Genomic DNA, 72,089 nt, shown 5'->3' on the forward strand with positions numbered 1-72,089 from the left:
TGCTGGATTATCTCAGGAAGTCGTTGCCACAATGAGACAAGCTAGAAAGTCGAATTCGGCTAAGATCTACCACAGAACGTGGAAGATTTTCTTGTCCTGGTGCTCTGCTCAGGGAGTGTCTCCCTGGCCATTTGCATTGCCCAAGTTTCTTTCCTTTCTGCAATCGGGGTTAGAAAAGGGCTTGTCGCTCAGCTCCCTTAAAGGGCAAGTTTCGGCACTATCCGTGTTTTTTCAGAAGCGTCTAGCACGTCTTCCTAAGGTGCGCACGTTCCTGCAGGGGGTCTGTCATATTGTGCCCCCGTACAAGCGACCGTTAGATCCATGGGATCTGAACAGGGTACTAGTTGCTCTCCAGAAGCCGCCCTTCGAGCCTCTGAAGGAAGTTTCCTTTTCTCGGCTGTCGCAGAAAGTGGCGTTTCTTGTTGCGATCACATCGCTTCGGCGAGTGTCTGAGCTGGCAGCTCTGTCATCTAAGGCTCCCTTCCTGGTGTTCCACCAGGACAAGGTTGTGCTGCGCCCCATTCAGGAGTTTCTTCCTAAGGTCGTATCCTCTTTTCATCTTAATCAGGATATTTCCTTGCCTTCTTTTTGCCCTCATCCGGTTCACCGGTATGAAAAGGCCTTACGTTTGCTAGATCTGGTGAGAGCACTCAGAATCTACATTTCCCGCACGGCGCCCATACGCCGTGCCGATGCACTTTTCGTCCTTGTCGCTGGTCCGCGCAAGGGGTTGCAGGCTTCTAAAGCCACCCTGGCTCGATGGATCAAAGAACCAATTCTAGAGGCCTACCGTTCTGCGGGGCTTCCGGTTCCTTCAGGGCTAAAAGCCCACTCCACCAGAGCCGTGGGTGCGTCCTGGGCATTACGCCACCAGGCTTCGGCTCAACAGGTGTGCCAGGCAGCTACCTGGTCCAGTCTGCACACTTTCACCAAGCATTATCAGGTGCATACCTATGCTTCGGCGGATGCCAGCTTAGGTAGAAGAGTCCTGCAGGCGGCAGTGACACCCCCGTAGGGGAGGGCTGTTTTGCAGCTCTAACATGAGGTATTTATTTACCCACCCAGGGACAGCTTTTGGACGTCCCAATCGTCTGGGTCTCCCAATAGAGCGCTGAAGAAGAAGGGAATTTTGTTACTTACCGTAAATTCCTTTTCTTCTAGCTCTTATTGGGAGACCCAGCACCCGCCCTGTTGTCCTTCGGGATGTTTTTTTGTTGTTTGCGGGTACACATGTTGTTCATGTTGAACGGTTTTTCAGTTCTCCGATGTTATTCGGAGTTAATTTGTTTAAACCAGTTATTGGCTTCCTCCTTCTTGCTTTGGCACTAAAACTGGAGAACCCGTGATACCACGGGGGGGGTATAGCCAGAGGGGGAGGGGCCTTGCACTTTTAGTGTAGTGCTTTGTGTGGCCTCCAGAGGGCAGTAGCTATACCCCAATCGTCTGGGTCTCCCAATAAGAGCTAGAAGAAAAGGAATTTACGGTAAGTAACAAAATTCCCTTCTTTGTTACTATTGCACCAACAGTTTTCTCCTTCTCACCCAGCGTCTTACTTAGGCCATGTGCGCACGTTGCGTTTTTTCATGGGTTTCCGCAGCGTTTTGAACTGCAGCGTTTTAATGCCAAAATGCATGCGTTTTGATTTCCATGTAAAGTCTATGGGAAATAGGCATATTTTGTGCGCACGATGCGTCCAAAAACGCTGCGTTTTTTGTGACAAAAATTTGTCAAAATCTCTGCGTTTGAAGAAGCAACATGTCAATTGTTTTGGCAGCGTTTTGCTAACATTGAAGTCAATGAGAATTAACAAAATGCATCCTAAAACAAAATCCTAGCGTTTACATGCATTTTTGATGAAAAACGCATGCTTTTCTGTCAAAATCAAAGCATGTGGTTTTAGCATTATAGTGAGGTCAAGAGGTTTCCTTTTGCCCTCACATCTAGCCCGACTTAAAAAAAGAGTCAAACAATACTTTAAATTTCGTTTTTAAATAAATATGAAATATCAATAATCTTTTCCTGAAAATTAACATTATAGTGTATGATTTAAAGCATGACATTTTTTTTCATTTTTTTTTCTATTGTTTGAATGTTCAAACTTTATTTAGTAGTGTCTTTATATTGAAAACACATCTCAATTTAAGCACTGGAAATGCATGTAAAACGTGGTCAAAACGCGGCAAAAACGCTAGGAAAATGCATGCGTATTTCCTGCGTTTGTGGTCAAAACCAAATTTGACAATGACAAATTCTGCCAGAGGATGCGTTCATTTCTGCAAGGCACAGAACGCAACGTGCGCACATAGCTTTATGATTTTGAAGCCCATTCCAGTCTTGTGCAGGTCTATGATCTTCTCCGTGACATCCTTAGAAAGCTCTTTGGTCTTGTTGTAGAGGTTGGAGTCTGACGGAGTCTGACTGAGTCTGTGGACTGGAGTCTTTTATACAGGTGACAATTTAAGACAGCTGGTAACGCAGGTAATTAGTTGATTAGGAACATCTAAGTGGTCTGCAGGAGCGAGAATTCTTAATGGTTGACAGGGGATCTAATACTTATTTCTCTCTGCAAAATGCAAATAAATTTATATAATTTATACAATGTGATTTTCTGGATTTTATTTTTGTGGTTCAGGTAGCTTGAATGTATTGACATGTTCCCTTAAGTGAATGGTCCTGACATTAATATAATAATAATAATAATAATAATAATAATAATAAGTAAGAGTTTACTATTTATTATCATTTTTTATTTATTCATGTACTTTGCTACACATCTGATATCCTTCCACGTCAGGTTTATTCCAAGTCATGAGTTGGTATTTCTAAAGTGTTTTACTTTTCCTTATGGTATAACTATAAACACTTCAATAAATACATGTGAAATGTGAATATTTTTCTTTAAGAACATTTACTTTATGGCTAAACATTGCAAACTTACATACTAGTAGTTTGTTCAACAATTTATTGGAAAACTGAGTCATTTTCATCTGAGTTGCAGCGTAAAAAAGAATTGGACTTTCACTAAGTGCTTTTACTGTGGTTGATTAGTTGCTATGATGATAAGTCAATGCCATTGATTCTGATCAAGTAAAATTGTGTACAGTCTCAAGATACAACAAAATAGCCTGTTCTCATGACCTGGTTGTTAACTATACCTGCATAAAAATAATATTTAAGGCCTCTTTCACACGTTCGTGAAAATCACGCACGTTTTTCACGGACGTGTCAAAGGTGCGTATTGCCTTGCGTGAGCCGTGTTTATGGCACACGTGTGTTCTCCATGTGTTATCTGTGATAACACACAGAGAACAGGAACTTTCTGCTCACCTGTCCCTGGCGTCGCTGTACGTGGTGCTGATCTTCGGTCTCCGGTCCTGCCGACTCCCCGCTGCTGCAGCTTCGGGCCGCAGTGAAGTGAATATGCAATGAGCGGCGGTCGGTGTGACAGCAGCGGCAGAGACAGAAGGGCTGGAGAAGGTGAGTAAAGTTTTTTTTTTCTCAGACACGTGTGTTTTTTCCGGCGCGTGTCACACGGAACACCTCCGTGTGGTCCGTTTGCGTTCCGTGTGACACCCGTGATGCCGAAGAAAACAGACATGTTGACGTGTGGAGTACGCGGACACACGTATGCTCCACACGTACACAAGGTTCATGGCAGAACACGCACGTGAGCGCAGACCTATTTATTTTAATGGGTCTATGTGTGCCCGTGTCTCCGGTACGTGAGGAAAAGGACCAAACACGTACCGGAGACAAGGACGTGTGAAAGAGGCCTAAAGGGGTATTCCCATCTCCCAGATAATATCCCAATATGTAGTAGGTGTAATACTGATAATATAAGCAAATCCCTCCAATTAGAAATGTTGTATATATAGATCTAGCCATGTCTCTTACTTCATGCGCAGGGCATTACACCATAGGTAGCCATGGTTAAGCCCACTAATATAGTAACAGTTAATTAGTTGCTCGTGGACTCATAACCATGCATACATAAGCTGCAATTCTCTGCATATGGGGTAAGCAACATAGCTTTTCAGAAGAACTATACTACATTTTTAATTGGAGGTATTTGCTAATATTATTATTACTACTGTGTTATTATGCCTACCACATATATAGATAGGATCTTGGAGGTGGGAGTACCTCTATGAGGCTTTTCTTAGCTATGCACTTTATAAATTCTTAAGATGCCCATACACACCCGATATAGTTCTCATCTTCAGCCATATTTTTAGTAATGGCTTACTCCTGGGAATATAAAAAGTTTGTGTGTGAATTCTGTCCAATCCTTTTCTCTCCTAATTGTACACATTACACATTACATTGTTGGCCAATGCTGCCAGAATCTGTGTTGGGGTGGGTGGGTTATGTTGCCTTTATTATATGTACCTCATGTATATTCAAGTTTCCAATCTATGTAAGTATATATGAGATATTTATTAGACTTGTATGAGGTTCTAAGAGCACATTTTGATCAAGTGTTTCAAGGGTCCTGCTAGCACGCAAGTTGACCTCAGTCAAAGTGACCCAATACTAATTTTTGCCAAATTTATATATCTGTCACTTATGTAGCCCTCCCAGTGGTAAAAAGACTTGTGAGGGTCATTGGGACTCTATGTCAGTAATTGTCAATTTCTTTCTTTGACACTAATAATTTAAAGAAATATTTGGATTTTAAAAACCATGCACTTTCTCAGCAGCCTATATTAGCAGTCATTCGGATTTTGTATGCAACATATAAAAAAACACAGAAGCTTATCAGGTTAATGTGCCTGAGAAATTCCTTGCCTGCCACTGACCAGGAGTGACCTATGATGCCTTGTTCTGAGAATATTCTCACGGCGAAGCTCCGTAGAAATTGATGGGCATCATGGGACATTACACTATTGGATTACATTGGAACCTCATGGATTTCTTTTTAATTAATAAATTGGTGAATGAGCGAGTGTAGTGGAGTCTTTATTCAAATAAACTATTTTTTTTCTGCTCTGTGTGTTTAACTGTACACTTCCAAGTCTAATAATAGGGATGTCAGATACATGCCGATTAATTACTAAACCCTGGGCTTGATGCCAGCTGTCAATTCACAGCTGACATCAACCCCAAAAGTATTACCTTAATTGCCACCATGCAGGGCAATCGGGAAGAGCCGGATAAAGCTCTGGAATTGGCGCATCTAATGCATGCACCACTTCTGGGGTGGTTGCAGGCTGCTATTTTTAGACTGGGAATGGCCAAATAACCATGGGTCTTCCCAGCCTTCAGCTGTCTACTTTACCTTGGCTCGTTATCAAAAATAAGGGGGACCCCATGTTGTTTTTGTTAAATTATTTAAATAGCTAATTTAAAAATGGTATGGGATCTCCTCTATTTTTGATAGCCTTCCAAGGTACAGCTGACAGCTGAGGGCTGTAGCCTGCAGTTGTCTGCTTTACTTGCACTGGTTATCAAAAATCTTCGCTATGCAATAAATCTCCTTGATTGGCTGTGCTGCAGCCTTTCAACAATTTCATTAGCATATGAACAGCATCCGAACTCCAAACACTTACACAGACTTTTTTTTAAAAGACCATAAAGAGTTTGAGCCCTGATGTCCTGTATAAACCCTAAACTTTACAGTTCTTGTTCGGTCATCCCTATTTAAGGGAACCTATCACCAGGATTTTGCTAAGCTTTTATATACAGCATTATACAATACCGTATATGTGTCCAGGCTGATCTGTAAAATGTAAAAAAGACCTTTATCATACTCACCTGTGGGGCTGTCGAGTCCAATGGACGTCACTGGTCTCAGGTCTGGCACCTTCTCTATCCTGTGCAGTTGCTATCCTTCTATCCAGCTCAATATGGATAACACGTCCTACATCAACCACACAGAGTTCCCCATTGCGCTCCTGTGCATTCACACTTTAATCTGTCCTGCTGAGGGCAGATCAAAGTATGGTAGTGTGCATGACTTTGACCTTTTCTCCCACCTGCGCATTACAGTACTTTGCTCTGCCTTCAGCAGGGTAAATCAAAATGCGCATGTGCAGGAGCGCTTTGGAGGCCACTGTGTGTATGACGTAGGACACGTCATCTACACGGAGCTATGAAGGAGGATGGTGATAGAAGGAAGATAGGAGGCACCGGACCAAGACCAGAGATGCCCATCAGACCCGACCGCCCCCCAAGTGAGTAAAATAAAAGCTCTTTTGTGCATTATACAGAGCAGCCTGGGCTCTTATATACAGAATTCTAGAATACTGTATATAAAGGCTTACTGGTACTGGCCGCAGCTATAAGGGAAAATTCTGGTGGCTGGATCCCTTTAAAAGTGAGTTAGGATAAGAGTGTATGTCTGTGCAGTATGTGTGTGTGTGTGTGTGCGCGCCAACATGCACATGTATATAACACATTCCATCTTGCGTTTTTTATTTAAGCGCTATTTAGAAAAAGTAATATTTTTAAAGGAGCTATATTTATTAGCAGTGGATTAAGTAAATTGCAAGTGTCAGTTAAACATGAAGGGCCACATAGTTTCTGAGTTGTTAGGACATCTTATTGACAGCTTGATGCACATAAACGAGCCAGGGTTATTTCACTACTGTCAGAGTTGGTGATCCCAGCAGATACATAATCCTAAAGTAACAGTTTTGGCTCTCAATGCATTTTAAGCAGTAACCTCTAGGGAGTCTCAAAGGCATTGAACCTATCAAAATAAGAACCCCCATCTTTGCCAGTTGGCACAATTAAATATACACGTTTAGTGATCTGTAGCATTATGTCAAATCTGAATGCATTGTCTCACTTTAATTATACTGACGTTTTTCTTCATACTTTTTTTATTGTTTAGCCAAAAGCAGGAATTGAGTCTGGAAGGAGGATGATTGAAAACTTCATACTTACAACAGCATACAAGGAAGGAGTTCACTTATACCTCCAGTTACCCCTAACCTGTCATGATGATGAGATCCCTGGTAGAGATGAGCCACCTCCCCAGAGTTCGAGTTCAGTTCACCGAACGGTGCCCCGTTCGACGAGCCGTTTGACGAACCTCTCGAACCCCATTGAAAACAATGGGAGGCAATCACAAACACATAGAAACACATTATAAATGTGCACATACAGTTAATAAACATTGCCATAACACTTACCGGTGCCCGCGATGTGTCCTGCACTCTGTCTCCTGCCAATTTTCCTTCCAATAATCGCTGCGTCCTCCCGGTAACCAGCACTGATGATAGGACCTATTGTGACGTCAAAATAGCCATGTGACCAGTCACGTGTCTATTATCTCATTGGCTACAGACTGGTCACCTGGCTAGACATCATGTCCTGTCCTAGGTCCTGTGAGTGCATTTCTCCAGTACGCGGTGATCGTTTGTGTACCGGAGACATGCTCTGGCACACGGACGACTCCCCGTTCCTGCATGGGGCGCTCTTTACAGAGTCAGCCCACATGCAAGGACTGGCTGTCACAGCCGGTGAATAGTGACACTGGGAATCACGTGATTGGAGCACCGGTAACCCGGCTGTGAGCGGTGAAGTCATTGCTAACAGCCGGCAGCCTGTGGTCACTCTCATTGAGTGATTTCTGGATGGGGCAGCAGCGTCTTTCTCCCATGCAGTGAAGCCTGATGTAGCAGAGCTGCATGGGTTGAAGGAGAAAGAAGACAGAAGACCATGGATCGTGGAGGGGTGACAGGGAGTAATAAACATGGAGTCTCTAATGTGTCGATGTATTTATTTCTATTTAAAGTATTTTTTCTCGGTGTGGTGTCTTTTTTTTAACCCTTTATTGGAGATTCTAAATGGCCAGGTCAAATGTGCCTGACATTAAGAATCTCTGCCTTAATACTAGCTAGTAAAACAAAGCTAGTATTAACTCATAATTACACAGCAAGCCACCGTCACCAGGGCAGCTGGAAGAGTTGGATACAGCGCCAGATGATGGCGCTTCTATGAAAGCGCCATTTTCTGGGGCGGCTGTGGACTGCAATTCGCAACAGAGGTGCCCATAAACCTCGGGCTAACCTGTGCTGCGGATTCCAATCCCCAGCTGCCTAGTTGTACCCGGCTGGACACAAAAATGGGGTGAAGCCTACGAGGTTTTTTTTTTTAATTATTTCATGAAATAATTAAAAAAAGGGCTTCCCTATATTTTTAGTTCACATCCGGGTACAAATAGGCAGCTGGGGGTTGGGGGCAGCCCGTACCTGCCTGCTGTACCTGGCTAGCATACAAAAATTTGGCAAAGCTCACGTAATTTTTTTTTTTTAGTTTTTTGGGAAAAAAAATAAAAAATGCTTCCCTGGATTTTCCATGGACAGTGAAGGTAACACCAAGCATTGGGGGTTAGCAGCCAGTAGCTGCTTAGATTACCCTTATCTAGCAATACAAAAAATGCAGCGGGAGCGCATATATTTTTTTTTATTATTTATTTAAATAACTAAAAAAAATGGGCTTTCCTGTATTTTGATTGCCTGACATGACAGTGCTGTAAAAATAAATCTTTACAAAAATGACGTAGCACCCCGCGGTATTTTTGATTCTCAGTGCAGTTAAAGTAGACAGCTACGGGTTGCCACCCCCATCTGCCTGACGTTACCTTGGCTGGCAATTAAAATACAGGGAATCCCATTAATGTTTTCTATTTAAAAAAAAGTTAAAAAAAAATGACGTGGGGTCCCCCCATTTTTGAGAGCCAGCTAGGAAAAAGCAGACTGCTGTAGCCTGAAAACCACAGCTGGCAGCTTTACCATGGTTGGGGATCCAATGTGGAGGTCACCCCAGGCTCTTTTTTATAATTATTTTATAAATAATAATAATTACAAAAAAAGTAGGGTCCCCCCAAATTGGATCACCAGCCATGGTAAAGCGGACAGCTTTGGTCTTGTATTCTCAGGGTGGGAAGGTCCATAGTTATTGGCCCTTCATAGCCTAAAAATAGCAGGCTACAGGCACCCCAGAAGTGGCGCATCCACTAGATGCGCCAATCCTGCGCTTCACCCAAGCTCATCCCGTGCCCTGGTGCAGTGGCAAACGGGGTAATAAATGGGGTTGATACTAGCTGTAAGGTCACCTGACATCAAGCCCAGCAGTTTGTGATGTCATGGCGTCTATCAGATACCCGACATCACAAACTGTCAGTACTAACAAATAAAATGGACAAAAAAAATGTATTTGAAAATACACTCCCCAAAACATTCCCTCTTTCACCAATTTATTATAAGGAAAAAAAATAAGGGGGTCCCACGATGACTCTGACCCGTCTAGAATATGGGGGGACACGCTCAGGGAACATATTCCCCATTTTCTAGGAGTGCAGACCCTCCATGTGAGGAGTGTGGGTGCAATAAATCTGCACCCACTCTCCCGGGTCCACAGCAGCAGAGTCCATTTCGTAACTGTTGCTACCAAAGCTGCAATGCCCTGCTCATGAGGTAAGGGCATGCCTAATCAGGAGAACTATTCTACATTTCCAAATATTGGTATTTGCTGATATTACTGCTATTCCACCTGCTATATATTGGGGATAGGATCTTGGAGATGGAATACCCCTTTAAGTCCAGTTATCCAGCTGAATGAATACTAAACAGAGCTCGCTATTTAGACATGTTTTCTTGTGGCGTATAACGGACTCTCATGTTTTGTAGTCGTTCAGCAGGGCAACTATAAAATCAAATACCTCCATTTGGAAATGTTGTATAGCTCTCCTGATCAACTATGTTCCTTACCTCATGAGCAGGGCATTTCAGTAGCTTACAGATGCATGGTTACCACCACTCACTGTGTCTAAACACAGGAAGCTGAGCTGACAGCTGCTCTTTGCATGCAGCAGCGTCTATTGTGAAGGAAGGGGCCTTGGGGGATCAACACTGCACAAGTACCGTGGGACACCGGGGAACTCCGGTGGGGTTATAGGGGGTGACCTGGCAGGGCCTGGGGAGGAGTTTTTTTTTTTCTGTCGCATGTGCCATGACACATGTGACAGAAATCAGAGGAGTAGGGTGAATGCAGCTGGTGCACTACTGTGTGCGTGGCCGTCTTGGATTTCCGGGAGTGGGTCGGGGGGGGCACTTCGGCGACATCGGGGGACGGGGAGGAGATTTATCTCTCATCTAACATGTTTGTTTATGCCAGATGGGAGATAACTAATTTTTTACCGGTGCTGTCATTTACTGTAACGTAATCATCGGTATACGGTGTATACCTGTGATCACGTGAGCGGGGACCGGAAAAACCGGCCTGAATCATGATCTCCAGGGTCTCAGCTACCCCTGAAACCCCAGAGATTTTCTGACGCTGGCGGGCGCTATTCACTTATTTCTGCCTGCTGTTTATAAACGGCAGATCAGAATAAGGCTACATTCACACGACCGATCCGTTTTTGTTGTCCACAAAAACGGTCCGTTTTTCATGGATGCATCCGTGTGGCATCCGTTTCCGTTCTGTTCCATATACGGTCCGTATGTTATCCATTTGTCATCCGTGTGCCTTCTGTTTTTTTTTGCGTACTGCAAAAAAACTGAAGGAGGGAAAATACATAAATTTACCCTGGATCCATAGCTTCATCCTACATGAGGTGGTCACATGTTCCCTCCAGTGCCATTTTCTACTGCTTTTCACAGCGTAGGGTGCTCTGGTGATTTTCCTGTGCTTGTACACTTCATATCAGTCTTTTCTGTCATTATAATGGCAGAAAGACACATCATGTCCCACTCTCCTGCATTTTGTAATTTTGCACCCTTTGGTGCCTTTCATGTGGCACTAAGGGGTGCTTAACCTTGTATTTAGCCAAACAAAAAAATAAATACATTTTTAAAAAAAATGACGTAGGGTTCCCCCTATTTTTGATAGCCAGCTAGGGTAAAGCAGACAGCTGCAGCCTGCAGACCACAGCTGGCAGCTTCTCCTTGGCTGGTGATCCAAAACTGAGGGCACCCCACGCTGTTATTTTAAATTAAATAAATAATTAAAAAAAAAAACACGTGGGAGTCCCCCCAAAATTGGATCACCAGCCAAGGTAAAGCGGACAGCTGGGGTCTGATATTTTCAGACTAGGGAGGCCCATGGTTTTGGACTCTCTCCAGCCTAAAAATAGCAGGCCGCAGCCGCCCCAGAAGTGGCACATCCATTAGATGCACCAATCCTGGTGCTTTGCCCCAGCTCATCCTGTGCCCTGGTGCAGTCGCAAACAGGGTAATATATGGGGTTAATACCAGATGTGTAATGTCACCTGGCATCAAGCCCTGGGCTTCGTAAGGTCAGGCGTCTATCAAATACCCGATATCACCAACCCAGTCAGTAATAAAAAAAATAGACGACAAACACATTTTTATTTGAAAAAACACTCCTCAAAACATTTCCTCTTTCACCAATTTATTAGAAAGAAAAACAAATCCAGGTCTGCTGTAATCCAAGGGGTTCCCATGATGATCCATACCATAGTCACTGTCCCAGTAAATGAAGAACAGAATGTTCCCCATTGGCTGGGAGAGCAATGCAGTGACCTGAGCTAACATCAATAGGTAGCCCAGGTCACTGCAGCACATGACAAGTGCTGCTGTCAGGAGCGAGGTACATTACCTGCGGTGACAATCTCCTGCACTGCTGATAGCAGAGCTGTCACTGACTTCAATGACCGCCGCCTTCACAGCCAAGTATTGCGAGAGCCTGTGACGTCACCGCTAGTCACAGTCTCGGGTCGGCAGCGAGAGGAGGAAATGTGACAAGCGGCGGCCATGGAGGACAGTGACAGCGCTGAGGTCGGGAGGGCGGGACTTCATCACCGCAAGTAAGCCGAACAGGGTAATGTGTGCGGAGTGCAAGGTGGGTGAAGCCAAACGGGGTAATGTGTGCGAAGTGTGAGGTGGGTGGAGCCAATTGGGGTAATGTGTGTGGAGTGCAAGGTGGGTGGAGCCAATCGGGGTAATGTGTGCGGAGTGCGAGGTGGGTGGAGCTAAGCGGCGTAATGTGTGTGGAGTGCGAGGTGGGTGGAGCCGAGCGGGGCCATGTGTGTGGAGTGCGAGGTGGGTGGAGCCTAGCAGGGCCATGTGTGCAGGCGGCAGAGTGCGAAGTGGGTGGATCCTAACGGGGCCATGTGGCGCTGAGGACATCAGTGCCGGGGACTGCATGGCTGGAGACAGGTGAGTGTGAGTGTGTGCGTGTGTGTGTACATGCCGAGTGCAAGAGAGGGCGGAGCCGAGCGGGGATGTGTCGGCTCCCTGCACACGTAACCAGGATAAATATTAGGTTACCAAGCAAAGCGCTTTGCTTGGATACTGTTAGGGCCAGATGGACGGGTAGACCCTGGAGGTGGATCCACTGGGCCGAACTCCCGGATGAGGGAAAGCAGTCCGGTAGCCGGAGCACTGTAGGTAGCAGGACAGTCCGTGCACTGGGAGAAAATGGAGAAGTCCCTGGGACCACGAGGTCACTGATGGTGGTCCGGGTGACGGAGCTCAGGTTCGGAAGCCGTGATGGTGTCAGGCGGGGTCCGGAACCGTTGGAGCGAGATGACGGGTCACCGCAGGGATCCGAGATGGTACGGACTGTCAGGATGGCAGATGGACAGCGTTCGGGGTTCGAGGTACCGCAGAACCGGATGGCGATGCAGGATCGGCTCTAGAAGATAGAGAGGTAAGTATCTCACAAAACACAAAGAGACCTGACTCCTAGCTTGGAAAAACACGAAGAACAGGCCCCGCTCCCTTGGACATTAACCCCCTATATACCCTGTGCCTATGTGCATCATTTCCTGTAATTTGACACTGGCCCTTTAAGAAAGGGTCAGTGACCGCGCGCGCGCCCTAATGCGCGTGCGCGCGGCGCGGGTGCCAGAAGCCAGGGAAGGAAGCTGAGAGGAGGACGCAGGGGAGCCGGCCAGGACCTGGGAAGCCGTCGGGCGCTGGGAGCGGAGACCAGGGGGCCTGGGAAGGACGGGCACCGGAGGTTGGAGAGCGGGGAGCAGGGCAGGTGAGCCGGGGAGCGGAGCTGAGGACCCGGGGAGCGGAGCAGAGGACCCGGGGAGGGGAGCCGAGGACCCGGGGAGCGTGACAGTACCCCCCCCCCACGCCCCCCTCCCCGCAACCGGGACATGAAGGCACGGATCAGAGGAGTGCCCACGTTCTCCCTGGGCTCCCAGGACCTATCCTCAGGACCATACCCCTCCCAGTCCACCAGGAAGAACTGCCGACCACGTACGGTCTTCATGGCCACGATATCCCTTACCGCATAGATGTCGTCCTCAGCAATAGGGGGAGGAGCCGGACTGGCGGCAGCGGAGAAGGGACCAAGGACAACCGGCTTGAGCAGAGAGACGTGGAAGGAGTTGGGTATTCTCATTATGGCCGGGAGCTGTAGTTTGTAGGAAACCTCATTGATCTTGCCGAGGACTTTAAACGGCCCGATGTAGCGAGGTCCCAGCTTGTAGGATGGTATCTTCAGTCGGATGTACTTGGAAGCAAGCCAGACGAGATCTCCCGGAGAGAAACACGGAGGATCTAGGCGTCTCTTGTCCGCGTGTCTCTTCATCCGCAGGGTTGCCCGTGCAAGGGACGCCTTAACTGAGTCCCAAATGGTAGTAAAGTCACGGAGTACTGCATCAGCAGCAGGGATGTCCGAGGACGAGGATACAGGCAATGGGACAGACGGCTGAAGTCCGTAGACGACATGGAAGGGAGAACTGGAGGAGGACTCACTGACGTGGTGATTATGGGAGAATTCTGCCCAAGGAAGAAGCGTGGACCAATCGTCATGATGGGCGTTCACGTAGTGACGTAAGAAAGAGGTCAATATCTGATTGACCCTCTCCACTTGGCCATTAGACTGAGGATGGTAGGCAGATGAAAAGTCTAGAGTCACTCCCAGATGTTTGCAGAGAGCCCTCCAGAAGCGGGAGGTGAACTGAGTTCCTCTGTCGGACACTATGTGTGATGGAAAGCCATGCAAGCGGAAGATGTGATGTATATAGGCGTCCGCGAGTTCCTGAGCAGAGGGCAGTCCAGCCATAGGAACGAAATGGGCCATTTTAGAGAATCGATCCACCACGACCCATATGACTGTGTGTCCGGAGGACAATGGCAAGTCCGTAATAAAGTCCATCGCTATGTGCTGCCAGGGAACTGAGGGTATGGGCAGAGGCAGAAGACGGCCGTATGGCAGGTGTTTGGGTGTCTTGTTCCTGGCACAGGAGGAGCAGGCAGAGACAAAAGAGGCGACGTCCGTGCGCAGGGATGGCCACCAGTAATGACGTACAATAGCGCTCCATGTTTTCTTCTGACCTGCATGACCGGCTGTTTTCGAGGCATGGCCCCAGTGTAACACTTTTTGCCTGTCAGTCTCAGAGACATAGGTCTTCCCGGGCGGTATCTGGGCCAGGGTGACAGGAGCCACCGGAATAATCTTGCTTGGACAGATGATGGGTTGAGATGTCTCTTCCTCCTGTTCCATGGGCACGAAAGACCTAGACAAGGCATCAGCGCGTACATTCTTGTTTGCGGGTCGGAAATGAAGCTGGAAGTCGAACCGGGCAAAGAACAAGGACCACCTGGCTTGCCGTGGGTTCAGTCGCTGAGCAGTCCGCAGGTATTCCAGGTTTTTGTGGTCCGTGTAAACAATGACAGGGTACACTGCTCCTTCCAGAAGATAGCGCCATTCCTCCAGAGCCAGTTTGACCGCCAATAGCTCTCGGTCACCGATGGTGTAATTGCGTTCAGGCGCGGAGAAGCTCTTGGAGAAGAAACCGCACGTCACCATCTTCCCGGAGGAGGACTTCTGCATGAGCACTGCTCCGGCTCCCGAGGAGGAGGCATCCACCTCCAAGGTGAACTGGCGGTTTAACTCTGGACGGTGGAGTACAGGAGAGGAGGCAAAGGCTCGTTTTAGAGCGCCAAACGCGGCGTCGGCCGCAGGTGACCAGTCCTTTGGATTAGCCCCCTTCTTGGTCAAAGCGGAGAGAGGAGCAGTCAGAGCCGAGAAGTGAGGAATGAACTGGCGGTAATAGTTAGCGAATCCGAGAAAGCGTTGGATTGCCTTCAGTCCAGAAGGAGGAGGCCAGTTGAGAATGGAGGAGACCTTCTTGGGATCCATCTGCAGTCCGGTATCGGTGATGAGGTACCCCAGGAAGGGGAGAGAAGACTGTTCGAAGACGCACTTCTCGTACTTGGCGTACAGACGATTCTCTCTCAGTCGTTGTAGAACCAGTTGCACGTTCTCTCGGTGGGTCTGGAGGTCCGGAGAGAAGACAAGGATGTCGTCCAGATATACCACCACACAGACGTAGAGAAGGTCCCGAAACACATCGTTCACTAATTCTTGGAAGACAGCTGGTGCGTTACACAGGCCGAAGGGCATCACGCAGTATTCATAGTGCCCATCGCGAGTGTTGAACGCGGTCTTCCATTCATCCCCTGAGCGGATACGGACCAGGTTGTAGGCACCCCGAAGATCCAACTTGGTGAACACACGAGCTCCTCTGAGCCGATCAAACAATTCGGGGATGAGCGGCAGGGGGTACTTGTTTTTCACGGTGATTAGGTTCAATCCCCGGTAGTCTATACATGGGCGTAGGTCACCCTCTTTCTTCTTTACGAAGAAGAAGCCTGCTCCAGCAGGAGAGGAGGATCTCCGGATGAATCCCTTAGCCAGGCTCTCTGTGATGTACGTAGACATGGCCCTTGTTTCGGCTGGAGACAGTGGATATATCCGTCCTCGAGGTGGTGTAGTTCCCGGGAGCAGGTCAATGGCACAATCGTAAGGACGATGTGGCGGAAGTACTTCGGACTCCTTCTTGTCAAAGACGTCCACGAAGGACCAATAGGCTGAGGGCAGTCCCGGTAGGGACTCGGGAACCGGAGGTCGCCGGATGGGTTGTATGGTCTTCAGACACCTCTCATGGCAAGAAGGCCCCCATCGAGTAATATCACCAGTGCCCCAGCTGACTGAAGGCTCGTGTGTCCGCAACCAGGGAAGACCCAGCAGAATTTGATGTGACATATGTGGGAGGACGTAGAGAGCGATGTTCTCGGTGTGCAGAGCACCGATACGCAGTTCAAGCGGCTTGGTGATCCAGGAGATGGTGTCAGAGAGAGGTCTCCCATCCACAGAGGCAATCACGAGGGGCTTGTCGAGTGGAGTAACAGGCACCTGGTACTTGTCCACCGTGGCCTGCTGGATGAAATTGCCTGCTGCCCCAGAATCGAGGTACGCCTCAGCCGTAAACCGCGTCTCTCCCGTTGTTACTTGCACAGTCCATGTGACTGGGTCTGAGAGAGTCCCAGCACCTAGGGTGGCCTCTCCTACCAACCCTAGGCTTTGGAGTTTCCCGGCCTCTCTGGGCAGGCGCGTAGCAGGTGTGTGCCCTCTCCGCAGTAAAAGCAGAGACCCTTGGCGAGCCGCTCTGCTCGACGTTGTTCAGACTGTCGCACACGGTCGATCTGCATGGGCTCATGGACGGAGACACCAGAGGCCGTTGACTGGAGTACGGCGGGCTTCCGTGGAGGAGAGGAATGCCGTACCGGACGTCTCTCACGGGATACCTCTTTGGACCGCTCCTGAAAGCGTATGTCCACTCGAGTCGCTAGGGTAATCAGGGCGTCCAGGGTGGACGGTACATCACGTCCAGCCAGCTCATCTTTGATTCGACCCGATAGTCCTTCCCAGAAGGCGGCGGTTAGGGCCTCGTTATTCCACCCGAGTTCTGAAGCCAAGGTGCGGAAACGGATGGCGTATTGACCCACCGTCAGTGTTCCCTGACGTAACCGGAGAAGTGATGACGCAGACGCGGAGGCGCGTCCGGGTTCGTCAAAGGTGCTGCGAAAGGCTTGCAGGAACTCCTAGAGGTTCTTGGTCATAGGTTCCTCCTTCTCCCACAAGGGGTTCATCCACGCCAGTGCCTCGCCCTCTAGGTGAGACATGATGAAGGCGACCTTGGCTTGGTCAGAGGCAAACAGATGTGGCAGCTGCGTGAAATGGAGGGAGCATTGGTTTATAAACCCCCTGCAGGTCTTGGGATCTCCGGCGTACCGGGGTGGTGTGGCCAAACGCAGTCTGGAAGCATCCGAAGAGGCAGCCACAGGAGCGGGGGTCGTGGCTTGACTAGTGGAGGCTCGGGATGTTGAAGACGTGACTGCCGCTTGTAGCGTGGTCAGGCGGGTGTCCACGGAAGTCATAAAGTTCAGCATGCGGGTCTGAACTTCACGCTGGCGTTGGAGTTCCTCATGCAAGGCCGCTAGTGCTTCGGCGGGATCCATGGCCTGTTCTTACTGTTAGGGCCAGATGGACGGGTAGACCCTGGAGGTGGATCCACTGGGCCGAACTCCCGGATGAGGGAAAGGAGTCCGGTAGCCGGAGCACTGTAGGTAGCAGGACAGTCCGTGCACTGGGAGAAAATGGAGAAGTCCCTGGGACCACGAGGTCACTGATGGTGGTCCGGGTGACGGAGCTCAGGTTCGGAAGCCGTGATGGTGTCAGGCGGGGTCCGGAACCGTTGGAGCGAGATGACGGGTCACCGCAGGGATCCGAGATGGTACGGACTGTTAGGATGGCAGATGGACAGCGTTCGGGGTTCGAGGTACCGCAGAACCGGATGGCGATGCAGGATCGGCTCTAGAAGATAGAGAGGTAAGTATCTCACAAAACACAAGGAGACCTGACTACTAGCTTGGAAAAACACGAAGAACAGGCCCCGCTCCCTTGGACATTAACCCCCTATATACCCTGTGCCTATGTGCATCATTTCCTGTAATTTGACACTGGCCCTTTAAGAAAGGGTCAGTGACCGCGCGCGCGCCCTAATGCGCGTGCGCGCGGCGCGGGTGCCAGAAGCCAGGGAAGGAAGCTGAGAGGAGGACGCAGGGGAGCCGGCCAGGACCTGGGAAGCCGTCGGGCGCTGGGAGCGGAGACCAGGGGGCCTGGGAAGGACGGGCACCGGAGGTTGGAGAGCGGGGAGCAGGGCAGGTGAGCCGGGGAGCGGAGCTGAGGACCCGGGGAGCGGAGCAGAGGACCCGGGGAGGGGAGCCGAGGACCCGGGGAGCGTGACAGATACCTGATATTTACATTGGTTACAAGCTTACCGCAGGCTGCCAGTGATGGCTCCCTGAACACTGTAGCTGTAAAAAACCCTGCTTTTGGTGATCGAACCGTTCTCGAACGTAACTCGAACTGTCAAGCTTTTAGTAAAAAGCTCGAGTTCGAGTTCGATCTCGAGCACCCCCAAAATCACTCGAACATGAAATTGGCGAACCTAGAACATCGCTCATCTCTAATCCCTGGTTATGATTCCAAGCAGAAAGTTACCTGCTTTTGCTTGTGTATTGTCATTCTCTACCTTTCCTTTCGTAATCTGCACAGGTTTGGAGTCTGTCTCCAATACCACCTTCCCTCCATTTGGATTTATTGGGTTAATAAACAAAATTGTGCTAAACTAAGTAAATGGTATAATATAGGAAACTGACCATAGCTTACCTGATGATTCCTATGCCCCTCCCACACAGACCCTCTGGTGTGCCTCGTCGATCTCTTTTTAGACTTGACTTCTACATGGGAGTGAACAGCTGTGGTGGACACTGACATTGTGGCACTGGAGTAACATGGGATTATTTAGTTCATTACTGTTTTGTTATTGTATGCCATACATTGCTGTGAGGCATTTTTGTCTTATTTTTCTTTTCTGGGAAAACCTCTTTAAGGGTCCAGTCATTGCTGAATTTTGAAACGTGCTTAAACCTTATCTAACGGGGAAGCTATTCTCCTTGCGTAGACTGACACACCATTCCAGCATGCCAGTGGTGAGGATACTTTAAGCTGCACTGCTCCTCTGGGAAATATGTAAATTGTCTCTTCAGTGAGGAAGTACACAAACTCTAGTGCCACCTATTGGCGGTAGCAATCCTAAAAGTCAAAAGTGACCCTTTAACGAGCCTTGCCATATGACTTAGGATTTATGCCAGATGAGAACCTCAATTTGCAGACACGGTGTTTCAGGATGATTGTCCCTCGTCAGTGCAAAGTATGAGATCTGATCTAGCTGTACTAGAGGCACTATAGGTGGCACTAGAGTTCATCTACTTCCTCACAGAAGAGACAATTTGCCTTAAACCTTATGTAAATGTCATATACAGTATGTCAATAAGATTTGTAAAAGTCTGAGCATACGCTATAGAATTAATTCCACTAAGACAGACAAAATTGACTTTCAATGCAGTAAAGTTGTAGAAACTTACAATTGAGTTGTAGACCACTCTGAGATCGCATGTTAGAGCTGCTCAGTTCATAGGAGTGTTTTGACGGGCTCTTGAGAAACAGACCCTGTAGATCAGCAACACTATGCAGAACTTATAATGAAATGTTATTATTTATTTATTTTTTTTAAATTATAGCAACATGTTAAATACATAGTGTATAGTCAATATATGCGACTAATACAGTAGGTTGGTACAACTATGGTCTCTGAAAGTCGCAATCCAAATCAAGCAGGTTAGACCGAGGTGCAGAGTTTGAGTGATTCTCTGATTTATAGCTCTTAAAGGAAATTTGACAGCAAGTTTTTCCTATGTAAACTGAGAACAGCAGGATATACGGGTTAGGCCTCTTCTCCACTAGCATTTTTGTCCTGCAAATTCCCTCGCATTGAGAAACGGTTTGCAATCTTGCAAATGGTTTCTAATGATGCTGTCTCCATTTCCCCTTTTTTTTCCAGACGATACACGGGCTCTCCTTGAAATCGCAGCATGCTGCGATTTGTTGCGATTCTCAGCTCTCTCACCCCCATGCAAGTCAGAATCTGGGTGGCATGCGCATGTCACACGGATCCTGACACTTGCATACCGCGTCAGACTGGCTACCGGAGGAAAGTCCTGTAAAACCAGGCCTGACCGCTATTACCTGCACTGAACCCCGAGCTGTCCCCTAAGCTCCAGACTGCAGCCTGAACAGCGAGCGCCGAGTGATGGATTCCCCGGCGACTGCTGTTCAGGTCAGCACAGCTGCAAACAGATCAGGCAGACGCTGGAGCTCAGATTACAGCTCTGGAGCTGAGTGCAGGTAACCCCGTCCAGGACTGGTTTTACAGGAGATTTCTCCCGTAGCCAGCCCTACACTGCTTGCCTAAAAACTCACATAGCACCCGCATGACGCTCACATATCATACGGATGCTATGTGAGAAAAAAAACACACAACGTACGCAGATCACACGCAGGACACACGCAGGATACTCGACTCACATTTTGAGCCGAGTATCGCTGTGATTTTTTACACGCCAGTGGAGAAGAGGCCTTAGGTTGGACTCACACGAACGTATGAATACACGGTCCCATTCTCATCCAGGAGAGTAAGACGATTTTTTCTCATTTGTCATCAGTGTGCTCTCAGTGTGCTCTCAGTGTGCTCTCAGTGTGCTCTCAGTGTGCTATCAGTGTGTTGTCCGTGTGCAATCCGTTTTTTTTTTCTCAGCAGCTATTAGTCATTTACAGGACCACTTACAGTGTTCTCTTCTACGTGATAGGATTGTATAAAAAAAAACAATGGACGTCCCTAGGATGGTCCGTGTAACGTCCATGTGACGTCAGTTTTTCTCTCACACCCATTGACTTGTATTGGCGAGTCTTGGACGATTTCGGCAGCAAATTGCAACATGTTGCGACTTTTCTCTCATCCAGAATCTGGATGAGAAAAAAGCTGACCAACTGCTCTGCCTCATTGACTAACATTGGTCTGAGTGCACTGAGAGATTTTCTCGCATTGCACTCGTCCGATTCATACACTCGTGTGAGCGTACCCTTAAGGGTTCGCTCACATCTGCATATAAAAAAGACAAGTCCAATGTGAGAAAAAACATTGCATTACACTTAGACCATGATAGTCAATGATACAGAGCAGATCTGTTTATTTATTTTCTGCCGTATTAGGCGTGTTGGCAAAATCGCAACATGCTGCTAGTGGCTGTCGATATTGCCCGAGACTCACCAATACAAGTCAATGGGTGAAAGAAAAATCGCACGGCGCATGTCCCATCTAAATGGCATCTGTTTTCTATGCAAAGCAAATAAAAGGACACAGGATATTCAATCAACCCATGACAAGAAATTTGAACACTAGGAAAAGTTGGAAGCCCACCAAATAGTTTGCTGAAGCCTAAAGATCCACGCCTCAACGAAGACCTCAACAGATCAAAAAATAAGTCTCACCCAATCAATGTGGGGATGCTGCTGATCCTGGTATAGGAGCATCCAAAATTCTGGGTCACTAGGGACTCAGGCTACTTCAACAAGGTGAAGCGGACTGCGTCATGGACGTATATATGGATGTAGCTAGAGTATGACATCAGTCCCCTGGATGTCCAAGATGGCATTAGTAATTTTTTTTTATTTAAAAATGTATTTTTGCATACTTTTTTATCTGATCTACACATGTAAGATTTTTGTAAGCATAATATTGGCTGGAAGAGAATTTTTTAGCACATGATTCAGGCTAACAAACAAAATGACACATCCAACATCATGCTGCATGTGTAACATGTTTCATGCATCCCAATATGTGCTAGAACAAGGTCCACCACCTGTGGCTTCATAACCACATATGGCTCTTGGACACATGATGTGTAGTTCATGGCCCTCTCTCAGAGCTGACAGTAGATCTCAAGGTCATACATTTCGAGGACCTCTGTGTTAGTTTATAGTAGTGATTTTCAAACATCAGAAAAAGTCCGGCTGAGGACCCGTAGAAGCACAACCACCTGCATGAAATGGCAGCTGTCATTCCGCTGCTTTCCACATCCTCCCCTTCCACACTGTACTGCTCCAGATTTATTTGATGAATTAAAGGACTGTTTTTACAAGACCTTTCTTCTACAAGTCTGATATTACTGTAGTAATCTATTGTAGTTTTTTGCTTTAAAAAAAGTTGAGATAATTAAATAATTATATAATGTTGCTTTGTATCAAATTTTAATTTTCGTATCGTTGTTGTGCATACAGATAATACATATATAGAATGTAAGCCCGCAAGGGCAGGGCCCCCTTCCCTCTGTACTAGTCTGTCTATTGTAACTTATATATGTATTCTGTATGTAACCCCCTTCTCATGTACAGCACCATGGAATCAATGGTGCTCTATAAATAAATAATAATTAAATAATAGTGTATATATATATATATATATATATATATATATATATATATATATATATATATATATGTACATATATATTAGTACAGATCAAATGTTTGGACACACCTTCTCATTCAAAGAGTTTTCTTTATTTTAATGGCTTTGAAAATTGTAGATTCACATTGAAGGCATCAAAACTATGAATTAACACATGTGGAATGAAATACTTAACAAAAAGGTGTGAAACAACTGAAAATATGTCTTACATTCTAGGTTCTTCAAAGTAGCCACCTTTTGCTTTGATTACTGCTTTGCACACTCTTGGCATTCTCTTGATGAGCTTCACGAGGTAGTCACCGGAAATGGTTTTCACTTCACAGGTGTGCCCTGTCAGGTTTAATAAATCAAAGAGCTGTGGAGAGAAAAGCGCACATAGGGTGTTATCTGGCAAACAATGCAGACTTAGAAAATAAAACAGGTGCTCACCTGTGGAAGTTGTGACAGGCACAACTCCTATGAAGGCAGAAATTGGTCAAGCAGCAGCCCCGATGATACAATAGGGAATCCTGAATGGATAAGAAGGTCGGGTTTAACACTGCGCTAAAACCATGAAGCCAGACGATATGATGGATTCTTTGCTATATTTTCTTTATTTAGGACAAGTCAACGCGTTTCAAAGGCATGTCCGCCTTCTTCTTCAGGACAAAGGAAAAAACAGCATCAATGCGTTGATAGTCCTACTGAATAGACTGTTAGAATTTGTATTATAGCAAGAAAAAAGCAGCTAAGTAGAGTTGAGCGCGGTTCGCGGTTCGAGGTTCTCCAGTTCGCGGCTCGAGTGATTTTGGGGCTGTTCTAGATCGAACTAGAACTCGAGCTTTTTTGCTAAAGCTCGATAGTTCTAGATACGTTCGAGAACGGTTGTAGCAGCAAAAAAACCCAGCTAATTCCTAGCTGGCTTTCCGCTGTAATAGTGTAAGTCACTCTGTGACTCACACTATTATGAAATTTCAGTGTATAGTGTGCGGGAACAGCGCATTCAGATCACTGCTGTATGGATAATGGCGATCGCCATTTTTTTTTTTTCCTTGTCTTCCTTTCCTAAGCACGTGCGTGTAGTGGGGCGGGCCAGCATGTCAGCCAATCCCAGACACACACACAGCTAAGTGGACTTTTAGCCAGAGAAGCAATGGCATGTGTGATAGGATGTCCATGTCACATGTCCCTGCATTATAAAACCGGACATTTTCCTCCAGCACACCATTATCTGCCTTCTGCGTCCTTGATGTCAGACATCACTGGCGCAGCTCCTATCGCCGATACTGCTGTATGCGCTCCATACACAGCGCTATACAGCATAGGGATAGCACTTTCTATCAGTCCTTTTAAGGGCTCATACCGGCAGGGTCAGAGCCATAGGTGACAGAGTTTAAAACAGAGTTTAACAGCTACACAAGATGACAGCGTCTGTGTAGCTAAGGTCAGGGATTTCCTCGCTGCATTTCCCCATTAGGAGGGATAGAAAAGCAGGCTTCCTTTCCTCTACTCAGAGACCCACAACCCTGCCACTGTACCCTCCTGCCCTTTGCACACTCCAACTCATTGTTACTAAGCCATTATACTAGCAAACACTGAGTGAACTTAGTGGCATCCTAAACGTGGCTGTTGGACTGCTGTATTGCCCCAGTAGTGCAAAGATATTTGCAGCACGTCTGACAGCATTGCACACTAAAACTCATTGTTACTAAGCCATTATACTAGCAAACACTGAGTGAACTTAGTGGCATCCTAAACGTGGCTGTTGGACTGCTGTATTGCCCCAGTAGTGCAAAGATATTTGCAGCACGTCTGCCTGCATTGCACACTCCAACTCATTGTTACTAAGCCATTATACTAGCAAACACTGAGTGTACTTAGTGGCATCCTAAACGTGGCTATTGGACTTCTGTATAGTCCCACTAGTGCAAAGATATTTGCAGCACGTCTGCCTGCATTGCACACTCCAACTCATTGTTACTAAGCCATTATACTAGCAAACACTGAGTGAACTTAGTGGCATCCTAAACGTGGCTATTGGACTTCTGTATAGTCCCACCAGTGCAAAGATATTTGCAGCACGTCTGCCTGCATTGCACACTCCAACTCATTATAACTAAGCCATTATACTAGCAATTTTTGCTGCCAGTTTAAGGGCCGTAGTTGCATTGTCAGGGATAATTATTCTTTATTATTCTGCTGTTAATAAAGCTAGACCACCGCTGCAATCTACACCACCTCTCAATTTTTACTACCACATTTTAAGTGCACAATCTTGTTGCAATCAACATGAGTGGCAAAATGACAGATGCTGGTGGAAAGGGGAAAAGGCGTGTTGGAAAAGGAAAAAAAGGGTTTGATAGTGGGGAAGGTGGCAAAGCTCCATTAACATCTGCTTAAGATAGACCATCTTCCAGCAAAAGTAAGATGTCTACTACTTACCGTGGACAATCCGATGTGCTCCCTTTTTCACGGACACGAACAACAGGAACAAAGGTAGATGATGGCCAAAAAAGGAAAATGCTTGAATGGATCTCAAGTGGTCCAACAAGTGCCCTCTCCGCCACCTCAACTACCGCATCCAAAAAACACCAGTCCTCTGAGTTGTCATCCCAATCAAACTTGCTTTCTCCCAGCTCTGAAGTCTCCATCAGCCCTGCACAGTATGGTGGAAGTGAGATGGCTGAGCCTGCAGAGCTGTTCAGTCACACTATAGCCTGGGAATCAGAGGTCTGCTCCCAAGCTACAGTGAGTACAGACCAGGAAATGGTCTGCAGTGATGCCCAGAACCTTTGTGACTCTGATTCAGGCCGTGAGGACCAGATTTCTGAGCATAATGTTGACCCTTTGTCACAAACTGTAACACCTTTGGTTATAGATAATGAGGAACATACTGATGACGATGAGACGCAGATACCAGATTGGGATGACAACTTAAATATTCGGTCAGGGCAAGAAGAGGCTCGGTCTGAGGGTGAGGGGACTGCAAACACAACAATTGATGAGGAAGTTCTAGATCCCACCTACTGTCAACCCACAGTCAGGCACTTGAGGAGGTCAACAGAGGCGGTGGAGGAGGATGCAACCGACGACGAAGTTACCTTGCGCCTTCCTGGACAGAGTCGGAGCACTGGTAGCACATCTACAACTGCATCATCAGCCACCACTCTGCCTCTGAGCACTAGTCGGGGGGGCTCAGCAGGTCGCATGCCCTCTAAGCCTTACCTAGCCTGGTCCTTTTTTGACATAGAAAAAGATCGCCCAAATTATGTGATGTGTAAAATTTGTCGTGATTCTGTTAGTAGAGGTCAAAACCTCAGCAGTTTGACAACTTCTTCATTGAATCGTCACATGAATAAATATCATAGGTCCCAGTGGGAAGCTCACCGTGCTGCAATGCGGCCTAGCGGAGCGAACCATCCAGGGCCTGCCCCTTCCAGTGCATCCGCGCGCTCTTCATCTTCTAGGACTGTGGGGACAGCTGTCACACCTGGTTTTCCACGCACAACTTCCACCACTGTAACCGCAACAGGCAGTTTGCTTGGTAGGTCATCAGTTGGTTTGGAAGGGGAAACAAGTGCGTGTGTACAGCTCTCTCAGACATCGATAGCACCAACGTTGGATGAAGGCAACATCATGTCTCCGACTGCACTTTCCTCACAAACCTGCATTTTTCCAGGGACACCCTACTCAACACCGTCTACACACAGCAGCCAGATCTCTGTCCCTCAGATGTGGACAAATAAAAGGCCATTTCCTGCGACCCATGACAAAGCTAAGAGGTTGACTTTATCCCTCTGTAATCTCTTGGCTACCGAAATGCTGCCTTTCCGCCTGGTGGACACACAGGATTTTAGAGACCTTATGTCTGTCGCTGTGCCCCAGTACCAGATGCCCAGTCGCCACTACTTCTCTAAGAAAGGTGTGCCCGTGCTACACCAGCATGTCGCACACAACATCACCGCTTCCTTGAGAAACTCTGTATGTGAACGGGTGCATTTTACCACCGATACTTGGACCAGTAAGCATGGACAGGAACGTTACATGTCGCTGACTGGGCACAGGGTAACTATGGCGATAGATGGTGAAGGGTCTGCTGCACAAGTCTTGCCGTCCCCACGACTTGTGTGTCAATCCTCTGTCTGTCCAACTTCTGCCACTGCTTCTGCCTCCTCCACCTCATCTGTGTCCTCCACCTCCGCCCCAACCAAGGCCACCAGCGTTCTTACTGCGCAGAAGGAATCACGCACCCCTCATTACTATGCTGGCAGCAGAGCGCAACGGCATCAGGCGGTCTTTAGCGACATGTCTTGGGAATAAGAGTCACACAGCTGAGGAGTTCTGGTCAGCTCTGCGGTCCGAGTTTAATAAATGGTTGTCTCCACTCAACTTGCAGCCTGGTAAGGCCGTGTGCGACAATGCTGCAAACCTGGGTGCGGCCCTTCGCCTGGGCAAGGTGACACACGTACCTTGTATGGCTCACGTGTTGAACCTTGTTGTCCAGCAATTTTTAACACACTATCCCGGCCTAGATGGCCTTCTGACCAGGGAACGAAAACTGTCTGCTCACTTCCGCCGTTCAAGCGCCGCAGCTGAGCGACTTGCATCGCTCCAGAAGTCTTTCGGCCTGCCGCTTCATCGCCTGAAAAGCGATGTGCTGACACGCTGGAATTCGACTCTCCACATGTTAGAGCGACTGTGGCAGCACCACCGAGCCCTGGTGCAATACGTCATGACGTATAGCCTGGGCCAACGAGATGCAGAGGTGGGGCAGATCACCCTGATGGTCTCAGATCAAGGACCTATGCACCCTTCTGCACAGTTTCGACATGGCGACGAATATGTTTAGCGCTGTGAATGCCATTATCAGCATGACAATTCCAGTCATTTACATGCTGGAGCACACGCTAAACACTATTCGGAGTCAGGGGGTGGGACAATAGGAAGGGGAGGAACTACAGGAGGATTCATATGCGCAAGACATAACAACATCTCCAAGGTCCAGACGTTCATCATCACCAACACGGCAGGCATAGGACCATGGGGGACAGGGATCAACAAGGGCGCATGGTAGCAGGCGAAATGTTGAGGACGGTGCAGGAGAACATGAAGAAATGGAGGACGAACTGTCCATGGACATGGAAGATTCAGCGGATGAGGGAGACCTTGGTCAAATTTCAGTTGAAAGAGGTTGGGGGGAGATGTCAGAGGAAGAAAGAACGGTTAGCACCTCTATGCCACAAACACAGCGTGGACTTGGTCCGCATGGCTGCACAAGACACATGAGTGCTTTTTTGCTGCACTACCTCCAACATGACCCTCGTATTGTCAAAATTAGAAGTGATGATGACTACTGGCTTGCCACACTATTAGATCCCCGGTACAAGTACAAATTTTGTGACATAATTCCAGCCATAGAAAGGGACGCACGTATGCAGGAGTATCAGCAGAAGCTGTTACTCGATCTTAGCTCGGCTTTTCCACCAAACAACCGTGCAGGTGCAGGGAGTGAATCTCCCAGTTGTAACTTGACAAACATGGGACGGTCTCGTCATCTTCAACAGTCTACCCGTACCAGTAGGACTGTATCTGGTGCTGGTAACAGCAATTTTATGGAATCTTTTCATAATTTTGTTAGACCCTCCTTTGCAAGGCCAACAGAGACAACAAGTCTAACACATAGTCAACGGCTGGAGAGGATAATACAGGAGTATCTCCAAATGAACATCGATGCCATGACTTTGCAAATGGAGCCTTGCTCATTTTGGGCTTCAAATCTTGAAAAATGGCCAGAGCTCTCCACTTACGCCTTGGAGATTTTGTTGTGACCAGCTGCCAGCGTTGTCTCTGAACGTGTCTTCAGTGCTGCTGAGTGTGTGCTGACAGATAAGCGCACACATCTGTCCAGTGACAATGTGGACAGACTAACGTTCATCAAAAGGAACAAGTCATGGATCCACAAGGAATTTACTACCCCTGTGTCATCCTGGGGAGAGTAAATGCTTGTGGATTTGGAATGTGCTTGATGCAAATCAAAACATCCTGTTTGCAACTAGGGCACAAGTGCTGCCACTGAATGGGTGGGTGTGTGTGGGGCACAATTTTTGGAAAAAAAAGGGTGACTCCGCTTGGAGTAACCTATGCTTGCTGTGTTTTTTAAAAATGATCCAAGATGAACAGAGCTGGGATCAGGAAAGACTTTGCTACCTACCCCGGTGTCATCCTGGGGACAGTTAATTATGGCGTATTTTTGAATGTGCTTGATGCAAATCAAAACATCCTGTTTGCAACTAGGGCACAAGTGCTGCCACTGATGGGGTGTCTGTGTGGCCCAATTTTTTGAAAAAAGGGAGACTCCGCTTGGAGTAACCCTTGCTTACATTGTTTTTAAAAGGAACCAAGATGAACAAGTCATGGTTCAGCAAAGACTTTGCTACCTACCCCGGTGTCATCCTGGGGATGGTTAAGAATGGCATATTTTTGAATGTGCTTGATGCAAATCAAAACATCCTGTTTGCAACTAGGGCACAAGTGCTGCCACTGATGGGGTGTCAGTGTGGCCCAATTTTTGGAAAAAAGGGAGACTCCGCTTGGAGTAACCCTTACTTACATTGTTTTTAAAAATGATCCAAGATGAACAGAGCTGGGATCAGGAAAGACTTTGCTACCTACCCCGGTGTCATCCTGGGGACGGTTAAGAATGGCGTATTTTGGAATGTGCTTGATGCAAATCTAGCTGTGAAGTGTACAACTAGGGCACAAGTGCTGCCACTGAATGGGTGGGTGTGTGTGGGGCACCATTTTTGGAAAAAAAAAGGGAGACTCCGCTTGGAGTAACCCTTGCTTGCTATGTTTTTTAAAAATGATCCAAGATGAACAGAGCTGGGATCAGGAAAGACTTTGCTACCTACCCCGGTGTCATCCTGGGGACGGTTAAGAATGGCATATTTTTGAATGTGCTTGATGCAAATTAAAACATCCTGTTTGCAACTAGGGCACAAGTGATGCCACTGATGGGGTGTCAGTGTGGCCCAATTTTTGGAAAAAAGGGAGACTCCGCTTGGAGTAACCCTTACTTACATTGTTTTTAAAAATGATCCAAGATGAACAGAGCTGGGATCAGGAAAGACTTTGCTACCTACCCCGGTGTCATCCTGGGGACGGTAAAGAATGGCGTATTTTTGAATGTGCTTGATGCAAATCTAGCTGTGAAGTGTACAACTAGGGCACAAGTGCTGCCACTGAATGGGTGGGTTAGTGTGGGGCACAATTTTTGAAAAAAAAAGGGAGTCTCCGCTTGGAGTAACCCTTGCTTGCTGTGTTTTTTAAAAATGATCCAAAATGAACAGAGCTGGGATCAGGAAAGACTTTGCTACCTACCCCGGTGTCATCCTGGGGACAGTTAATTATGGCGTATTTTTGAATTTGCTTGATGCAAATCAAAACATCCTGTTTGCAACTAGGGCACAAGTGCTGCCACTGATGGGGTGTCTGTGTGGCCCCATTTTTTGAAAAAAGGGAGACTCCGCTTGGAGTAACCCTTGCTTACATTGTTTTTAAAAGGAGCCAAGATGAACAAGTCATGGTTCAGCAAAGACTTTGCTACCTACCCCGGTGTCATCCTGGGGACGGTTAAGAATGGCGTATTTTTGAATGTGCTTGATGCAAATCAAAACATCCTGTTTGAAACTAGGGCACAAGTGCTGCCACTGATGGGGTGTCAGTGTGGCCCAATTTTTGGAAAAAAGGGAGACTCCGCTTGGAGTAACCCTTACTTACATTGTTTTTAAAAATGATCCAAGATGAACAGAGCTGGGATCAGGAAAGATTTTGCTACCTACCCCGGTGTCATCCTGGGGATGGTTAAGAATGGCATATTTTTGAATGTGCTTGATGCAAATCTAGCTGTGAAGTGTACAACTAGGGCACAAGTGCTGCTACTGAATGGGTGGGTGTGTGTGGGGCACAATTTTTGGAAAAAAAAGGGAGACTCCGCTTGGAGTAACCCTTGCTTACATTGTTTTTAAAAGGAGCCAAGATGAACAGAGCTGGGATCAGGAAAGACTTTGCTACCTACCCCGGTGTTATCCTGGGGACGGTTAAGAATGTCGTATTTTTGAATGTGCTTGATGCAAATCTAGCTGTGAAGTGTACAACTAGGGCACAAGTGCTGCCACTGAATGGGTGAGTGTGTGTGGGGCACAATTTTTGGAAAAAAAGGGAGACTCCGCTTGGAGTAACCCTTGCTTGCTGTGTTTTTTAAAAATGATCCAAGATGAACAGAGCTGGGATCAAGAAAGACTTTGCTACCTACCCCGGAGTCATCCTGGGGACGGTTAAGTATGGCGTATTTTTGAATGTGCTTGATGCAAATCTAGCTGTAAAGTGTACAACTAGGGCACAAGTGCTGCCACTGAATGGGTGGGTGTGTGTGGGGCCCAATTTTTAGAAAAAAGGGTGACTCCGCTTGGAGTCACCTTGCGGTGTTTTACTTGATTTTAGAAGGGCGTGCCATGCCTATATCTGTGTCTCGTCCTCTTTTTCCTCGTTACGCTCTTTTGTTTTCGCATGAGAATTTGTTCTTGTCACTTTCCCATGTGTTTGTGTTGTGTTGTGAGTTGTTTGTCACCTTTTGGACACCTTTGAGGGTGTTTTCTAGGTGTTTTTATGTGTTTGTGAATGCCTGCCATTGTTTCCTATGCGGTTCGAGTTCGGTTCGTCGAACGTTCGACGAACCGAACTCGAACGGGACCTCCGTTCGGCGAAGCGACCTTAAGCCGAACCGCGACCGGTTCGCTCATCTCTACAGCTAAGTAAAGAAAAATGAGTGGCCATAATTTCTTTAAGAAATGAAGGTCAGTCAGTCCGAAAGATTGGGAAAACTTTGAAAGTGTCCCCAAGTGCAGTGGCAAAAACCATCAAACGCTACAAAGAAACTGGCTCATATGAGGATTGCCCTAGGAAAGGAAGACCAAGAGTCACCTCTGCTCCGGAGGATAAGTTTATCCGAGTCACCAGCCTCAGAAATCGTAGGTTAACAGCAGTTTAGATTAGAGACTAGGTCAATGCCACACAGAGTTCTAGCAGCAGACACATCTCTAGAACAACTGTTAAGAGGAGACTTTGTGCAGCAGGCCTTCATGGTAAAATAGCTGCTGGGAAACCACTGCTAAGGACAGGCAACAAGCAGAAGAGACTTGTTTGGGCTAAAGAACACAAGGAATGGACATTAAACCAGTGGAAATCTGTGCTTTTGTCTGATGAGTCCAAATTTGAGATCTTTGGATCCAACCATTGTGTGTTTGTGCGACGCAGAAAAGGTGAATGGATGGACTCTACATGCCTGGCTCCCACCGTGAAGCATGGAGGAGGAGGTGTGATGGTGTGGGGGTGCTTTACTGGTGACACTGTTGGAGATTATTCAAAATTGAAGGCATACTGAACCAGCATGGCTACCACAGCATCTTGCAGTGACATGCTATTCCATCCGGTTTGCGTTTAGTTGGACCATCATTTATTTTTCAACAGGACAATGACTCCAAACACACCTCCAGACTATGTAAGGGCTATTTGACTAAGAAGGAGAATGATGTGGTGCTATGCCAGATGACCTGGCCTCCACAGTCACCAGACCTGAACCCAATCGAGATGGTTTGGGGTGAGCTGGACCGCAGAGTGAAGGCAAAAGGGCCAACAAGTGCTAAGCATCTCTGGGAACTCCTTCAAGACTGTTGGAAGACCATTTCCGGTAACTACCTCTTGAAGCTCATGCAGAGAATGCCAAGAGTGTGCAAAGCAGTAATCAAAGCAAAAGGTGGCTACTTTGAAGAACCTAGATTATAAGACATATTTTCAGTTGTTTCACACTCTTTTGTTAAGTATTTCATTCTACATTTGTTAATTCATACTGTTGATGCCTTCAATGTGAATCTACAATTTTCAGAGTCATGAAAATAAAGAAAACTCTTTGAATGAGGTGTGTCCACACTTTTGGTCTGTACTGTGTATATATATATATATATATATATATATATATATATATAGAACAACATGATGAAGGATCCAGCAAGGCAGAATGACTCCAAAGGGCACCAAAAGTTTTTTTTTTTTCTCTGACTTTATTATCTAAGAAAAATTCCAGAGCTCTTGACAAGTTGTTAAGCGCAAGGTATATGCAGTATGGACTACGCGTTTCGGCGGACGCAGCCGCCTTCTTCACGGTCCCAAGACCAAACGAACGAGTGAGGTGTGTCCACACTTTTGGTCTGTACTGTGTATATATATATATATATATATATATATATATATATATAAATATATATATATATATATATATATATACTGTATATACAGTGCTCAAAAAATTAAAGGGAACCCTTAACCAACTGAATATGACTCCAAGTTAATCAAACTTCTGTGGAATCAAACTGTGCACTTAGGAAGCAACACTGATTGAGAATCAATTTCAGATGCTGTTGTGTAAATGGAATAGACATCAGATGGAAATTATTGGCAATTATCAAGACACACTCAATAAGGAGTGTTCCTGCAGGTGGGGACCACAGACCATATCTCAGTACCAATGCTTTCTGGCTGATGTTTTGGTCACTTTTGAATGTTGGTTGTGCTCTCACACTCGTGGTAGCTTGAGATGGACTCTACAACCCACACAAGTGGCACAGGTAGTCCAGCTCATCCAGTATAGCACATCAATGTGAGCTGTGGCAAGAAGGTCTGCTGTGTCTGTCAGAGTAGTGTCCAGAGGATGGAGGTGCTACCAGGAGACAGACCTGTACACCAGGAGATGTGGAGGGGGCCGTAGGAGGGCAACAAGCCAGCAGCAGGACCGCTACCTCTGCCTTTGTGCAAGGAGGAACCGGAGGAGCACTGCCAGAGTCTGCACAAACTGTTAGAAACCGACTCCATAAGGTTGGCATGGCGGCCCAATGTTCACAGATGGGGGCTGTGCTCACTGCCCAACACCATGCAGGACACTTGGCATTTGCCACAAAACACCAGGATTGGCAAATTCACTACTGGCGCCCTGTGCTCTTCACAGATGAAAGCAGTTTCACACTGAGCACATGTGACAGATGTGACAGAGTCTGGAGACGCCATGGAGAGCAATCTGCTGCCTGCAACATCCTTCAGCATGACTGGTTTGGCAGTGGGTCAGTAATGGCATGGGGTGGCATTTTTCTTGAGGGCTGCACAGCCCACCATATGCTTGCCAGAGGTAGCCTGACTGCCATTAGGTACCGTGATGACATCCTCAGACCTCTTGTGAGACCATATGCTGGTGTGGTTGGCTCTGGGTTCCTCCTAATGCAGGAGAATGCCAGACTTCTTGTGGCTGTAGTGTGTCAGCAGTTCCTGCAAGATGAAGGCATTGAAGCTATGGACTGGCCCGCCCGTTCCCCAGACCTGAATCCGATTGAGCACATCTGGGACATCATGTCTCGCTCCATCCACCAATGTCACATTGCACCACAGACTGTCCAGAAGTTGACAGATGCTTTAATCCAGGTCTGGGAGGCGATCCCTCAGGAGACCATCTGCAACCTCATCAGGAGCATGCCCAGGCATTGTAAGGTGGTCATACAAGCACGTGGAGGCCACACACAATATTGAGCCTCATTTTGACTTGTTTCCAATTTCATTTTGTTTTGTTTTGATTTTCATTTTGACTTGTTTCCACTTTCATTTTGTGTGTGTCTTCAAATCCAGGCCTCCATTGGTTAAAACATTTGATTTCCATTGATGATTTTTGTGTGATTTTGTTGTCAGCACATTCAACTTTGTACAGAACAAAGTATTCAATGAGAATATTTTATTAATTCAGATCTAGGATGTGTTATTTGAGTGTTCCCTTTAATTTTTTGAGCAGTGTATATTAGTATATGCTGCAGAAATCAGTATAGGAGGGCATTTAAAAAAAACCCTCCATATTTATATGGAAAAACTAATTTTTCTTGCTCCAATCATTGACCTTAGGCCTCAAGATGATTGTATTGTTTACAAGTTTGGCTATCTTTGTATAGTATTTTCACTTCTCATGTAATTTTTATATTAGAGAACTGAAACCAACTTACGTGATAGGGACATAGTATCAAAGGCTGAGGTGGTGGAAATGCAATAAGATTATCCAGTACCATCATGTGCACCAGCAGTGGAGGACAGAGAAGGTGACAGAGCAGAGCAGCAGTACTACCTTACCGCTTAACAACTCCCCCATAGTGGCTCCCACTCACTGCCAAGGTTGGTGAAGAAGGGACAGACTTCCCATCCCCGAGTAATTGTCTGTGTATCTCGCAATGACAATGGGGATGAGGTGTTTTGCCGCAGTGTGATGTACCATTTACGCAAGGTCCCAAAAAACCTTCAGCTGAGAACCAAAGCCTACCATGCTACTGCTCCTCAATTCCACCATTTCCCCAAATATTCCACTGGATGTGTTTTAGGTTTCTGAAGAAGAAACAGCTCCATCCACCAACAGGACCACAGGCTTCCAGCACTGTGGTCTCCCAGCCACTACCACCTTCACCACCACGTTCAGCACCAGCATCCCCTGGATAACATGGTGGTCATTTCGAGCACTAACACATCAGCGGGCCAAGAGAAGGATGGAACCATGGTGCCCAACAGCATCTGTATCATGTATGGTACATGTCCCAATGGTGGTCAAGCACCACCACCAGGAGACCCCACCTGTTCCAAATGCTGACCAGGGTAGCTAACTACCACCACACCACAACCTACACCAACACCCTTCTAACCCACGACCCCCACTTCCTCTTATTATACAGCACCTTGTTCTAATCTTCAAAACCCTACCGACAGTTCTGCCCCGCCCCGCCCCTCCCCATTGTCCAACCAGATATTATTATTTCTATTTTTTTTTGTTTTGGATTGGCTAGAAGAAAGAAACCATTTTTTGTTGGTTTGTGGTTTGGTTTTCTCAGGCCCACTTTTGAGGCCTTTTTTTTGTTTTGTTTTTCTCTTGAAAAAATAAACCCAGTTTACTGTTAGATGTGTATTTTCCTAATTTGTGTTACATTCTTTGGGTTTGTATTGTGATTTAACAAGAAATTACACAACTCTTTTCTTTTGTAAAAAAACAAATGATGGGGATATTGTCCTAAAAAAAAATATTTTACAAACACCAGGCATAATTTGCCCTCCAGGGTTTTGACCCTTCCGGCATAAATAAAAAATCAGACAAAATTTACTGCACTCTCAGGCCAGATAGTTCACAACGTCTGGTAAGAACCTGTGTTACAGCAGGAATGTGGGGGATATACTCTCCATCTGCATCCACAGACACAGACGAATTGTGGATGCTAGGGAAATTATGTAAGTATAATACAGGCCTTAATGACACAATTGACATTTTGCTTGCTTAACTGGAGGGCACTGTGCAGTACCCTCCATTTAGCACACAAACTGTCAAAGGTTCATTCCACCAGAGGTTGTGTCCACCTTAGCCTATAATAAAATATACGGTGTTGAAGTTGAAGACCACGGCGGGGATAGGCTTTCATCACTTGTGAGTAGAAGGCTGGTGAGTTTAAGGGGCTCATCTCCTACCAGGACTAATCAGACATGTGCAGCACTGGATCCTGGAAGAATACAAGAAGGGAAGGGATTCAGTTCATTGCTTTAAAGCTGACAACCCATTAAGGAAGAACTGATAATTCTTGAATCTCCAGTTCTCCCATGGGCCTCAATACCAACAATTACAAACCAAAAGTTGCTGTTAGCCATAGTCTGATTTGAAAAACAGACATGTGGGGCTAACAGGCGCGGGTGGATCCACAATCCACCTGTGCCTGCTTGCCCCTTAGATCGCGCTGTCACATTTAAATGGCCGCAGCGGGGATCACCTCATTCCCCGCTGCCATGGAGGCCTTGCAACCTGATCACGGGGAGCCGATGGTTGCGATGGTAGCAACGGGTCTTAAAGGAACAGTGCATTTTTGCTGGTCAGGGATGCACAAGCGATCAGACTGCTGATACATAAAGTCCACTAGAAGGACTAGTAAAATAAATAAAAAATGTAAAAAAAAAGTTTTAAAAACTATGAAAAAATTAAAAAAACCTAAAAGTTCAAATCACCCCACTTCTGCTCATTGAAAATAAAACTGTTAAAAAATAAAAAATATAAACATATTTTGTATCACCGTCGTCAGAAACGCCCAATCTATCAAAATATAAAATCAATTAATCTGATCGGTACATGGCGTGACGAAAAAACATTCTAAATGGCAAAATTACATTTTTTTGGTTGCCGCAAACATTTTTTAAAATGCAATAACAGGCGATTAAAACGTAGCATCTGCACAAAAATGTAATAATTAAAAACGTCCACTCAAGACGCATATAATAAACCATTACTGAACCCCAGATCCTGAAAATTGAGAACGCTCCAGGTTTCAGAAAATGGCGCAAAAAGCGCAATTTTTGTGGGAAAAACGTTTGAAATTTTTTTCACCCCTTAGAAAAAAAGTAAAAATATACATGTTTAGTATCTACAAATTTATACTGATCTGAGGCATTATACTAACACATCAGTTTTACCATATAGTAAACACAGTGAATAAAATAACCCACAAACAATCGTGCAATTGCACTTTCTTGCAATTTTACAGCACTTGGAATTTTTTGTTATCATTTTCCTTACTTTATATGGTAAAACTAACAGTTTCATTCAAAAGTACAACTCATTTCACAATAAATAGGCTCTCATATGGCAAGATTGATGGAAAAATAAAAAAAGTTACGGCTCTCAGAAGGCGAGCAAAACACAAAAATGAAAAACGGAAACTCGCCAGGAGTGAGGGGGTTAAAAATCTCCCTCACTGTATGTAAATCTTTTCAGGCCGGTCCGATGGGCATCCTTGTTGCGGCTTCTATCCCTCCTCCACATAGTCTGGTAAAATCCCACTCTTGCACAAAGCCATTGATGATTTGTGCAGGTACACTTTGCACTTCCCTACTGCGGGCAGAGCCCAATACATAAATGCGCATGTTCGAAATTGAAAAATCTTGCTCCTACACAGAGACCTTGTCATTTTGTGCATGAACACTTATGTATTAGACTCGGTCCACAGCTAGACAGAACAGAGTGCACCTGCGTGAGCCGACGATGGCTCTGCGCAAGTGAGAGATTTCACCCGTCTATGTGGATGACGAAGGAGGCGTCATCAATGTCATACATAATAAGAGGATGGTGATCAGCGCAGAGAGGAGGAACAATAGCTGCACCAAGCAACCCCATCCGACTAGACCTAAAGATTTACATACAGCGAGGGATATTTTTATATATTTGGGGAATATACAGAGAGAGTAAGGCAATAATATGCACCTTTATAGAATGCAGCACAGGTGGTGCTAAAAGTGGTACTTTTGGTTTATAAATGAAAAATATGATGACAGGTTCCCTTTAAACCCTTTACGACCAAGGATGTATTGGTATGGCCTTTATTGGCAACCTCCGGTTACTTCGGGCTCCGGTTACTGCGAGCCCACTGTATTCCCCGTTGATGTCTGCTGATCTGATCAGCAGACATATGTAGCTGAGATCCAACTGCACCTGTTAACCCCTTAGATTGCGCTGTCAAACACAGGACAATTTAAAGGACCGTGGGGGAAATTGCGCCGTTCCCCGCCGCCATCGGCGGTCTTGTGACGATATCACTGGGCGCCAATGTGTTGTCATGGTAGTACAAGGTTAGCTGATGACCCCTGATGCTGCCATGACTCACTTCTTTCAAGAGCCGATAGAGCACTGACACTCACAGAAGATGAGCATTTCTGCTGATCAGTGCGATTCTGCGATCGGGACTGTGCAGTCATAAAGTCCACTAGGAAGTCTAGTAAAATAAATAAAAAATGTAAAAAAAACTTTTTAAAAATATACAAAAAAATTATGTCTTTTTCTGCCACATTTTTTCCTTCCACTCAACATTCCATTATTATGCTTTGATACCGCACTCTGTGAACAGCCAGCTTTTTTAGCAATGACCTTTTCTGGCTTGACCTCCTTGTGGAGTGTGTCAGTGACTGCTTTCTGGATATCTGTAAAGACAGCAGTTTTCCCCATGATTGTGTAGTCTACTGAACCAGCAGATTAAGGGACCATTTTAAATGCTTAGGAATCCTTTGCAGTTGTTTTGTGGTAATTATTCTAATTTTCTGAGATAATCAATTTTGGGTTTTCATTGCCTGTAAGCTATAATCATCAACATTAATAGAAATAAAAACTTTAAATAGATCACTCTTTGTTTGTAATGACCATATATAATATATGCATTACCCTTTTTGTATTGAATTACTGAAACAAATTAACTTTTTAATGATATTCTAATTTATTGAGATCCCCTTGTAAATGTGTGTGTTTGTATGTATATATATATATATATATGTATATATATGTATATATATATATATATATATATATATATATATATATATACACTAAAGTTCAAAAGTTTGTGGTCACCCAGAAAATGTTGTCTTTTCCATGAAAACTCATACTTTTTTTCATCAAATGAGTTGCATAATGAATAGAAAATATATTCCAGACATTGACTAGGTTAGAAATTATATTTCACCCCATGCTTCCAGAAGCCCCTTCCACAAGTTGAATTGGCTTGATGGGCATTTTTTGAGTACCATATGGTCAAGCTGCTCCCACAACAGCTTAATAGGGTTGAGATCTGGTGACTGGGCTGGCCACTCCATTACAGAAAGAATACCAGCTGCCTGTTTCTTCCCTAAATAGTTCATGCATGATTTGGAGGTGTGCTTTGGGTCATTGTCCTGTTGTAGGATGAAATTGGCTCCAATGAAGCACTGTCCACATGGTATTGCATGGCATTGCAAAATGGAGTGATAGCCTTCCTTATTCAAAATTCCTTTTACCTTGTACAAATCTCCCACTTTACCAGCACCAAAGCAACCCCAGACCATCAAATTACCTCCACCATGCTTGACAGATGGCGTCAGGCACTCTTCCAGCATCTTTTGTTCTGCATCTCACAAATGTTCTTCTGTGTGATCTAAACACCTCAAACTTCGATTCATCTGTCCATAACACTTTTTTCCAATCTAACTCTGTCCAATGTCTGTGTTCTTTTACCCATATTAATCTTTTCCTTTTATTAGCCAGTCTCAGACAGGGCATTTTCTTTGCCACTCTGCCATGAAGGCCAGCATCCCGGAGTCGCCACTTTACTGTAGACGTTGACACTGGTGTTTTACGGGTACTATTTAATGAAGCTGCCAGTTGAGGATCTGTGAGGCGTCGATTTTTCAAACTAGAGACTCTAATGTACTTGTCTTGTTGCTCAGTTGTGCAGCCGGGCCTCCCACTTCTCTTTCTACTCTGTTATGACCTTTTGGTGCTCTCCTCTGAAGGGAGTAGCACACACCATTGTAGGAACTCTTCAGTTTCTTGGCAATTTCTCGCATGGAATAGCCTTCATTTCTAAGAACAAGAATAGACTGTCGAGTTTCACATAAAAATTCTCTTTTTCTGGCCATTTTGAGAGTTTAATGGAACCAACAAATGTAATGCTCCAGATTCTCAACTAGCTCAAAGAAAGGTCAGTTTTATAGCTTCTCTAATCAGCAAAACTGTTTTCAGCTGTGCACAACTTGCACAAGGGTTTTCAATGGATTTCTAAACATCCATTAGCCTTCTTACACAGTTAGCAAATACAATGTACCATTAGAACACTGGAGTGGTGGTTGTTAGAATGGGCCTCTATATACCTACGTAGATATTGCATTAAAAACCAGATATTTGCAGCTAGAATAGTCATTTACCACATTAACAATGTATAGAGTGTATTTCTGTTTAATTTAAAGTTAGCTTCATTGAAAAGATTATGCTTTTCTTTCAAAAATAAGGAAATATATGAGTGACCCTAAACTTTTGAACTGTAGTATATACATATATATATATATATATATATATATATATATATATATTCATTCATTCATTCATTCATTCATTCATTCATTCATTCACTATATAATGCTAAACGTAACCCTCTGTCCCAAGCCAGGATCGAACTGTTTCACAGGCATGTGCAAAGTGCTATGTTCACATTGTAGTTTAATTGTTCAATAAAATGGCATCGGAGTCAGCAAGTGCATATCCTGCCAACATCAGAGTAGAGATGAGCGAACCGGTCGCGGTTCGGCTCGAGGTCGGTTCGCCGAACGGGGGTCACGTTTGAGTTCGGTTCGTCGAACGTTCGACGAACCGAACTAGAGCCAATAAGCTATAATGGGAGGCAATCACAAACACATAAAAATGCATGATTAATGTACACAAACAGTTAATAAACATTGCCATAACACTTACCGGTCCCCGCGATCCCTCCTGCACTCTGTCTCCTGCCGCTATTCCATCCGATGATCGCTGAATCCTCCCGGTGACCGGCACTGCCAGCAGAGAAGCAGGACCTATTGTGACGTCAAAATAGCCATGTGACCAGTCACGTGGCTATTATCTCATTGGCTACAGACTGGTCACATGACTATGACATGTCATGTAGGACCTGCGAGTGCATCTCTCCGGTACACGGTGCACATTTGTGTATCGCCATGTACCGGCGATATGCTCTAGCACACGGTCAACTCCCCGTTCCGTTAGGGACCGGCTGACACAGCCGGTCATTAACGGAGATCACCGTTGCCATAGCAACACAGTTAGCGGTGACGTCACCGCTAACTGCGGCTCCGGGAGCACCGTTGCTATGGTAACGCGTCTGTCAGCGTTACCGCTGTTACCACTAGCAGCACTGATCACTCACGGAGTGAAGGCTGCACGCTGCTTCCCGATTGTAGTGAGGATTGTAGTGAGGATGAGGTGCCCCAGCCCATGATGGGCTGGTGCACCTCATCCTCACTACAATCGTCACTACTACTACACTAGTGAGGATTGTAGTGAGGATGAGGTGCCCCAGCCCATGATGGGCTGGTGCACCTCATCCTCACTACAATCGTCACTACTACTACACTAGTGAGGATTGTAGTGAGGATGAGGTGCCCAAGCCCATGATGGGCTGGTGCACCTCATCCTCACTACAATCGTCACTACTACTACACTAGTGAGGATTGTAGTGAGGATGAGGTGCCCCAGCCCATGATGGGCTGGTGCACCTCATCCTCACTACAATCGTCACTACTACTACACTAGTGAGGATTGTAGTGAGGATGAGGTGCCCCAGCCCATCAAGTAATGGGCTGGGGCACCTCATCCTCACTACAATCCTCACTACAATCCTGAAGTGCAGTTTCTTCAAATTCATTTAAAGGCACTTGGAACGCTGAAATTGCTGCTTATAATTTAAGCCTCTATTAAAAACCTCTTATCAGCGCTGGTTTATTGGGGATTTATTGGGCTGACAGGGGGTAATAAAGATGGAGTCTCTAATGTGTCTGTGTATTTATTTCTATTAAAGTATTTTTTCTCTGTGTGGTGTCTTTTTTTTAACCCTTTATTGGAGATTCTTAATGGCCGGGTCAAACGTGCCTGACATTAAGAATCTCTGGCTTAATACTGGCTAGTAAAACAAAGCCAGTATTAACTCATGATTACCCAACAAGCCACCCGGCTCCAGGGCTGTTGGAAGAGTTGGATACAGCGCCAGATGATGGCGCTTCTATGAGAGCGCCATTTTCTGGGACGGCTGCGGACTGAAATTCGCAGCAGAGGCGCCCAGAAACCTCGGGCTAACCTGTGCTGCGGATTCCAATCCCCAGCTGCCTAGTTGTACCCGGCTGGACACAAAAATGGGGCGAAGCCCACGTCATTTGTTTTTTAATTATTTCATGAAATAAGTGAAATAATTAAAAAAAAAAGGGCTTCCCTATATTTTTGGTTCCCAGCCGGGTACAAATAGGCAACTGGGGGTTGGAATCCGCAGCACAGGTTAGCCCGAGGTTTCTGTACCTGGCTAGCATACAAAAATATGGCGAAGCCCACGTCATTTTTTTGGTAGGCAAAAAACTTCTGCATACAGTCCTGGATGGAGTATGCTGAGCCTTGTAGTTCTGCAGCTGCTGTCTGCTCTTCTCCATACAGACACACAGCAGCTGCAGAACTACAAAGCTCAGCATACTCAGCATTCTCCATCCAGGACTGTATGCAGAAGTTTTTTGCTGAAAAAATTATGTGGGCTTCTCCATATTTTTGTATGCTAGCCAGGTACAGCAGGCAGGTACGGCTGCCCCCAATCCCCAGTTGCCTATTTGTACCCGGCTGGGAACCAAAAATAAAGGGAAGCCCTTTTTTTATTATTTCATGAATTTTATAAAATAATTAGAAAACAAATGACGTAGGCTTCGCTCCATTTTTGTGTCCAGCCAGGTACATCTAGGCAGCTGGGGATTGGAACACGCAGCACAGGTTGGCCTGAGCTTTCTGGGCCCCACTGCTGCGAATTGCAGTCTGCAGCCGCCTCAGAAAATGGCACTTCCATAGAAGCGCCATCTTCTGGCGCTGTATCCAACTCTTCCAGCACCTGCCTGCTATACCTGGCTAGCATACAAAAATATGGCGAAGCTCACGTCCTTTTTTTGTAGTTTTTTGGCCAAAAAATTAAAAAATGCTTCCCTGGATTTTCCATTGCCAGTGAAGGTAACACCAAGCAGTGGGGGTTAGCAGCCAGTAGCTGCTTGGATTACCCTTAGCTAGCAATACAAAAAATGCAGTGGGAGCCCATATATATTTTTTTTAACTATTTATTTAAATAACTAAAAACAAAATGGGCTTCCCTGTATTTTGATTGCTGGACATCACAGTGCTGTAAAAATAAATCTTTAAAAAAAATTACATAGCGCTCCGCGGTATTTTTGATTCTCAGCGCAGATAAAGCAGACAGCTATGGGTTGCCACCTCCATCTGCCTGTCGTTACCTTGGTTGGCAATCAAAATACAGGGAAGCCCATTAATTTTTTCTATTTAAAAAATAGTTAAAAAAAAAATGACGTTGGGTCCCCCCATTTTTGATAGCCAGCTAGGGTAAAGCAGACATCTGTAGCCTGAAAACCACAGCTGCAGCTTTACCGTGGTTGGGGATCCAATGTGGAGGTCCCCCCAGGCTCTTTTTTTATAATTATTTTATAAATATTAATAATTACACAAAAAAAGTAGGGTCCCCTCCAAATTGGATCACCAGCCAAGGTAAAGCGGACAGCTGTGGTCTGGTATTCTCAGGGTGGGAAGGTCCATAGTTATTGGGCCTTCACAGCCTAAAAATAGCAGGCCGCAGGCACCCCAGACGTGGCGCATCCACTAGATGCGCCAATCCTGGCGCTTCACCCCAGCTCATCCCGTGCCCTGGTGCAGTGGCAAACGGGGTAATAAATCGGGTTGATACTAGCTCTAAAGTCACCTGAGATCAAGCCCAGCAGTTTGTGATGTCATGGCGTCTATTAGATACCCAACATCATAAACTGTCAGTACTAACAAAAACAAAAAATCGACAAAAGAAATTTATTTGAAAAAACAGTCCCCAAAACATTTCCTCTTTCACCAATTTATTGTAAGAAAAAAAATAAAGGGGTCCCACGGCGACTCTGGACCGTCTAGAATATGGGGGGGAGACACTCAGGGAACGTATCCCCCATTTTCTAGGAGTGCGGACCCTTCATGTGAGGAGTGTGGGTGCAATGAATCTGCACTCACTCTCCCCGTGTCCACAGCAGCAGAGTCCATGTCGTAATGGTTGCTTCCAAAGCTGCAATGCCCTGCTCATGAGGTAAGGGCATGCCTAATCAGGAGAACTACTGTAGAGGAAGCTCTGCTCACTGGTATATAGGTGCTCAGAGGTAATAATAGATAAAATTAGTGAGTAACCTCGGCACTCTAAATCTCCCAGACTAAGTCAGTAAGTCACAACGGATAGTAATGCAAAATCACTCTTTATTGGTCCGTATTAAGAAAAAATTTTTTTTCATAAGCATATATGTTTTTGTCCAAAACAAGTTACAAATGACGTTTCGGCCTGAGCCTTCGTCAGATTGGACTTATCTGCATGTAATCATGAAAAATGACAATAATCAGTATCACATAAGAGTGAGAGAACAATAACATAAACTCAAACAATGTAGAGGTACAATTGGGATGCAGCCAAAAAAATTGCAACACAGCAAGAAATGAAACACATGATACAAATGTCATAATACAGTACAAGGACAATATAGTAATGACAAATATGGGGTCAGAGTAGGCTTAGACAGCTCTGGTACGAAAGAGATGTCAATCATAAAGTAACATGTGCAGTAGGTGTAGAGCTACACTATGCATGGCAGAGCTAATGGGTAGACCGACCATAGAAAAAGAACGGAGAAAAAGTGGAGAAAAAGTGGAGAAAAAATGGAGAAAAAGTGGAGAAAAAGTGGAGAAAAAATGGAGAAAGAGTGGAGAAAAAGTGGAGAAAAAGTGGAGAAAAAGTGGAGAAAAAGTGGAGAAGAAGTGGAGAAGTGTTTGTTCATGCCAGATGGGAGATAAATAATTTTTTACCGGCGCTGTCATTTACTGTAACGTGATCATCGGTGTACGGTGTATACCTTTGATCACATGAGCGGGGACCGGAAAAACCGTCCTGAATCATGATCTCCAGGGTCTCAGCTAGCCCTGAAACCCCGGAGATTTTCTGACGCTGGGGGGCGTTATTCACTTATTTCTGCCTACTGTTTATAATCGGCAGATCAGAATAAGGCTACATTAACACGACCGATCCATTTTTGTGGTCTGCAAAAAACAGTCCATTTTTTTTCACGGGTGTATCCGTGTGACATCCGTTTCCGTTCCGTAGACGGTTCGTATGTCATCTGTTTGTCATCCGTGTGCCTTCCGTTTTTTTTGTGTACTGCAAAAAAACTGAATGAGGGTAAATGCATAAATTTACCCAGGATCCATAGCTTCATCCTACATGGGGCGGTCACATGTTCACTCCAGTGCCATTTTCTACTGCTTTTCACAGCGTAGAGCGCTCTGGTGATTTTCTTGTGCTTGTGCACTTCATATCAGTCTTTTCTGTCATTATAATGGCAGAAAGTCACATAATGTCCCACTCTCCTGCATTTTGTAATTTTGCACCCTTTGGTGCCTTTCATGTGGCACTAAGGGGTGCTTAGCTTTGTATTTAGCCAAAAAAATGAAAAAAAAAAAAAATGACGTAGGGTTCCCCCTAGTTTTGTAGACAGCTAGGGTAAAGCAGACGGCTGCAGCCTGCAGACCACAGCTGGCAACCTCACCTTGGCTGGTAATCCAAAACTGAGGGCACCCCACGCTGTTATTTTAAATTAAATAAATAATTAAAAAAAAAAACACGTAGGGGTCCCCCCAAAATTGGATCACCAGCCAAGGTAAAGCAGACAGCTGGGGTCTGATATTCTCAGACTAAGGAGGTCCATGGTTATTGGACTCTCCCCAGCCTAAAAATAGCAGGCCGCAGCCACCCCAGAAGTGGCGCATCCATTAGATGCGCCAATCCTGGTGCTTCGCCCCAGCTCATCCTGCGCCCTGGTGCGGTGGCAAACGGGGTAATATATGGGGTTAATACCAGATGTGTAATGTCACCTGGCATCAAGCCCTGGGGTTGGTGAGGTCAGGCGTCTATCAGATACCCGACATCACCAACCCAGTCAGTAATAAAAAAAAAAGACGACAAACACATTTTTATTTGAAAAAACACTCCCCAAAACATTCCCTCTTTAACCAATTTATTAGAAAGAAAAACAAATCCAGGTCTGTTGTTATCCAAGGGTTTGCCATGACGATCCACACTGTCCCAGTCAATGAAGAGCAGGATGTTCCCCATTGGCTGGGAGAGCAGTGCAGTGACCTGAGCTAACATCAATGGGTCAGCCCAGGTCACTGCAGGGGATGACAAGTGCTGCTGTCAGTGAGGTACATTACCTGCACTGATCTCCAGCACACTGACAGCCCCTGTCACTGAGTTCAATGACCGGCGCCTTCACACCAAGTATCGCGAGAGGCTCGTGACGTCACCGCTAGTCAGTCTCGGGTTGGAAGCGAGAGAAGGTGATGTGACAAGCGGCGGCCATGGAGGACAGTGACAGAGCTGAGGTCGGGATGGCGGGACTTCATCACCGCAGGTAAGCCGAGCGGGACCGTGTGTGTGTGTGTGTGTGTATATGTATGTATGTATGTGTACATGCCACGGGCAGGAGGGGGCGGAGCGAGCTGAGCGGGGAAGTGTGGGCTTCCTGCACGTAACTAGGATAAACATCGGGTTACTAACCAAAGCGCTTTGGTTGGATACCCGATGTTTATCTTGGTTACCAGCTTCTGGCAGGCTGCCAGCGATGGCTCCTGCATACTGTAGCTGTAAACAGCCCTGCTTTTTGCTGCTAGAACCGTTCTCGAACGTATCTAGAACTATCGAGCTTTTGCAAAAAGCTCGAGTTCTAGTTCGATCTCGAACAGCCCCCAAAATCACTCGAGCCTAGAACTGGAGAACCTCGAACCTAGAACCGCGCTCAACTCTACTCCAGAGCCATTTTAATGAAGACACTGTCTCTGTGAATATCAGCAATCACCAGTTTGTTTCAGATCGCAGACACACTGTCTTCAATAAAATGGCGTTGGAGTTGGCGGTATGTGCACACGCTTAATCTTTCACCATTTTTTTGAAGATTTCAACTACAATGTGAACAAAGCACTTTGTATGTGGCAGCCATGGGAGTGATGGCAGCAGCCATTACACAAAGTTTAAATAAAGGGGAGGCAAGCAGCCAGGGGAGGAACAGATAAAAAAAGCCCACCCACAAAGTCCGGCCCGATTGCTAAACCATCGACTCCTGGGAGTAAATCGGGTTCAAAAGCTGGTACTGATAGATTATGGTTAAAATAATTTGTATACATTTTTTCAGCTCCAAAAATTCATGGAGACCTTAATCTTTTTTTTTTTTTAAAGTAAAGGGGAAAAAAGTGCATTATTTTTACGGACTTTCCTGGAATTTCTGGACATTTGGCAACCCACTTCGGTTCTGGGCTTTAATCCCATATCATTGCAAATTAAAGGAGTGATTTAAAGCTCCTATTATCTAGCAGGAGACGTTTGGGTCTCCGTCTTTCAGACACTAGCTGTTTATTACTGCTTCAGTGTATTTTTTCTGGCTATATAATGTTCAGTAAGCGCTTTGCAGTGAATGTAGGACCTAGAGTCTCATGATCGCTAGGTGTGTATTTGGTCCAAAGTGACCTAGATGAGCTAAGGCAGTCACTACTGTTTCTGTGGTGAAACAAATAATTAATACAGGAAAAAAAAATGTTTCTCAGATTTTTTTTTATCTCCTGGGGAATAAAAATATGTAAAAAATATATACACATATACTCTATCTAAAAGATTTAAAAAGAAAAAAAAAACAATTAAATACTAATATATGAAAAAATCTGTTTAAAACATATTTTATTACATACATATAACATAAAAAACAAAGAAACCTACATTTGTACCTACATTTGTATCCACCTGACTGTAATAAAATGGGGAATTTATTTAACAGCTTATCTGGTATGAAACAAGAACAATAAAAAACGAACACAAAGAAACTAAATCAAAAATTGCTTTTTCCAATATTTACTGCTAAAAAATAAATAAAATAAATTACACAGTAATTTATATATACCCTAAAGCTGCACTAAAAATACAATTTGTAGCACATAAAACAACATCTCATACAGCTACATTAGTGAAAAATAAAAAGTTATGGCTGCTGAAAAGTGGAGAGGCAAAAATGAAAAAATTGGCTGGTCGTTTAAGCCTTTTGAGATCTGGTCATTAAAGGACTAAACAAATATTTTATTTATAATAGATTTTTTATTTTTTTTTATTTTACAATATATGAAATTATTTGTATACAAATATTACTTAAAGATCTATATCTGTTTGCAAATGATCAAGGAGGTATTATCTATTCAGGTGTGAAAAAGCCACAATGTAGATACAAATGCATGGTAATTGCTAGTATTGCACTTTGGCTGGTTGTCACGACCACTCTGCCCACTAGAACACTTGAATTGAATGTGGCTGTAAAGTGGCGCTCCTCTTCTCATACTCACTCCACACAGCTTTCACAATAGGCTAACAATGAGCTAAGTGCACCCCACAGCCATTTCACACATCCACACCACACATTTTGCTACCAAAAGTTGCCTACCCTGGTTAATGTACTAGTACATACACAACCCAACAGGTACACTGCTTCCACTTTGACATACACAAGGTAAGCCAAGCAAGCAATACTTTCCCTTTCATGGTTGTGGATATATTTAGAGCAGTAAACTTATTACATTTTAGATTTAACTCCTTAACAACTTATGACTAGTGATGAGCGAACCCGAATTGTAAAGAGAACAAAGCTTCAAAGGTCACACCTGGTCATTTCTCATGAGTGGTGACGTCGGCAACTCAGTAACGTCACTGCTTGTTACTTCATTAACATCATTCCAGGTCTTGCGCTACCCTCTGCATAACCCGGCAACTGCAGTGAGGTCATGTAAGGTTATTGACGTCACCACCACTCTCATGGGGTCTCGCAAAGGGCAGCACGAGACCAGGAATGTCTCACAAGTGGTGACCTTACTGAGTTACTGACATCTTTTTTATCTATACTGGCTAACACGGTACAAAGATATATTTTACCTGAGTTACTGATATCACTGCTCATAGCAAATGACCATGAGTGACCTTTGAAGCTTTTCTCTCCTTTTATGTCTTTAGGTTTCCATTTTTGAACTATGTCGGATTCAGTGAATTATTTTGGAATCTTCATGGCTTTTTTTTTTATTTATTTTTTATAAATTAGTAAATGAGGGAGTCGGGAATGCTTTTTAAAATAGTCTGTATTTTTTTTCTCTTTATACTTATCGAATTAATTATGGGGCTGTCTGATAAATGGCTATCAATTATTAAGCCCTGAGCTTGCTGCCAACTGACATTAATCCCCACAAATATTACCCTAATTGCCACTGCATCAGGACAATCGGGAAGAGCAGGGGCAAAGCGCTAAAATTGACACATCTAATATGATGTACCAATTTTGTAAAGGCTGCAGGTTGCTACTTTTAGGCTGGGATAGGCCAAATAACCATGGACCTTCCCAGCCTGAGAATATCAGCCCACAACTGTCTGTTTTACCTATACTAGTTATGACCCCACTTCATTTTTTTTTTAATTTATTTTTTAGCTTAAATCAGGCTAAACACACTTTAGTGCCACATGAAAGGCACTAAAGGGTGCACGTTTATAATAATGTAGAGGGGGTAGCATTATATAGCTCAGGATATCTGTATTTTCTATCTATTCTATGTATTTACTTTGATTTGGGTACTTTAAAAAAAAAAAAACATGTGCGTCAAAAATGCATCAAAAAACATTTTTTTTTACTCTCTTGTGAACCTTTGAAAATGTATGCTCTGTAGGGGCACTCTTAAAATTTTTGCTCTGTGGAGGCATATAATTGACTCATTTTCCTTTTCCCTATCCACATTTATTTGCAGGACAATTGTCTTGTTCTTACCTTCATTATGGTTCCTTTTGCAGCCCCCAACCCTTACTATGCCCATTGATTTCTATGGGGTTCGGAGTCCATGATCAAGTTCTGGTAAAGTTTGGGTACCAAACCAAACTTTTTACTGCAGTTCGGCAGAATGTCAATGCTGTGACATTGTTGTTTATAGAACAAGTGATCAGACTATTGCAGGTTCAAGTCCTCTGAGGGGACTATTAATTACAGTAAGAAGTAGGGAAAAATTTTTTGAAAAAATGTGTAAAAACTAAGAAAAAAAACCCCATTAAGTTAAATTCACCGACCTTACTACATAAAAAAATTAAGAAATAATTATAACAAATACGCATATATGGTATCACTGTGTTCATAAAAGTCCAACCTATCAAAATTTAAAGTAAATTAATCCACTCAGTAAACAAAGTAACAGGAAAAAAAACCAAAACATCAGAATTGCAGTTTTTCGATCACACAACAACAGAAAAAACTTAATAACAGATGATCATAACATATACCCCAAAATGATATCAATAAAAATATCATCTCGGGGTGAACAAAACAAGACCTCACACAAATCAATATCTCAAAAATGTGAAACGTTACATCTCCGTAAAGTCACGACACAAGCAAGATTTTATTTTCCCAAATTTCGAAAAAAAAATGTCACTCCTTAAGTAAAACAAAAAAACTATACTTGTTTGGTATCTTCGTAATCGTGCTGACCGGGAAAATCATAATGCCTGGTTGGTTTTATGGTAAAATGAATGAATAAACAAAAACAAAAACCAATTGAAGAATTTCACGTTTTTTGCTATTTCGCCACACTTGGAATGTTTTTCCCGTTTATCTTTACATCATATCTATTATTTATAAAATGGATAGTGTCATTCAAAAGTACAACTTATCTTACACAAAAACAAGCTGAAAAATATAAAAGTTATGGGTCTTCGAATAAAGGGAGGAAAAAACGAAAGCGCAAAAGGAAACATTGCCTGGTCATTAAGGGTTAATATATGAAAAAAACTACAGTGCTCACAAAAATTACAAAATTGGAAATAAAAATGCATACACACAATGCAAAAACAGTACAAAAATAAAAATGATACATACAGAAACCTCTTTTAGATTTCATGTGTGAGTGCTTCTGGACAGATTTATAATATTCTTTGTTTCTACTGAGTTTGTTTAAGAGTTTTTCTGAATAAGAGATTTAAATGCCATGTGCACACAGTGTTTCATGAGGTTTTTTACCTCAGTATTTGTAGACAAAACCAGGACAGAAGTAGGTGATAAATACAGAAGTGGTGTCCATGTTTCTATTATACTTTCCTCTGACTGTTCTACTCCTGGTTTTAGCTACAAATATTGAGGTAAAAAACTCACCAAATATTCAACGTGTTCACATCCAATTCACACTCCAAAACCTTTCCTCCTGTGCCAGTGAGAGGATAACTAAATATATTGATGTAATCTAACTATCCTGTTCCCCGTTGAGAATTTAAGGGGTAGCCTGTCTCTATCCCCGTGACCTTCTTTTCTCTGTCTCATTTAATTGGATTTTAACTATGTATGTCTAATCACTAACTGCAATCACATGTGATTTCCAGTATTTTGTATTTTTTGTAATAATAAAAACTGTATACTTTTTTCACAATTGTGGTGCAGTAGTTCTTACTCCAAAAAAAGATGAAAAATACCCCCCCTCGTTCACAAGTTTTTGTATGTATTCTATGGGGTTCATGTACACTACCATCATTATGAGGTTCGCTGTACTTGGTCTTAGTTTTTCTCTTATCTCAGTATTTGTAGCCAAAACCAGGACAGGAGTGGGTGATAAATACAGAAGTGGTGTCCATGTTTCTATTATACTTTCCTCTGACTGTTCTACTCCTGGTTTTAGCTACAAATATTGAGGTAAAAAACTCACCAGATATTCAACGTGTTCACATCCAATTCACACCCCAAAACCTTTCCTCCTGTTCCAGTGAGAGGATAACTAAATATATTGACAGAAAGATGGATCCAGGCAATAATTTTAATGTATGTCATCTTTTCCCACAGTAACCTCCTACTGGAATAATATGGTCCCATATTTCCAAGTATATATTCACCATCCTACACACTCCAAACATGAATATGATATATCCATAATTCAGGTTGATATTATATTTTTATGGCTTCGCAGGGTCCAACACCATGGTGCTTATCTCTCCCCATTCACAGATATATCTGTGGACTTTGTTGACAGATGTCAATATGGAAATACAGTACAGCCTGGACTGCCCGCCCCAAAGGGGCTTTAAGGAGTGCAGCATGACTAAGGAGGGATGCTAGGCCTGTGGGTATAGCAAGGTGTTAAGTTGAGGATGCACTTTGCGCAAGAAAATTGGAGGGTGGGATTGTAAGGGCTGCTGGGTTGTGGGGCCCTGTGATTGGTCAGAGTGAGGGTAGTTAGAGAGTAGTATATAGGGCAGGTCTTTGGGGTGGGTGTGGTCATTGAGTACCTGTCCAGAATCAGCTTTCCCACCTACCTTAATTTTGTGACTCTTCGAAATCGACGTAGAGTGATAAAGAGGCGTTTACATCGTTGCAGCAGTAGGCGGAAAGGAGGGAGGTACTTGACGTTGATGGATTGCATAAAAGAGAGAGGGGGTACCCAGTGCAGGAATGGGTTACCCCTGGTGGTGCAATGGTATAAGTGGTTAATGTAAGTCCCTACTGGGCTGGGTCTCAGCGGGACATTGGTTGAGCAACACTTGGCTAGGTGTCCTTGAGCTGGTGTGGTGCGGCTGAGGGTAGGTGGTAGAACTGGTGTTGTAACTGTAAACAATGGGAACCTTCACTTACCACCCCCCTCCTTTTTCTGGTAGTTATGTTCTTATTTCATTATTAAGATATTGATGTATGAAAATGTTATTGATTGTTTGTTATTAATTAATAAATCGGGGCTGCTGTGGCCTTTTACATCCAAAGTCCCACATTCTTTGCATCTTACTTTTAGGTAAAGATATCGGGAAAGGGGGGGTCTTTGGTAGTGGTCAGTACAGGTAAGGCCCTCAGTCAGACTTTCCTGAGTAATGCATTTCAATGTCCCTGATAAATATGGAGAGTGATGTCCCTGATAATGAGTGGAGACTGTCAGTCTACTCATGGGTAATTATCATCCCTGCATATATTAGCACCCCTTTGCTAACAATGAACCACACAAAGAGCATTTATTCTCCCTGTAGAATACTCACAGAGGAGATAACACAATCCATAACACTGGTGTTTGGAATTTAATTGCTTGAGACACTCCAGGAACCAAAAATAATGCAGATAATGTTCATGTCAAAATGAAATTCTGATTTGGATACTTTTCAAACTCCTAAATAACATAAAAAACATATTTCCAAATGTTTGCCCATGATTTGATATGGGCATCACCCACCATTTGGCAAATAATTTCTGTGTCTATTCATGAAGCACTTGACAGTGAGAAACGGCCGCGTCCCGGGGAGCCTGCAAACTGCTTCGCTGCTGCTTTTTTAATACACACCTTTTCATAAAATAAAGCCAAAGTTTTTATGCACACTGGAATGGAGCTGCTCATTTTTCTTTTCTTCAAATATGAATTTGCCTAGGAGATGAGCTACCTTCAGAGCGTGCACCTCCTCAGACTCGGCGCTATACAACGGACTGGAGCCACCTTTCCAGTGCCAATGGAATCCTAAAGGTAACCCTAAGCTGTGCGAGATCTACCTTTGTTATTTAATTTCTGTGTTTATGCCACCTTTACATTTCTCAACCCCAATTGCAATAATGGATATGGTCACTCTAGTATACTGCCCACCTCCTTACTGTCCTGATGTCAGATTGACTGTAGAAACGCTTTGTCAAACAAAGTATTAGAAATATATTATAGTAGCATGTCTGGATGGAATCATGGTTGTGCCCTACTCCATCTAATTGTCACCAAGAGTGCTTCCGTTCTCAACTTTAGTTCTTTTTTCTAAGCAATAGCTGTTTGGTATAGTTTTGCTCATGATGTAATATGCCCCGTTGGCTGGTCTGGAATGTAGATCATAAACTAAGAAACTGCATTGGAATAAAATAATCTACAGGAGAAACCCTCCTCAAGCAATCTTCATAAATAATAATAATAATAATAATAATAATAATAATAATAATAATAATAAGAAGAAGAATATTTACCATAAAGTAATTGTAAAAATGACATAAAATTTTAAATTTAGTTCACTTTACTTTAAAGTTTGTCTGGGAAAGTTGTCCATCAGCAGGAAAGAAATTGCTGCAGTGATGATAGCAGGTAACTAGTCATCCGTCAGACACCTTACCTCTGTAGCCAAAAACTGGCCTCATATATATATATATATATATATATATATATATATATATATATATATATATATATATATAAAATATAATATATAAAAAACATATATATATATATATATATAAAACTAAAAAAAATTACACAGAGGTTGTTAATTTTGGGTAGCAAACTACAGATCCCATTTTTAGCATAGTCATTGTTCCACACACGTAAATTATGATGTTATATTATATTGTCTCTTGAATTTGAATGTGGTAACTTCTTTTGATTGTGGAATCCACTAGGAATTTACATGCTGTTATTTCATTGTTGTAATAGATGGACTCTCAATTATTTCCTTCATTCTGTGGTTTTCTTTATAATGGTTTTACATTGTAACTGTCTCCTTCTTGAATGGATAGCATAATTAATTACAAAGAAAAAGAAGATAGAACTGTAACATGTTAATGGTACATTTCATTTAGTCAAAACATAATGAATTAACATTTAACAGAAGAAGTGGTACATTTACCAATGTCATTAATCCCTTCCTGATGTGGCCAATTTTAATTTTTGCACTTTTGTCCCTTTCCCCTTCTTCCAAGAGACATAGTTTTTTTATTCTGCCAATTAAGCTTGTTTTTCATGAGATAAGTTGTGATTTTTGAGTGACACCATTCACTTTATCATACTATATACTTAGAAATGGAAAATAAAAATAAGCAGGGTGAAATGGTGAATAAAAAGTAATTCTGTTATGATTTTTTGTTCTTACAGTATTTAAAAAATATATATTTTTAGTTATTTACTCATTTTGCTCACTTATACTTATTTATAAAGCGCCCTTAATCTCATAGCACTTTACAGACATCATCATCCCTGTTCCCAAGGGGGCTCACAATCTAAATTCTCTATCAGATTGTTCTTGAACATATTATCCAAAATTAATTTTATTCTCCTGCCAGTATGATTGGTTTCAGTTGCCATTTTCTGAAACTAATGATTTGTTTTGCAGGCCAAGCTTAGATTTTTTTTCTGTCTGGGGTCTGCCATACTGCTTAAATAATTTTATGTTATGAAAGACTGGAATTAATCGAATACGGTAATGCAAATTATGCTTTTTTATTTTTGGAATGGGAACAGGCAGTAAATTGAACTTTTTATTTTAAGTTTATTCTTATTTGTTTCACACTTTTTAATCCCCCTATTCAACTGGAACCTGTAATACTTTAGTATTGCATTATTTTATGAATTTAGCAATCTTCTATTAAGTCCAGCCACTTGCTGGAGTTCAAACATGGCATCAACAAGGACCTTTAGTAGTTCCTTGACTGCTTTGAAAATATAAGTCGCTCTGCATAATTGCACTGGAGGAATCCTCATCCCATCAGACCAAACCATGGGAGATTAGAAAATGAATTGAACAGACTAGACCACTTAACTGTTGCAATCGGAGATTGATAGTGGTATCTAAGTAGTTAAATAGAAACAATTGGAACTATGGTAGCTTTGATTGTGTTAGGGCCAGGTGGACGGGCAGACCCAGGAGGTGGATCCACTGGGCCGAACTCCTTGATGATGGTAAGGGGTCCGGTAGCTGGAGCACTACAGGTAGCAGGACAGTCCGCGTACAAGAGGAGAATGCAGAAGTCCCTGGGACCACGGAGTCACTGATGGTAGTCCGGGTGACGGAGCTCAGGTTCGGAGGCCAAGATGTTGTCAGGCGGAGTCCGGAACCGATGGAGCGAGCAGACGGGTCACCGCAGGGATCAGAGATGGAATGGACTGTCAGGATGGCAGATAGGCAGCGTTCGGGGTTCGGGATTCGGCAGGACCGGATGGCGAAGCAGGATCGGCTCTAGAAGAGAGAGAGGTGAGTATCTCACAGGAACACAAGGAGACCTGACTCCTAGCTTGGGAAACACGAAGAACAGGCCCCGCCCACTTGGACACTTAACCCCTTTATACCCTGTACCTGTGTGCCCAATTTCCTGTTAGTGGACGCTGGCCCTTTAAGAAAGGGTCAATGACCGCGCGCGCGCCCTAATGCGCATGCGCGAGGCCCGGGTGCCAGAAGCCAGGGCAGGGAGCGGTGAGGAGGAAGCAGCAGAGCCGGGCTGGGGCTGAGAAGCTGACGGGCGCCGGGAGCGGGGACCAGAACGCCTGGGAACCGCAAGCAATGGAGGCTGGAGACCGGGGAGCGGCGGAGACCGGACAGAACAACCGGGGAGCGACGCAGGGAAGCCGGGGAGCGTGGCAGGTGAGCCGGGGAACAGAGCAGGGGACCCGGGGAGCGTGACAGTACCCCCCCCACACGCCTCCCTCCCCGCAACCGGGACAGGAAGGCACGGATCAAAGAAGTACCCACATTCTCCCGGGGTTCCCAGGACCTATCCTCAGGACCATAGCCTGCCCAGTCCACCAGGAAGAACTGTCGGCCCCGTACGGTTTTCATGGCCACGATATCCCTTACCGCATAGATGTCGTCATCGGCAATAGGAGGAGGAGCCGAACTGGCAGCAGCGGAGAAGGGACCAAGAACAACCGGCTTGAGCAGGGAGACGTGGAAGGAGTTGGGTATCTTCATCGTGACCGGGAGCTGCAGCTTGTAGGAGACCTCATTGATCTTGCCGAGTACTTTAAACGGCCCGATGTAGCGAGGTCCCAGCTTGTAGGATGGTAGCTTCAATCGGACGTACTTGGAAGCAAGCCAGACGAGATCTCCTGAAGAGAAACATGGAGGGTCCAGACGCCTCTTGTCTGCGTGTCTTTTCATCCGCAGGGAAACACGTCCAAGGGACGCCTTAACAGAGTCCCAAATGGTTGCAAAGTCACGGGCTACAGCATCAGCAGCAGGGACATCCGAGGAAGAGGATAAAGGTAATGGGACGGAAGGCTGAAGTCCGTAAACGACATGGAAGGGAGAGCTGGAGGAGGACTCACTGACGTGGTGGTTATGGGAGAATTCAGCCCAAGGAAGAAGCGTGGACCAGTCGTCATGATGGGCGTTGACGTAGTGACGTAAGAAGGAGGTCAAGATCTGATTGACCCGTTCCACTTGGCCGTTCGACTGAGGATGGTAGGCTGAAGAAAAGTCCAGAGTCACTCCCATATGTTTGCAGAGAGCCCTCCAGAAGCGGGAGGTGAACTGAGTTCCTCTGTCGGACACAATGTGTGATGGAAAGCCATGCAAGCGGAAGATGTGTTGTACATAGGCGTCAGCGAGTTCCTGGGCAGAGGGCAGTCCAGCCATAGGGACGAAATGAGCCATTTTAGAGAACCGATCCACCACGACCCATATGACTGTGTGTCCGGAGGACAATGGCAAGTCCGTAATAAAGTCCATCGCAATGTGTTGCCACGGTACTGAGGGTATAGGCAGAGGCAGAAGACGGCCATATGGCAGATGTTTGGGCGTCTTATTCCTGGCACAAGAGGAGCAGGCTGAGACAAAAGAAGCGACATCCGTGCGAAGGGATGGCCACCAGTAATGACGTACAATCGTACTCCATGTTCTCTTCTGACCCGCATGACCGGCTATTTTCGAGGCATGGCCCTAGTGTAACACTTTTTGCCTGTCAGTCTCAGAGACATAGGTCTTCCCGGGCGGTATTTGGGCCAGAGTGACAGGAGTCACCGGAATGATCTTACTAGGACAGATGATGGGCTGGGATGTCTCCTCCTCCTGCTCCATGGGCATGAAAGACCTGGACAAGGCATCTGCGCGTACATTCTTGTCCGCGGGTCGGAAATGGAGCTGGAAATCAAATCTGGCAAAGAACAAGGACCACCTGGCTTGCCGTGGGTTCAGTCGCTGAGCAGACCGCAGGTATTCCAGGTTCTTGTGGTCTGTGTAAATAATAACGGGGTACACTGCTCCTTCCAGAAGGTAGCGCCATTCCTCCAGAGCCAGTTTGACTGCCAATAGTTCTCGGTCACCGATGGTGTAGTTGCGTTCAGGCGCTGAGAAACTCTTGGAGAAGAAACCGCAAGTCACCATCCTCCCGGAGGAGGTCTTCTGCATGAGCACTGCTCCAGCTCCCGAAGAGGAGGCATCCACCTCCAAGGTGAACTGTCGGTTTAACTCCGGACGGTGGAGCACAGGAGAGGAGGCAAATGCCCGCTTCAGAGAGCCAAACGCGGCGTCGGCCGCAGGTGACCAGTCCTTTGGATTAGCCCCCTTCTTGGTCAAGGCGGAGAGAGGAGCAGTCAGAGCAGAGAAGTGAGGGATGAACTGGCGGTAATAGTTGGCGAATCCCAGAAAGCGTTGGATTGCCTTCAGTCCAGAAGGAGGGGGCCAGTTGAGAATGGAAGAGACCTTCTTCGGATCCATCTGCAGTCCGGTATCGGAGATGACGTAACCCAGGAAGGGAAGAGAAGACTGCTCGAAGACACACTTCTCGTACTTGGCGTACAGACGATTCTCCCTCAGTCGTCGTAGTACCAGCTGCACGTTCTCTCTGTGGGTCTGGAGGTCCGGAGAAAAGACCAGGATGTCATCGAGATACACCACCACACAGATGTAAAGAAGGTCCCGGAACACGTCGTTCACCAATTCCTGAAAGACTGCTGGTGCGTTACACAGGCCGAAGGGCATCACACAGTATTCATAGTGCCCATCGCGAGTATTGAACGTGGTCTTCCATTCGTCCCCCGAGCGGATGCGGACCAGGTTGTAGGCACCCCGAAGATCCAACTTGGTGAACACACGAGCTCCTCTAAGCCGATCAAACAATTCGGGGATGAGCGGCAGAGGGTACTTGTTTTTCACGGTGATTTGGTTTAATCCCCGGTAGTCTATGCATGGACGTAGGTCACCTTCTTTCTTCTTAACGAAGAAGAAGCCTGCTCCAGCAGGAGAGGAGGATCTCCGAATGAATCCCCTTGCCAGGCTCTCTGTGATGTAGGTAGACATGGCCCTTGTTTCGGCTGGAGACAGAGGATATATCCGTCCTCGAGGTGGTGTAGTTCCCGGGAGCAGGTCGATGGCACAATCGTAAGGACGATGTGGCGGAAGTACCTCTGATTCCTTTTTGTCGAAGACGTCCGCGAAGGACCAATAGGCCGAGGGCAGTCCCGGTAGGGACTCTGGAACCGGAGGTCGTCGGATGGGCTGTATGGTCTTCAGACAGTTCTCATGGCAAGAAGAGCCCCATTGGGTGATTTCACCGGTGGCCCAGCTGACTGATGGTTCGTGTGTCCGTAACCAGGGCAGTCCCAGCAGGATTTGATGGGACATGTGTGGAAGGACGTAAAGAGCGATGTTCTCGGTGTGCAGGGCACCGATACGCAGTTCGACCAGCCTGGTGATCCAGGAGATGGTGTCAGAGAGGGGTCTCCCATCCACAGAGGCAATCACGAGGGGTTTGTCGAGTGGAGTAACAGGCACCTGGTACTTGTCCACCGTGGCCTGCTGGATGAAATTGCCTGCTGCCCCAGAATCGAGGTACGCCTCAGCCGTGAACCGCGTCTCTCCCGTTGTCACTTGCACAGTCCAGGTAACCGGGTCTGAGAGAGTCCCAGCACCTAGGGTGGCCTCTCCTACCAACCATAGGCTTTGGAGTTTCCCGGCCTTTCTGGACAGGAGCGTAGCAGGTGTGTGCCCTCTCCGCAGTAGAAGCAGAGGCCCTTGACGAGCCGCTCTGCTCGGCGTTGTTCAGACTGCCGCACACGGTCGATCTGCATGGGCTCGTGGACGGAGACACCAGATGCCGTTGACTGAAGTACGGCGGGCTTCTGCGGAGGAGAGGAATGCCGTACCGGACGTCTCTCACGGGACACCTCTTTGGATCGTTCCTGAAAGCGAATGTCCACTCGAGTCGCTAGGGTAATCAGGGCATCCAGGGTGGACGGTACGTCACGACCAGCCAGCTCATCTTTAATTCGACCCGAGAGTCCTTCCCAGAAGGCGGCGGTTAGAGCCTCGTTGTTCCACCCGAGTTCCGAAGCCAAGGTGCGAAAACGTATGGCGTATTGACCCACCGTCAGAGTCCCCTGACGTAACCGGAGAAGAGATGAGGCAGACGCGGAGGCGCGTCCGGGCTCGTCAAAGGTGCCACGAAATGCCTGCAGGAACTCCTGGATGTTCGTGGTCACAGGATCCTCCTTTTCCCACAAGGGGTTCATCCACGCCAGTGCCTCACCCTCTAGATGGGACATGATGAACGCGACCTTGGCTTGGTCGGAGGCAAACAAATGCGGCAGCTGCGTGAAATGGAGGGAGCATTGGTTTATGAATCCCCTGCAGGTCTTGGGATCTCCAGCGTACCGGGGTGGTGAGGCCAAACGAAGTCTGGAAGCATCCGAAGAGGCTGCCACGGGGGATGGAGCCGTGGATTGTCTAGTGGAAGCCCGAGATGCTTAAGATGTAACCGACGCTTGTAGCGTGTTCAGGCGGGCGTCCACAGAAGACATGAATTGCAGCATGCGGGTCTGAGTCTCACGCTGGCGTGTGAGTTCCTCCTGTAGGGCTGCTAGTGCTTCAGCGGGATCCATGGCCTGTTCTTACTGTTAGGGCCAGGTGGACGGGCAGACCCAGGAGGTGGATCCACTGGGCCGAACTCCTTGATGATGGTAAGGGGTCCGGTAGCTGGAGCACTACAGGTAGCAGGACAGTCCGTGTACAAGAGGAGAATGCAGAAGTCCCTGGGACCACGGAGTCACTGATGGTAGTCCGGGTGACGGAGCTCAGGTTCGGAGGCCAAGATGTTGTCAGGCGGAGTCCGGAACCGATGGAGCGAGCAGACGGGTCACCGCAGGGATCAGAGATGGAACGGACTGTCAGGATGGCAGATAGGCAGCGTTCGGGGTTCGGGATTCGGCAGGACCGGATGGCGAAGCAGGATCGGCTCTAGAAGAGAGAGAGGTGAGTATCTCACAGGAACACAAGGAGACCTGACTCCTAGCTTGGGAAACACGAAGAACAGGCCCCGCCCACTTGGACATTTAACCCCTTTATACCCTGTACCTGTGTGCCCAATTTCCTGTTAGTGGACGCTGGCCCTTTAAGAAAGGGTCAATGACCGCGCGCGCGCCCTAATGCGCATGCGCGAGGCCCGGGTGCCAGAAGCCAGGGCAGGGAGCGGTGAGGAGGAAGCAGCAGAGCCGGGCTGGGGCTGAGAAGCCGACGGGCGCCGGGAGCGGGGACCAGGACGCCTGGGAACCGCAAGCAATGGAGGCTGGAGACCGGGGAGCGGCGGAGACCGGACAGAAGAACCGGGGAGCGACGCAGGGAAGCCGGGGAGCGTGGCAGGTGAGCCGGGGAACAGAGCAGGGGACCCGGGGAGCGTGACAGATTGCTGCTGTCAAGGTGGCTTTACACACTGCAACATCGCAAACGACATCGCTGTAACGTCACCGGTTTTGTGACGTAATAGCGACCTCCCCAGCGACATTCAGTGTGTGAAACACATCAGCGACCTGGCCCCTGCTGTGAACTTGCTGATCGCTACAAATCGTTCAGGACCATTCTTTGGTCCTTTGTTTCCCGCTGTGAAGCATGATCGCTAGAAAGTCTCAGTGTGTAAAGGGGACTTAAATGTGCAGGCAGCAGGAGCCGGCTTCTGCGGACACTGGTAACCACGGTAAACATCGGGTAACCAAGAAGCCCTGTCCTTGGTTACCCGATATTTACCTTCGTTACCAGCCTCCACCACTCTCACTGTCAGTGCCGGCTCCTGCTCCTTGCACGTGTAGCAGAGTACACATCGGGTAATTAACCCCATGTGTGCTGTAACTAGGAGAGAAGGGAGCCAGCGCTAAGCAGTGTGTGCTGCTCCCTGCTCTCTGCACGTGTAGCTATAGCACACATCGGGTAATTAACCCGATGTGTGCTGTAACTAGGAGAGCAGGGAGCCAGCGCTAAGCAGTGTGCGCTGCTCCCTGCTCTCTGCACGTGTAGCTACAGCACACATCGGGTAATTAACTCAATGTGTACTGTAGCTAGGAGAGCAGGGAGCCAGCACTAAGCAGTGTGTGCGGCTCTGTCACGCTCCCCGGGTCCTCTACTCCGCTCCCCGGCTCACCTGCCACGCTCCCCGCTCTCCAGCCTCCATTGGCCGCGCTTCCCAGGCCTCCTGGTCCCCGCTCCCGGCGCCCGTCGGCTTCCCAGCCCCTGGCCGGCTCTGCTGCTTCCTCCTCTCAGCTTCCTGCCCTGGCTTCTGGCACCCAGGCCGCGCGCATGCGCATTAGGGCGCGCGCGCGGTCACTGACCCTTTCTTAAAGGGCCAGTGTCCACTGACAGGAAATGATGCACACAGGTACAGGGTATAAAGGGGATTAATGTCCAAGGGGGCGGGGCCTGTTCTTCGTGTTTCCCAAGCTAGGAGTCAGGTCTCCTTGTGTTCCTGTGAGATACTTACCTCTCTCTCTTTTAGAGCCGAGCCTGCATTGCCATCCGGTCCTGCTGTATCTCGAACCTCGAACGCTGCCTATCTACCATCCTGACAGTCCGTACCATCCCGGTTCCCTGCGGTGACCCGTCATCTCGCTCCAACGGTTCCGGACCCCGCCTGACATCATCCCGGCTTCCGAACCTGAGCTCCGTCACCCGGACCACCATCAGTGACCCCGTGGTCCCAGGGACTTCTCCATTGTGTTCTAAGTGCACGGACTGTTCTGCTACCTAAAGTGCTCCGGCTACCGGACTCCGTTCCCTCTTCGGGGAGTTCGGTCCAGTGGATCCACCTCCCGGGTCTGCCCATCCATCTGGCCCTAACAGTAAGAACAGGCCATGGATCCCGCCGAAGCACTAGCGGCCTTGCAAGAGGAACTCCAACGCCAGCGTGAAGTCCAGACCCGCATGCTGAACTTTATGACTTCCGTGGACGCCCGCCTGAACACGCTACAAGCCTCGGTCACATCTTCAGCGCCCCGGGTCTCCACTAGTCAATCCACGGCTCCCGCTCCCGTGGCAGCCTCTTCGGATGCTTCCAGACTTCGTTTGGCTTCACCACCCCGGTACGCCGGAGATCCCAAGACCTGCAGGGGGTTTATAAACCAATGCTCCCTTCATTTCACGCAGCTGCCGCATTTGTTTGCCTCCGACCAAGCCAAGGTCGCCTTCATAATGTCTCACCTAGAGGGCGAGGCACTGGCGTGGATGAATCCCTTGTGGGAGAAGGAGGACCCTATGACCAAGAACCTCCAAGAGTTCCTGCAGGCCTTTCGCGGCACCTTTGACGAGCCAGGACGCGCCTCCACGTCTGCTTCATCTCTTCTCAGGTTACGTCAAGGAACTCTGACGGTGGGTCAATACGCCATCCGTTTCCGCACCTTGGCTTCGGAACTCGGGTGGAATAACGAGGCCCTAACCGCCGCCTTCTGGGAAGGACTCTCGGGTCGAATCAAAGATGAGCTGCCTGGACGTGACGTACCGTCCACCCTGGACGCCCTGATTACCCTAGCGACTCGAGTGGACATTCGCTTTCAGGAGCGGTCCAAAGAGGTGTCCCGTGAGAGACGTCCGGTACGGCATGCCTCTCCTCCACAGAAGCCCGCCGTACTCCAGTCAACGACCCCTGGTGCCTCCGTCCATGAGCCCATGCAGATCGACCGTGTGCGACAGTCTGAACAACGTCGAGCAGAGCAACTCGCCAAGGGTCTCTGCTTCTACTGCGGAGAGGGCACACACCTGCTACGCGCCTGTCCAGAGAGGCCGGGAAACTCCAAAGCCTAGGGTTGGTAGGAGAGGCCACCCTAGGTGCTGGGACTCTCTCAGACCCGGTTACATGGACTGTGCAAGTGACAACGGGAGAGACGCGGTTTACGGCTGAGGCGTACCTCGATTCTGGGGCAGCAGGCAATTTCATCCAGCAGGCCACGGTGGACAAATACCAGGTGCCTGTTACTCCACTCGCCAAACCTCTTGTGATTGCCTCTGTGGATGGGAGACCCCTCTCTGACACCATCTCCTGGATCACCAAGCCGCTTGAACTGCGTATCGGTGCTCTGCACACCGAGAACATCGCTCTCTACGTCCTCCCACACATGTCCCATCAAATCCTGCTGGGTCTTCCTTGGTTGCGGACACACGAACCTTCAGTCACCTGGGGCACTGGTAATATCACTCGATGGGGGTCTTCTTGCCATGATACCTGTCTAAAGACCATAAAACCCATCCGGCGACCTCCGGTTCCAGAGACCCTACCGGGACTACCCTCAGCCTATTGGTCCTTCGTGGACGTCTTTGATAAGAAGGAGTCAGAGGTACTTCCGCCACATCGTCCTTACGATTGTGCCATTGACCTGCTCCCGGGAACTACACCACCTCGAGGAAGGATATATCCATTGTCTCCAGCCGAAACAAGGGCCATGTCTACATACATCACAGAGAGCCTGGCTAGGGGATTCATTCGGATATCCTCCTCTCCTGCTGGAGCTGGCTTCTTCTTCGTAAAGAAGAAGGAGGGCGACCTACGACCATGCATAGACTACCGGGGATTAAACCAAATTACCGTAAAAAACAAGTACCCCCTGCCGCTCATCCCCGAATTGTTTGATCGGCTCAGAGGAGCTCGTGTCTTCACCAAGTTGGATCTTCGGGGTGCCTACAACCTGGTCCGTATTCGCTCGGGGGACGAATGGAAGACCGCGTTCAACACTCGTGATGGGCACTATGAATACTGCGTGATGCCCTTCGGCCTGTGTAACGCACCTGCCGTCTTCCAAGAATTAGTGAACGACGTGTTCCGGGACCTTCTCTACGTCTGTGTGGTGGTATATCTGGATGACATCCTTGTCTTCTCTCCGGACCTCCAGACCCACCGAGAGAACGTGCAACTGGTTCTACAAAGACTGAGAGAGAATCGTCTGTACGCCAAGTATGAGAAGTGTGTCTTCGAACAGTCTTCTCTCCCCTTCCTGGGTTACCTCATCACCGAGACCGGACTGCAGATGGACCCAAAGAAGGTCTCTGCCATTCTCAACTGGCCTCCTCCTTCTGGACTGAAGGCAATCCAACGTTTTCTGGGATTCGCCAATTATTACCGCCAGTTCATTCCTCACTTCTCTGCTCTGACTGCTCCTCTCTCCGCCTTGACCAAGAAGGGGGCTAATCCAAAGGACTGGTCACCTGCGGCCGACGCCGCGTTTGGCTCTCTAAAGCGAGCCTTTGCCTCCTCTCCTGTACTCCACCGTCCAGAGTTAAACCGCCAGTTCACCTTGGAGGTGGATGCCTCCTCCTCAGGAGCCGGAGCAGTGCTCATGCAGAAGTCCTCCTCCAGGAAGATGGTGACTTGCGGTTTCTTCTCCAAGAGCTTCTCCGCCCCTGAACGCAATTACACCATCGGTGATCGAGAGCTATTGGCAGTCAAACTGGCTCTGGAGGAATGGCGCTATCTTCTGGAAGGAGCAGTGTACCCCGTCATTATTTACACCGACCACAAAAACCTGGAATACCTGCGGTCTGCTCAGCGACTGAACCCCCGGCAAGCCAGGTGGTCCTTGTTCTTTGCCCGGTTCGATTTCCAGCTCCATTTCTGACCAGCGGACAAGAACGTACGCGCTGATGCCTTGTCTAGGTCTTTCATGCCCATGGAGCAGGAAGAGGAGACATCCCAACCCATCGTCTGTCCAAGTAAGATTATTCCGGTGGCTCCTGTCACCCAGGCCCAGATACCGCCCGGGAAGACCTATGTCTCTGAGACAGACAGGCATAAAGTGCTACACTGGGGCCATGCCTCGAAAACAGCCGGTCATGCTGGTCAGAAGAGAACATGGAGTGCGATTGTACGTCATTACTGGTGGCCATCCCTTCGCACGGACGTCGCCTCTTTTGTGTCTGCTTGCTCTTCTTGTGCCAGGAACAAGACGCCCAAACACCTGCCATATGGCCGTCTACTGCCTCTGCCTATACCCTCAGTTCCCTGGCAACACATTGCGATGGACTTTATTACGGACTTGCCATTGTCCTCCGGACACACAGTCATATGGGTCGTGGTGGATCGGTTCTCTAAAATGGCCCATTTCGTCCCTATGGCTGGACTGCCCTCTGCCCAGGAACTCGCGGACGCCTATATACAGCACATCTTCCGCTTGCACGGCTTTCCATCACACATTGTGTCCGACAGAGGAACTCAGTTCACCTCCCGCTTCTGGAGGGCTCTCTGTAAACATCTGGGAGTAACGCTGGACTTTTCTTCTGCCTACCATCCTCAGTCGAACGGCCAAGTGGAACGGGTCAATCAGATATTGACCTCTTTCTTACGTCACTACGTCAACGCCCATCATGACGATTGGTCCACACTTCTTCCTTGGGCTGAATTCTCCCATAATCACCACGTCAGTGAGTCCTCCTCCTGTTCTCCCTTCCATGTCGTCTACGGACTTCAGCCGTCTGTCCCATTGCCTGTATCCTCTTCCTCGAACATCCCTGCTGCCGATGCAGTACTCCGTGACTTTACAACCATTTGGGACTCAGTTAAGGCGTCCCTTGCACGTGCATCCCTGCGGATGAAGAGACACGCGGACAAGAGACGTCTGGATCCTCCATGTTTCTCTCCGGGAGATCTCGTCTGGCTTGCTTCCAAGTACGTCCGATTGAAGTTACCATCCTACAAGCTGGGACCTCGCTACATCGGACCGTTTAAAGTCATCGGCAAGATCAATGAGGTCTCCTACAAACTGCAGCTTCCGGCCACGATGAGGATACCCAACTCCTTCCACGTCTCTCTGCTCAAGCCGGTTGTCCTTGGTCCCTTCTCCGCTGCTGCCAGTCCGGCTCCTCCTCCTATTGCTGAGGACGACATCTATGCGGTAAGGGATATCGTGGCCATGAAGACCGTACGAGGCCGACAGTTCTTCCTGGTGGACTGGGCAGGGTATGGTCCTGAGGATAGGTCCTGGGAGCCCAAGGAGAATGTGGGCACTCCGCTGATCCGTGCCTTCCTGTACCGGTTGCGGGGAGGGGGGCGTGGGGGGGGGTACTGTCACGCTCCCCGGGTCCTCTGCTCCGCTCCCCGGCTCACCTGCCACGCTCCCCGCTCTCCAGCCTCCATTGGCCGCGCTTCCCAGGCCTCCTGGTCCCCGCTCCCGGCGCCCGTCGGCTTCCCAGCCCCTGGCCGGCTCTGCTGCTTCCTCCTCTCAGCTTCCTGCCCTGGCTTCTGGCACCCGGGCCGCGCGCATGCGCATTAGGGCGCGCGCGCGGTCACTGACCCTTTCTTAAAGGGCCAGTGTCCACTGACAGGAAATGATGCACACAGGTACAGGGTATAAAGGGGATTAATGTCCAAGGGGGCGGGGCCTGTTCTTCGTGTTTCCCAAGCTAGGAGTCAGGTCTCCTTGTGTTCCTGTGAGATACTTACCTCTCTCTCTTTTAGAGCCGAGCCTGCATTGCCATCCGGTCCTGCTGTATCTCGAACCCCGAACGCTGCCTATCTACCATCCTGACAGTCCGTACCATCCCGGTTCCCTGCGGTGACCCGTCATCTCGCTCCAACGGTTCCGGACCCCGCCTGACATCATCCCGGCTTCCGAACCTGAGCTCCGTCACCCGGACCACCATCAGTGACCCCGTGGTCCCAGGGACTTCTCCATTGTGTTCTAAGTGCACGGACTGTTCTGCTACCTAAAGTGCTCCGGCTACCGGACTCCGTTCCCTCTTCGGGGAGTTCGGTCCAGTGGATCCACCTCCCGGGTCTGCCCATCCATCTGGCCCTAACAGGCTCCTGCTCTGTGCACATGTAGCTGCAGCACACATCGGGTAATTAACCCGATGTGTGCTGTAACTAGGAGAGCAGGGAGCCAGCGTTAAGCAGTGTGCGCTGCTCCCTGCTCTCTGCACGTGTAGCTGCGTGCGCTGGTAACCAAGGTAAATATCGGGTTGGTTACCAAGCGCAGGATCGCTTCAGTGCGTCGCTGCTGGCTGGGGGCTGGTCACTGGTTGCTGGTGACAGCTCACCAGCAACCCGTGTAGCGATGCTCCAGCGATCCCTGCCAGGTCAGGTTGCTGGTGGGATCGCTGGAGCGTCTGACTGTGTGACCTCTCACCAGCAACCTCCTAGCAACTTACCAGCAATCCCTATCAGGTTGTATAGTTGTTGGGATCGCTGGTAAGTTGTTTAGTGTAAAGGGGCCTTTAGACAGGTGCTGAGAATATAACACAGAATATAACACATCCAGCTCCCGCCAGGTATGAAGTTGGCTCAACCCCAGCAACCAACTTCCGCTGTAAATATAAGGTTGATGTCAGGAAGGAGTTAAAGCTATTGTATCTATTTGCAGGTTGTCAAATATTGTGGAGTTGCACAGACTACAAAGCCAAACACTAGGAAACTTTGCTGAATATGTGTCACGATGACTTTGCGTTAAGGCCCAGTCACACTAAACAACTTACCAGCGATCCCAACAATGATCAAACCTGATAGGGATCGCTGGTAAGTTGCTAGGAGGTTGCTGATGAGATGTCACACTGCGACGCTCCAGCGATCCCACCAGCAACCTGACCTGGCAGGGATCGCTGGAGCGTGGCTACACGAGTTGCTGGTGAGCTCACCAGCAACCAGTGACCAGCCCCCAGCCAGCAGCGCGGCGTGGAAGATGCTGCGTTCGGTAACTAAGGTAAATATCGGGTAACCAACCCGATATTTACCTTGGTTACCAGTGCACGCAGCTACACGTGCAAAGAGCAGGGAGCAGCGCACACCGCTTAGCGCTGGCTCCCTGCTCTCCTAGTTACAGCACACATCGGGTTAATTACCCGATGTGTGCTGCAGCTACATGTGCACAGAGCAGGGAGCAGCGCACAATGCTTAGCGCTGGCTCCTTGCTCTCCTAGTTACAGCACACATCGGGTTAATTACCCGATGTGTGCTGCAGCTACATGTGCACAGAGCAGGAGCCGGCACTGACAGTGAGAGCGGAGGAGGCTGGTAACGAAGGTAAATATCGGGTAACCAAGGACAGGGCTTCTTGGTTACCCGATGTTTACATTGGTTACCAGCCTCCACAGAAGCCGGCTCCTGCTGCCTGCACATTTAGTTGTTGCTGTCTCACTGTCACACACAGCGATCTGTGCTTCACAGCGGGACAGCAACAACTAAAAAATGGCCCAGGACATTCAGCAACAACCAACGACCTCACAGCAGGGGCCGGGTTGTTGCTGGATGTCACACTAAGCAACATCACTAGCAACATCGCTGTTACGTCACAAAAGTTGTTCGTTAGCAGCGATGTTGCTAGCGATGTTGCTTAGTGTGACGGGGCCTTTAGTGAGGAACCGGGGCTCCTAAGCTGTCCCTCAAGCTTGGAGACCCTACAATATCCCCAATCTCAGGAATACTAATAATGATGAAGAGGCTTGAGTCTCCTTACCAGCCCTGCTCCTGACAAGTCCTGATCTAATTCCCCCTCCCCCCCAGTGAGGGACAGGACAGGAGTGTGTAGAAACCACAGATAAAGATAGACAAGGGAAAAACCAAAACTCTGGCACACACCATGCACAAACACAGGATAAGACAATAAGAGATTCAGGAGGTAAACAAGAGCAGGATAGAAGTACAAAGCAACAGGGGTACATTTCACAACAGCACCAAGCAAAAAGCATCACTAAACACAAGTTTCACCTGAGAGAGTCTGGGACACCACACCTCACAGACGAAAACAGAATAAACTATAGCTGGAAAGGGTAGAAGGATTCCAACAGTATAAATAGGAGGGGAGCAGATGTGATAAGTCTCCCCACAACATGTGATTAAAGGAGCAAGCAGATTAGCATAAAATATGTCTTGCTAGTCTGTTTATGAATCAGCACAAGGCAGGTCGATGCACGAGTTTGCCTGTGTTGATTCCAAACACTAGAGAAACCATCTGGTGGAGTTGCAGAATCTGCAAGCTAAACAAAGTCTAATGCTGCCATAACAGTCAGCAAAGTTTGTGCAAATCCTGTGTGACAATACTCTTTTGTAAGTGTACATAGGGCCCAATTCATTATTGCATTCATGATTGTGTTTTATAGAGTTTTTAGTGTTTTGCTCCTTTATTGTTGGCATGATATTAATTTTTCCTTTTTGCACCACTTTAGGCAGAGTTTAGGGTTTCCAGATGTTTCATCAGATACGACTTTTTGAAAAGTCACAAGATTTGGAGCAAAAGCACTGTTTAGCCCTGGAGTCCTTTTATGTAATGCTGTCACTTTATGTCAACATTTACACAATTTTAGCAGAATATACACTTTTATTTTTGCTAAAAATCACAAAACATGTTAAAGAGAAATAAAAAGCATTTTTGATTTTGAGCAAAATTCATTAACCTCGTGCATTGTTTTGATGAATTTAGTTGAATAACCAAACATCTTTTCTCTTTAATTAATCAAAAGTCTCATGTCATAATAGTCATTTGAAAAATACAGTTTAGCTCAAAATGACTTCCTATAGGAAAAATAATCCGGAAGAAAAATAATGACTTAAAGAAGAATTTTTAGTAGAATAAAAATGTTTTATTTTATTGTTAAAAATAATTTTTATTAACAGGAAAAATTAAAACACACTTAATAAATACCATAAAATAGTTGAGACTCCAATGCAAAGGGTACACAAAGAAAAAGAGGCTGCTGGGATGATAGGCAGAGAATTATTGTTACGTTACCACCGGAGTCTGCTCCATTGACTTCTACTCCGATGGCCAGGTGACACCGTGTTCCTGCCGTGGATAGTGCTGGTGATGGGAGAGGAGTCATCCACTGGTCTGGGTTTCCTGGGGATCTGCAGTGCCACTGGCTGACTGTAGGTGGAGTGTGTCTTCCAGCTGAAGTTCCATCATTCAGCTACAGCCTATGGGAAGACACCACACCCTTTTTAATGCCCCTCCTGTCTGCTGACCTCTGCCAGAGATAGTTCTGAAAATTCTGGCTCCTGTTCCGTCCTGTGATTTTGTGTGCTGATTACCGCTTGCTTCCTGACTACCCTCCTGCCTGCTGATTTGGTATCTCACTGCCCGATCCGGTTTTAACCTCTGCTTGTTTCTGATTACGTCCTTGTCTGCCGATTCTGTCCCTGTTCTGCAATTCCTGGTTTGACTCTGCCTGACGACTACTCTCTCAGACTGCAGCCTTGCACAGGTAGTGATCTCCAGACACCTGTGTAATTCCAAATCCCTGTATAGGAGTTAAAGGGTTTCAGGGTTCTGGGGGTCCTGCTTGGTGAGTGGCTTCCATCTAGCCTGTCTATTACAGCCTGTCTGAATCTGTAGATCCAGGCAGGTGTTACATTATCTCTGGCAATCTAACACATACACACACACAAAAAAAAAAAAATGGATTCTCTCCATATTGTGGTAAACCAGGTGCACACGCTGTCTGGCCTTGTTCAAGGACTTACACAGCAAGTGCAAGAGCTCAAGTCTGCTCAAATTCAAGACCCTGCAGCACCTACCTCAGCATGTCCAGAGTCCTGTTGACGTCAAGGGAGCAGATCACGTTGTGGAGCCCATCATGGAGAGCCTGGATCTCAGAGGCAATTGTCGCGGGCGGGGAGGACACCGTCGCTGCTGCGCTCTCGCTAACGCTCGGGTCCGGCGCTGCTGCGATGGCTGCTCGGTGGCTTGAGCGGTGGGCCGGATCCAGGGACTCGAGCGGCGCTCCTCGCCCTTGAGTGAAAGGGGTAGTTGGTTTGGGGAATTTAGTCCGTGACGCCACCCACGGGTCGTGGTGAAGATAGGCACCACCGCTGACGATGACGGGTATCCAGGGAGTGCTGGTAAGGAGCAGCTGGGATGTTGTTTTCCCCCTCCGTGGGTAGGGGTCGGTGGTCCCGGGGCCCGGTGATGTGGTGACGGGGAGACAGGGTCGGTGAGGTGCAGGGTTGCAGGGACAGCGCGGCGCAGTGCCGGATGGCACGGGTGTACTCACTCAGCAAGAAAGGTATCCTCGGTAAACCAAACGGCTGGATGGACCGGTCCTGCAGCCGGCTGCAGTGCTTCTCCCCGGACAGGTGATGGCGGCTGTCTTTCCCTGCACCTTGGTGTTCTATTCTGACTACTATGGATTCCCAACGGTAGTCCGCTCCCCGGTGTATGGGTACCGGAGGAGCCCGTTTGCCCACAGGCGCTGGCCCTTGGGTCTCTAGCCTTAGGCGGTAGCTGTATACCCTCATG

Source organism: Anomaloglossus baeobatrachus, chromosome 4 (assembly GCF_048569485.1).
Source record: "Anomaloglossus baeobatrachus isolate aAnoBae1 chromosome 4, aAnoBae1.hap1, whole genome shotgun sequence".
Taxonomy (NCBI): Eukaryota; Metazoa; Chordata; class Amphibia; order Anura; family Aromobatidae; genus Anomaloglossus; species Anomaloglossus baeobatrachus.